This window comes from Diospyros lotus, chromosome 12 (assembly GCF_014633365.1).
Source record: "Diospyros lotus cultivar Yz01 chromosome 12, ASM1463336v1, whole genome shotgun sequence".
NCBI classification, from domain to species: domain Eukaryota; kingdom Viridiplantae; phylum Streptophyta; class Magnoliopsida; order Ericales; family Ebenaceae; genus Diospyros; species Diospyros lotus.
Genome location: NC_068349.1, coordinates 8,165,576 through 8,237,664, shown reverse-complemented (window position 1 = coordinate 8,237,664; position 72,089 = coordinate 8,165,576). Strand labels below are relative to the sequence as shown.

Below are 72,089 nucleotides of genomic sequence, written 5' to 3'. Positions count from 1 at the left end.
GCGTAATTTTATCTCATTTATTTATTTTTTACTCCAACAGAAAATGGGAATGAAAATGTTTTGCAAAATTGGAATATAATTTTTATATGAAAAGCTTTTACACACACACAAAAAAAGAAGAGGTTTTTAAATATTTGTCTCGATCGCACATTATATTAAAAATATATTTTTGATTTTATTTGTTACTCAAAAATAAATAAAGGGCATTTTGATGACAAAGTAGAAAATTATGGACAAATATATATATATATATATATAGGAAAATGAAAAGTGTGGTCAACACTCATACACGTGGGTCTTGATTCGCGTGAGTCGTGACAGCAACAAACAGCCACAACGTCGCTATTTTACTTTTTTGTTTATTATTATTATTATTATTATTATTATTAGTATTACAATGTAGGGAGGTGTGCAAGAACGTGGTACTTTTAAGGAGCCTCCCACCTGCAAATTGCAATTGAATCCCATTTACGAGGTCAGACTAATCATCTATCTATTTAAAAACCAATTGAACAGTTCATTATTTTTGACTGAATATTTCCTTTAGAAATATTTTTAAATTAGGGTAAGGGTAGGGCATGGCATTTTTGACGAAATTTTTTGTGTGACTTATTATGTATTTATGGTTTAAACACATTGAAAATTAATGTTGTTGTTTTTATTTTTAATTTTAATTCCAGTCAATAATGTATAATAATTAAATTATGATACCCATAAACACAATAATAATAATATAATCATTTGATTAAATATTAATTTCTTTCATAAACACTGACAGGGCTCGGGCTTGCGCTTGCAGTGTACGAGAAATATTACTACTTACTTACTAGCTGGCGCCGTCGTAGATAGTTGGGTTCGATCGTTGTTAAAAATGGCATAGCTAGCGGGGTCAGTGGCCAGATCCCGGATGGATGAGATGTCCTGCTCCTGCTTAAAATTAACAAACCAATATGATTAGATTTGATTTAAAGTCTGAAATTATTGTCTTCTTTATTATTAATTCCAATGGGGTGGGGTTGGGGTTGGGGTTGGGGTTTGGCTCCCAATGCCAATGATATCATTATACGATCTCACAGATTGCAAATGTAGGGTCGTTGTTGGGCTGATATCTACCGCTGTCCAATTTTTAATTATATTTTTATCTTTTGTTTTAGAACGAGATCCATTCCATACATGTGGTGGGGTCTTTGCTTTTTCATCCCTCACTTTGTATTTTTATCATTTATTTTGTATATTTTATATATGTACACAAATAAATTTTCATTTTTTTATGTATACAATTAATTGGTGGAGAACTTATATACCCAAAGGAATTATAATTACAACAATAGTTGTGAAGAACACAAATCTATTGAGATGAATGTTTCAGTGACACCCCCCAAAAAAACAGTATAGAAATATAAGAAAATAAATGAATTGAACTCATTTTGTTTATCTATTATATATTGATCATCATTTATTATTGATTTCTAATCATATTATCATTTACTCTAACAAGACCAATATAAGGGTTACGTGTTTAATTCTATAACATTTTTTTAAGTTCACAGCTAGTGACTTGGGGCCCACTGCACCAAAAAGTAAAAAATTTTGCCTTATACCTTCACTTTAAAACACACATATAAGCATGAATTTCTTCAGTCTCTATATATGAATGATATGGATACACATTTGAATATTAATTGAAATGTGGACAAGGGAGAGGCTGCATGCATTGTATGCAAGGCTAGGATGTCCCATTAATTGATGTAAAATTGTTAGTGGGTTGGAGATGGATTCCTAATTAATGATGCTATCTTTAAATCATATATATATATATATATATAATTGGACTCTCATCATAGTTGGAGGCGGCTTTAAGCATTAATTCATTGTATGCAAAAACGAAAATGGACTCGTGACAGGGTTCAGAGGGGGCCATGGCTTTTTTAGTTTGTCACACATTTTTATCTATAAGCTTATGATGCTCTTATAATAATAGCAGTTAAATTATCAACTACGTACCTTAAATTAGGATGTAGTTTAAACAGTACTCAATTTAGTTCAGGGGCAAGCAATCAGCAAATTAACCTTAAAGTTGGCTTAGAGAGAGAGAGAGAGAGAGAGAGAGAATTAACAGGGTGAGGTTTATAACAGTACGTAGAATCAGCAAGAATTATTAATAATTACAATGGAAGAAATGATATATAGATAGATAGATAGATAGATAAAAAAAAGAGGCAGAGGGCTGGAAGATGGGGCACCACTGCTTTGCCCATTTTGAGGGGAGAAAGCAGCCCTTACCATACCTGTTACCTACTTCTTATCCCTTATGTCAGTATGTGTTTAATTAGTGCTATTTTTTATTCATCTTGTTACTTCATGTACAGTCAAACTGCAGTTTAATTCTTTTCGTTATCATGCTAGCTAAGACTACAATTTTGGCTAATAATATTCAGGATAGATCGATCACACAATCAGAAATCAAAAAAAATTATAGTGTTGACAGCATGCATACATAGGTTTTAGACGTTGGGTAGAACGTCATAATCAGGAGAAGGGATGGGAGTAGGTAGAAGAAGTAGAAAAGAAATGGTCCGAATTAATGTTGCTGGTTCTAAGAGCACGAAGGCGAAGCCCATATAACATAACATGAATGCAGGCTAAATATTAAAAATCATACCCTCGTGCCCAAATCAACGTCACCTGTCATTTTTAACAACTGTAAACGTGGTTTTGTAATTTTATAAAAAAAAAAAAGTAAAAATTGAATTTTCGATTTTATCCTTGTACCCTAATCAACGTCACCTTTCATTTTTTGACAAAAATTAAAAACAACAATATAAGATTAAATTAGTGATTGGTATATTTTCATTAAAAGCAAAAGCTAGAGAAATTTTAATTTTAACTCTAAATTTTGAAATTAATTAAGAATAAATAAGAGTTAGAAATCAAATCAGAAGCATGGAAGCACGTGGTACGTGAAAAGGACAAAATCGCCAAATCTCCAACGGCCGTGGAAACCGAAACGCGATGTGAAAGATGACACAGGTCACTCCTCCTCCTGTGGCTGGCCTGGCTATATCAGGAATTGACAAGACAAGGCTTATTGAGTTATGGCTATCATCCTCCTTCCCTTAGTAAGGGAGAGACCAATCCTTCCTTCCTCCTTCCTACACAATATATGTTACATTACAATACAGCTCTCCCCGGGCAAAGACATAATGTGTAATTTTTTACAATTTAATAAGAAAAGTTAAATTAAAAAAGAAACCCCGTAAAAAGCTGCAAATCATCAAATAAAATCAAACGAAAAGTTAGAGAAAAATGTTAAATAAAACTTACAAATGATCATATATAATCAATAAATAAATGTGAGACTTCAAAGGGATCTAGAGATTATGTCTTTGTCTTGTCACTAACTGAAGAACTCATTAGCAATATTATGCGACCATATTCTATTTATTTAGAACATTTTTTTTTTAATAAAACATATGTATTATGTAGAGCGACTAATAATTAGCTAGCTTCATATATGGCTAATAATAAGTAGTGAAGATTTTCCTTTTCTTTTATTTGCTTTAAATTGACTGTGTTTCCAATTCCAAGAGGGCAGCTACTTTTTTGGCAGAAGCGCATATCGGGGACTGGGGATGGGCCTCGATTCAGAGCTTTTTTTTTGGGTAAGAAAAGTACAAAATACAAACAGATTAAAAAAAGAAAAAGAAAAAAGAAAAAAGAAAAGGACAAGAATTTGGTAGAACAGTACGTACAATTGACAAATTCGCTACTTTTATTAGTCTTGTTCTCCTCTGCTTGATTAAAAATAAAAAAATAAATTGGTCACACTAATCATTTTCTTACTTGAATCATATGTGAAGGCACTTTATTTATTTGTACCTCTAATTAAATCGTGCGCCCACTCACCTCATTCTATGAAAAAAAAAAAAAAAAAAGAGTACTTTCATACCGTCTTTCCTATTTTATTTTTATTTTTACCAAATTAAAAGTATGTTAAACTTGCCCTGACCTGCCCTAAAGTGCTTAAACCTATTTAATTATATACCAACTTTTAGGTGGTGGACAATTTTGAAGCAACTTAACTTCCTAAACTCAAACAAGAAAGATAAAAGAGTATATATATGAATATTCATAAACTCAAGCCAATGAATGTAGAGTCGTAACCTGACAATAAATATAAAAAAAAAGAAAAGAATTCATATTTTATATATATATATATATATAAACTTGTTACATTATTTTGGGTGTTACTTAGTGTACAAGACTTCTCTAAACATTTGTACGTGCCAGGAAGTTGGACAGCTACAAGTTATTTCCAAGGTAAATTTACACGTGGCCAGAACCCATTTGTCCAGGCAGTTGCTTTTTTTTTTTTTTTTTCTCCCTATTTTTCGTAAGGAGATCGACCTCCAAAGAAAGCAAAACTAGTCTGCATGCTACAGGGAACCACTTGGGAAGCTCGCTGTGGCCACCGCCGCCGGAGACGAGGTAGGAAGAGAGCATCAGCTCAGCAGGGCCCACTCCGGAAATCCTCCATCAACGAGTTCAGCTTCTTATTGCTTATCCTCTGCTGAATTATTCTCATATCCTTCTCGGAACTGTAGAACAAAACACGAGGGGACAAAAAAAAAAACGTTAGAGCGCGACATGGAGCGTCTTCACAATATGCATCACAATCATCTCGACGGTTGATTGGTACCTTGGAGGAGGCTGTGGGGAATCTGGGGTGAGCATCTGAGCCAGCTTGACGGCGTCGTCGTTCGTTTTGATCACGTGGTTGAAGCACAGATATCGGCCGAAGGATGCGATGTTTTCGAAGACGGAGACGTGGGCTTCAACGAGGAAGTCGAGATCGACGGTGACGAAGACGCCGTCTTCGTACATCTCGGCCGCTCCTTTCAGGTAGGGATTGGTGATGGTTAGATCAGGGCCGCCCGTCAAGAGTCCGGCGTTGATGCACACCATGCTGACTCCCCGGTCCATGGCCAAGGCCCATGCCGCCTTCTCTGCCACAGTCTTGGACAGTGCATGCCATAGCTGTATACAGCCGTGCAAATGCTCAGAAATTGGTGGCAATATAATATTTTCAAGAGATAATATATAAAAATTTCCACAAGTTGGGAATCTTGGTAGTAGCATTGATTGGTATCCAGTTGCAGGCAATTTGGTATTGTTAATTTGAGTGGATTGTTTGTACGTAAAAAGGAATATAAAATGGGGGGTACCTTGAATTTGCGGCAAAAATTGATGTCAGTCCAGTATGTCTCGTCAGAATCTGATTTGGACGATTTACGATCCTCCCTCCAGATGACAGCGGTCGCGGACGACGTGAAAACCACCTTGTCGATGGTATCTGTTTGGGCGCAGGCTTCCACTACGTTGTGTGCCGCTCTCACTTCAATCTCCCCCATGAATTCCTGCACCAAAATTAACCATGATTTGTTATTGTTGATCAAACCACTCGTATATAATACATATGCCTCCGCTAATTTGGAATACTGGTTATCTGCATGTGTTTGTCTCTTTCATTCAGACTTGTATTTGAAACCATCAAAGGTAAAACCAAATTGCTTTGTTGACTTGGTAAACAAGTGCCCAGTTTGATTCTTTTAAAAGTGATGATCCCTTTGACGAGTCATTAAACTGTAGACTGTGATTCATTGTATTGATCGACGTCCTTTATCAACGAATTCTATGCTCTTGTAAAACCATAATTGGACTAGAAAAAAAAAAAAAAAATCTTTTTGAGAATGAAAATGCTGTTTGCGAAATAGCAAACTGTGTGCTATATATTTTTCACTGCTCGGTATAAAGAAAATGCAAAAGAAGCGTAATGCCGAGCTTATAAGAAATGCAGTGTAAATTTCACGTTATCGTGGGTTGATTGAGATCGACGTTAAAGAATGATAGTCCAGAGAGAGAGAGAGAGAGAGAACATACGTCATAGGTTGTATAATCTTCCGGAGGCTCGAAGTTGTAGAACAAACCAGAACAGCCCTTGAGAGCGTCGACTATGCTCTGGTAATCGAAGGGGTCGGAGTGAAAAATCTGCAGATTCTGGTGGTCGCAAGCCAGTTTCCTTAATGCTTGACTCTCCTCTGCAAGATTATCACAAAAACGCACCCATTACATACGGCCCCATACATACATTGCATAAGCAGAAGGAACGAACGAACAGGAACAGGAACAGGGGGATTAAGTAAGGACGAGAAAGAAATTAACAAAGGATTGTGAAAGACTTACTAGGGCTCTGAATGGCGGCGTGGACTTCGTAGCCTTGTCGGAGAAGCTGCTCGACGAGGCCGCAGCCGAGGCGGCTGTTGGCGTCCATAACGCAGACGGTGTTGAAGCTGCTCGAGAAAAAAGCTGCCGGTGCCATTTGAGAGATAGAGGAGAGAGAGAGAGAGAGAGTGTTAAGAATTTGGCACGAAGAGAGGTAAAGCGGTGAGGTGGGTATTTATAGGGCAAAGGCAGCCTTGGGTTGGGCTTGGAGAGCAAGTCGCTGGGAAGTGGTCATTGTTGCCGCTGCTGCTGGGAAGGAGAGGAGAGAGAAAAGGTTAAACAATAAATTAATCTTACAGACATAAACATAAATTAATATGACTTCTTCCCTTCTCATTCATTGCATTCAAAAATGTTGTCCTCTCTCTCTCTCTCTCTCTCTGGCTTCAACGTCTAAACTTGAATTTGTTTATTAAAAAAAAAAAAACACCCATATATAATTTTCATATTATTATTATTATTATTATTGTGTAATAATCCCCCTTGACTTTTATTGAAATATTCTTCATTCCTTTTAACAAGTAGTTCACTTAAAATTAGTCGATTGAATAAATGATAATATGAAAATTATTAATAGACTAAAGTTTCAAACAGAATTATTTTTGTATAACAAAGAAAATCAAGAAGATATAGAAACTGAGAAAAATATATATACAGATGCAAGTTCAGAGGTATTTTGGTGGTTTTATTTATATTTTTTGAGAAGGATATATAGAAGAGGCCATTTAATTTGTATGTATCGGGGCGGGGCGGGTTGGGTTTGAGCAAAAACAGGAACATATATATATATATAGGCGATCGAGGCTGTTCAAGTTCAACCACTCACTCTCGTCCAGTACGTTCGGGTTCTTATTCATTAGCTTCGCACCAACTCAACTCTCTCTGCTCACTTGCTCTATTATTCTAATTCATTCTATTTTCTATTATATCCTCCTCCTCTTTCTCCTCCTCAAACCTTAATATTTAATCCTTCATCGAGTATGGGTGGAAATAAGCACTGCTGACTGGGCGGGCACGCCTTAATTTCCAACTTAATTCCTCTACTATTTTCATATATTATATTCATAAATTAAATAAGTTATATGTCAACTATAAAATATGTCTCAATGAATAAACGCGTCTTGTTCTATTTATACTATATTTAATGGGTTTCAATTTTTGAATATTTCTATTAGTTAATAAAATATTCCAAAATAAGATGTATTTATTATTAATTAATAAAAGCGTTTAGTGTAAAAAAATAAGGTCAAGTGCCTTCCTTGGACACAGTCATTAGCAAAACCCATATTTAATTTATTTGTTCCATATATTAACTTAATTGAATTATTATATATAATAATAATTAGATCAGTAAGATTTCAAATGATAGACCACTATAATTTATTGTATTTTCAAATTGATTATTTTAATTTAAAAATATTAAATAAATTATTATATTTTTATACCTCGAGTCATATTAATTATTATGATAGATTTTTTTTTTTTTTTTACCGTTGCCCAATAATGTTTTAATTTTATTAACTACACTAATTATATCTCTCATTATAAGAATATTACACAGCGTTACATAGTTCTACTTTGTCTTTTTAAAATATACTAACCAATTTGACCCTCACTCTTAAACTACAATTATTTATTTGATTATTTTTATGGTATAATAACCAATTTGATCCCAACATACAATAACTTATTTTTCACTTAACCATAATAATTACCATATATTATATATCTTAAAAATATTAAAATACTTATTATATTTAAATAGTACAATACCTTAAAATTTTGAGTATAATAAAATAATTTTTTTGTGACTAGAAATTTAATTAATTGTGAATATCTTCTAGTAAATTTGATTACACACATATATAATTAATTATGATAAATATTTTTTTCGTAATTGATTATTTTCTTATATGATAAAAAATATGGTTCATTTAATTTTTCTGTTGTTATATTTAGGTAAAATTAAATTAAATAAGTGCCAAGTCAATTTAAATTAGCTTATTTATTTATTTATCATTTTCGCACATGGAGTTGAGTCAAATGATATCCAAGCTTCATTTGCTAGTCAATTTATGTTAGCTATTATTATTGATAGCCCTGTCAAACTGCATTAAATACATTTTAACCCTTCAAAATATAGTAATTATAAATTGTCATCATTAAAACCAAAGCGTGAAGACTCATGCATTCTCATATTTCTATTTCCTCCAACCCCACTTTAATTTAATAAAACAGCGGACTTACTCATTTTATAATAAATAATATTATTTATCTAATTGATACATTTTTATTAAAAATCTGTACATACGTACCTTTTTATTTTTCAATAAAAATATGCTAATTAGACTGAAAATTTATCTTTAATTTAGATAAAGAGCATTACTCTTTTATAAAATAAAATAGATTTTATTATGGTATATTTAATGTATTTTTAGTTTTAGATAATGTGTATTATTATATATTATTTTTAGTATTTAAATACTTTTATTAATTGGTAACAAATGAATTATGAATACAATAAATCTATTTGAATAGAATCGATAGAATTATTTTTTTTATTTTTTTAATTATTGATGTTAGGATAATTATGTTATTTATCATTTTATTTATCAACAATATCCTTTCAGTCATAACTTTTAGATTTTTTATAAAATTAAAATTATCTTTTTATTTTATTAAATATTATTAAAATAAGTATTAAAACAAGTATTAAATACTAAGAGTAGACTTTTAAAGAATTGAAGGCCATTGCTGGTAGATGGTAATTGATTATTTGAATGTAGACTTTTACGCATAAGGCTCATTATGTCTCAATTCTCAAACCATGCATTTTACTTTCCTTCCTTAGAAATAAAACCCCCATAAATATCTGTAAATATCTGTGTGGAAAAGCAAAAAGATGTATTGGAAAAAGGGTCAATAGCCAAAGCAGGTTAGTTCCGCGTCCAAATTGTCATTTCCAACTTCCTTTCTTTTCCTCTCTAAATATCTCTTACCTTACCACAAGTTGAAGAAGTTATTATTCAATAATAACAGTTGTAAGACGTGGCGGCACCCATATCAATTAACATACTAAGGTTTGAATTTTAATTTTAATAAATTTATTTAGATAAAATTTATTCAAATAGAATCATTTTTTTGGTCATTTTAATTATTGATGTTAAGATAATTATGTTATTATTATTTATCAATAATATCCTTTTTAATCATAATTTTTGAATTTTTTATAAAGTTAAAATTATCTTTTTATTCTATTAAATATTATAAATAAATATTAAATGACTTTCTATCTGAATAAATTATAATCAATATCAGTTGTAAGACATGACAACACCCATATGAATGAATATAGCAAGATATGAATTTTAACTTTTATTTAAATTCAACATTTATTACAAGGAATCATTATTCAATTTGACAAATCCCGGTCACTGTGACAAGAGATCCATTTGCCATTCGCATCAAAGATACTCACAAACCCAACCTAACCTCTCCCCATCACTCTGCTAACTTCTACCATATGAGTCATTCCATTGAAATTATACACTACAAATTATGGGAGTTCATTGTACTTGTAGAAAAAAAAAATGAGTTGTATAATTTTCCAATGGACCGTCACTCTCGCTGTCCCTGGTGTACTTACTGTTATCCCATCCCCCTGACCTATGTATATGTATATATATCCTACCTTTCTTTCCCAATTACCCAAGGCCAATGGGGGGTTGACTCTCCCTATAGATTTGAAACTTTGGTGCCCCTCTCTGTTGACGCTGATTGCTCGCCCTTGACTCGGCTCATCCTCTCCGCCCCCAAATTAATCCATTTTTTATCAGACGTCCTCCATCCATTCTCCATCTGTTACCTTGAACAGACTCATGGTAACAGTAAACCAATATCTGGGTCCATCAAGGTCTCTAGGGTGCGCGATACCGCCACGTGAATATAACCATTGGGCGACCCAAATGGGCAAAAACGAAGAAATAACCATAAACACTACAAGCCAAAATGAAAAACCAAGAAGGAAATAAAATAACGTGGCCACGAGATCCCGTTGTCCCTTTTTTTATTTATTTGTATCTTTTGAATTCTAATTCTCATGGCCCTGAGTGACGTCATCCCATTTCTCTCTCTCTCTCTCTCTCTCTCTCTCTCTCTCTTTATTTTAGAAAAAGCATATTATACCTACTGATCATCAAGCGGGCCGGAAATTTTCCCGGAAAATTCATTTCGGTCAGCCGGCAGTCAGTCGTTAGAAACAATGTTTAATTTCGTTGAATGGGTGGTGGTGGGTGCACGCTGCACCACCAAACATTATCCACACTCTAAATTATAAAAATGTATTTTCTGGGTACAATTTGGCATTCCGCCATTAGTTTAATTATTCCGATGACTTTTTTGGGTCGCTCCATCCTTTTTAAATATTATTATTATTATTAGTGGGGTTGAATGGGTGTTTAAATCGTGACTTAATTCACTCAAATTTGACATCTTCTTCTTACTCGCTCGCCAGTTGTACTTCCTCATCCTGTGTCTTTCTACGTGCTTACGGTAATTTGTCGCTTTCTTTCCCACATTTAACATCCGCATTATTAAATTTCACCCGTATCTCGGCCTTAATTTGACAGTAGTTCATTAAATTGACTTAGAAGACAGTCCAAGCAAATCAACCATATAATAATATTGACTTTTGCATAAATGTTACCTATGCAATCGATAATTTGAATATATATTTTTTCCCCTTCAATAAAACCAATTTCTTTTTCTTTCTTTTTTTAATGGGACTTTCGGGAGAAATTTTTCCTCGTCAACCCAATTTATGTAGGCCTCAGATTTGATTATCCTTTGATTGGACAATTCTTCCCACAGGAAATAAAAGGAAAAAAAATAAAAAGTAAATATAAAGTTATAGAGAATGCATAACATTAATTATATACGTGTACACACACACACACACACACGAAGGATTAAATCAATATATATATATATATATATATTCCATAGTAGACTTAGTGCATGCATGTAGAGTGGGATGGGAAGGGTCTTGCTTAAAATTCTAAGTTTTGACAAGCCATCTGCGTGCCTAAGAAAAAACCCTATAAATATTTCTTCCTTGGCAAGTTTTCAAATTCATAGTCAAATTCAATTTATCAAAGTCAAGAAAGCAAGCACGCAATTAAAAAAGATCGGGCTACTATTAATTTAGTAGTAGATTCCAATATGCCCCATGCCCACCTCAAAATCACCCACAATTATATATATATATATCGTCGATTATAATTATTACAATAATACAAATCACACGATAGGAATGGCACCCGCAGCCAGACTTGGGTCAATTGCGGCACCAAATTTGTCAATCTCTTTTACACTGAGAGAGATTATGTATATTAATGATTAATTATTTATTTATATAGATGATAGTTAATAATTAAGCAATGCCAACTTTACTTGTCGTTTGTCATTTAAAAAAAAAAAAGAAAAGAAAAGAAAAGAAAAACTATGCTACGCTGCTGCTTGTGGTAAGCTGGGGAATTATTCAAATCGCAAGCTGTGTTTGCATTGAAGGAGGGAAAAAGTATTATTTGCTTTTTCCACTACTTGTTTTCCCTTCGTGCCACGATGAGATCACTTATTCTCGTGTGAAGTCATCAAATGTTATCGCTTACGCCAAAGTAGTTCCAAATTTAACTAATCAAAACATCATCAAATATATTAAGCGTAAGCATCCAAATTTATATATCATGGAATTTTTGTTGTCATTATAACTAGTTATGTATATATTTTCATTAAGAATAAACAGTTTGTCGCTTTAGTACGTTAATGCATCCAACAAACGTTGTAATTAATCGCTATAAAATGTGCCAAATTACATAATCACATTTAAGCAACACCACCATATATACATAATCGGTATCTATCTTTCTTTTAATTATTGAAAAAATGTAACAAAATTATTCAAATTACAACATAAAATGACTATATTTTCAGGATAAATAACGTCACATATTCTTAAATTCAAATTGAGAATTTTTAAAGGATATGAACATCTGAAAATGTTAACAAAAAAAAACCATTTTACGTTCAAATTAAGACTCTCCTTCTCTTATAGAATCCACAAGAAAGATGATATATAATTTTCCTTCTCTTATAGAATCCACAAGAAGGATGATATATAATTTTTGTTATTGTTGTTGTCATCATCATCATGTAAGTAATGATATATGATTTTATGTGAAATGGTGTGGTAAGATATAAATTTTATATGTGTTGACCAATTTGCAAAGAGATTAAACTAGAATTACATATGAATATTGATGATAAGTGTAACATCTCTAGTTTTAAATATTGATTGTGGTTAATTTTGACTAAGAATAATCTTATTTTTTTATTTTTAGTATTGCTTCGAGTAATAAATTTTTCTTGTGTTTCATAATAGAAAATTAGATTGTGTTCTCTTTATTGTTTTTAAGTCATTTTTAGTTTTTAATTTTCTAAAATAATGAAAACGCGTTCTTTTTACTGTTTAAAAAAAAATATTTTCAAAAATAAAAAAAATTATAAAGAAAACCCAAAATAACAAAAAATTATGTTTGAGTGTTTAATCCAAAACAAATTCCAAACTCAAAATATGAAAAATAGGTTTCATTTTTTGTCTTTAATTTTTATTTTAATGCTTCCTATTTATAACCATATTATGACTGCATTTGTTTTTTTTTTTCAAGTTAATTAATTTATTTATTTAAAATTAAATATTTTTAATTTTTTAAATAATTAAATTTATTTAATAAAATGTCATTAAAAATTTATTTTCAAAATTTAAAAGAGAATATGTATTTTTTAGTTTCTTGTTTTAAGAAATAGTTTTTAAAAATGATAAAGAGAACGCGTTTTCATTTTTTTGAAAATAAACTATCAAAATAAAAAATTAAAAATAAATTTAAAACTCAAAATTAAAAATTAAAAAACAAAGAGAACGCAGCCTTAACTTTTATTGTCAGGAACAAACCCTTTCTTAATTTTGACTAACTACCACAAACAAATTTATAAAAATGTATTTATTTATTTATTTTTTAAGAAAAACAAATAAATTGTCATGATTTGTCACTACACGACGAAATAGACCATAAAAGTGTCGAGAAAAATGGGCCTAAATATAGAGAGGTCCGAGGCAGAGGGGGAGATTAGTTGAGAAGGGAATTCATGATGAGAATATAAAATCATAATTTTAATTGAAGCAGTGGATGTAGCAGAGGGCATGGAACTTGATTAATCAAAGTAAGTGTGGACATGGAAATAATATTGGCAGTGGAAGTCGTTACGCTAGCTACTACATTAATGCGGTCCTTTTAATGACTTTGTCCTTTGTTTATATAATAATAATAATAATAATACAGCCTCACCCTAACAAAGAAAAACATGTTACTTTAAAAGACCATGTAAAAATTCCACATCCAACTATATATATATATATATATATATTAAATATGCTGCCAACAGATTCAAACAAAATAAATAAATAAATAAATAAATTTTCAAAAATAACAATCATGCATCTAGTGTTGCAGTATTTTAAGTGAGGGTGAGGGTGAAGGGAGGTTGGTGCTTTGGATAGCCATGAGTAGTTGGGCTGTCTTCAGTCTTTTTCTTAATTTTGTCTCAAATCCAAGCTCGGTTTCAATGAATTTTTCCATTTTAAAGTTTCATTGTGCAACACTTAGTCAATTCATTTGGTGGGTGTCAAAAGTTTGGTTCCGTCTTTCCTTCATGCTGTCTTTTTCAGTCGAAAAGAGTTTTCATGTTGACAAGAAGAATTTCGCATCAAATTATGTGAGTTAAGAAAAATTGTAATTTATTTATAAGGCTAATTAATCCCCCCTTTTTTCTACGTACGAGCCTTAAGATAAAATTATTATAATCATCATTACATTACATTACATGTGCATTTCGCAAAAGTAAAGCCTTTTTAAGAGGAAAATTATACGAATAATGCGTCTCTTACGCATTGATCAGTTTTAAAAAATATTTTATATATTTCAAAAAGTCATAATATTCATTTTTAAAAAGTTTAGAAAACACTGAAAAAATATATTCTCTAATTCATAATATAAAATTGCAAAATTAATTAGCAAGTTGAGTCTTTTATTTTTAATAAAAAAAATTAAAATATTTTCTACAGCCCTGATTTTTCTTTGCATTATCATTTGATTTCGAACACAAAAAAGTAACACAACTTTGGTCAACAGTAAGGACAAAGTCAAGACATCATTAAACTAAGTTACTCCGAAAATTTAATTAACTAATATTAGGTACCTCAATTACGCAATTAGCTAGTTGGCCCCTTCTAATACAATCTGACGTAACACGATGAACTTAGTGCAACAATTCTTTATTGTACTTTGAATCTCAATAAATTGATGACTGGCGTTGGTAGGTAGGTAGGTAGTTGCTAAGTGAGGGCAGAATTTCGTGCCAAGGGTTGTAAATCTTTTAATCTGTTTTATATATATATATATATTGCGTAATTTTTTTTATCACTACTAGTTGAATTTAAACATAAAATAACTAATGACATTGTTAATAAAACTTAATAAAGTTATTGTTGGTTCTATAAATAGTTTTTAAATAAAAAGAAAGACGCAATACATAAGGCGTCCCCTTAATAATTAAAAAATATGACATTAGTCTTTAATGTGGAAAATATCAAGATTTCATATCTTAACTATTAAAAATTATTGTTTTAAATTTTTACTATTATGAAATGTTAGCGTGTGTATGAATACATTCGTTTACCACATAAATGACAAGGTGATAGTATTCTAAATAGGTTGACTGGTTTGTTTTGATTTCTCAATAATTAAAAAATATAGTATTTAGTTTTTAATATACAAAATATCAAGATTTTAGATCTCAATAATTAAAAAACAGTGCTCTTATTTATTCCATGTAGGACATATACATAAAAAAAAAAAATTACCATGTCATAAAAAGACCACGCTAATGAGATACATCAAATTAAAAGACCAAATTACTCATAGTTTAAAAAAATCTTAAATCTCAAACACCTAAATCTCTAAATCACTAACTTAAAAAATGTTACATTTTTCTATTTTCAATTACAAAATATAACAGGACTAATCTCCATCATTTCCTTTTGTTGAACTCAGTTCTATCGCTCTCTCATTCTCTTGTTTATATCCTTATTTTTCAAGGTAAGAACTTAAAATAATAATTTTTAATAGTTAAAATACAAAATTTTGATATTTTGTACATCAAGAATCAAACATCGTATTTTTTAATTATTGAGAGAGCACAATAAACCAGCTAACCTTTTCAAATATTGCTAACCGATCATCCACGTAGCATGTCACTTACAAAAGTAGGCACATTTATATACGCGTTAACGTTTCGTGATAGTAAGGACTTAAAGGATGTTTGGCTTACCATTTTTTAAGATGGCTTTTAAGCCTTTCTACTTAAAAGTTATATAAAAGTTTTAAATTGGCTAGCATTTAAATTGATAACGTATTTGAATAAATATGTTTTAAGCGGCCATTTATATAGTTATATATTTGGTTTGAAATTTTTGATAAGTAATAAGAATTTAACAAAAAAGACTAAAATGGATATATCGCTAAATAATATAAATAGAATTCATAAAAATATTAATTTTTAAATAAAAATAAATTATAAATTGATATCCAACTGATTAAATTGTTACTATTATATTTTAATAAATTATATACACTTATTAAAAATATAGTGAGAGGTGATGGTCGCGATGGAGGAGTTGGAGGCGGGAGGCGACGACAACAATTAAGTGTGCAATAGAGGCGATAAGAAAAAGATGGAGGGAGGCAAAGGCCTCGATGGAGGAGTTGGAGGCGGGAGGCGACGACAACAATTAAGTGTGCAATAGAGGCGATAAGAAAAAGATGGAAGGAGGCAAAGGCCTCGATGGAGGAGTTGGAGGCGAGAGACGGTGACGACAATGGGTTTAGAGGCGACGTAATGGAGGTGACGAGAAGGAGATGAAGGGAGGCAACGAAAAAGAGAATGGTAAAGGGATAAATGAGATGGATAAGATTGAAAATATGATAGTTATTAAAGGACAAAATTGTAAAATACTTGGTCAACTAAATAAGCTATGTACAATGTTTAGCTAGGGGAACTTTTCTAAAACATTGTCAAATAGCGTTTAATCTTTTTATTTTTTAACAAACGTATAATTAAATAAATTATACAACGTTTAATTTTCACTAATAGCTTATAAACAGTCAAATCGCTAAGTCAAACATCATCTTAAAGTAATAATTTTTAATAATAAAGATATAAAATTTCAAATTTTTATAAATTAAAAATTAAATATTATATTTTTTTAATTATTAAAAAGCCAACAAAAACTAAACATCATGTAGGCAAATCAGGTAGTCTTTACGATTATGGCCAAAAAGCTGTTGAGACAAGCCCTACTCCGAGGGGGAAGGTCAGCCTGCTGGTAGGCGTGATGTATTGATACTTGACTTAACTTTATTTTACAATGGAAAGAAAAAGAATCTCAATAAATTGAACACCATACATACTATACTCTATATATATATATATGTCGTCTGGCTCACAACGATGCCGTGATCTCATAGATCGCGTGTGCAAAGGGAGTTGTTGGGCTCTTTTAACTCTTGATTCCAAACAAAACGTTTACATGAAATCCATACATATATGTATGATTGGCCTTAAGCCTTAACTAATCTAAATCAGCTATATATATGTATATATATATATATATAAATTTTTGTATTTGTATAACGCTTCTAAAAATTTATGTCGTTCTCCTCCCCACCACCAAGATATATAGTAGTTTAATAAATGTTGGAATTATCTATTATTTAGTTACCAAAAGAATCTATTCACTTGGGTCACTATGAGTTACATTATTTAGAATATATTAATAGTTTATTAGAAATGTTGTAGGTAAGCATGAAACCAGTTTATAATGTATTTTCATATGCTTCTGCATTAGGTAGGATGTATGCTTCAAACCAAAGTCTAACAATGCAGGTGCATTTTTATACGTTTTGAGCTGTTTAGTATATTAATGGCTTCAGAAATAATATATTATTGTCACAAAGGGGATGGATTACAACAACAACAACAATCATCGCTATTCAGTATATACTAAAAGGAAAAATGTTATTTTGACACTTTATCTTATATTTAGGTAATTGTCGTGGGAGTATATATTCAAAATAATACAAATATGATAACTCATCAATGAGTGTATTAGAGTTGTGTGTCCAAATAACATTTCTAATACCAAAATTGTGCAAAAGAAAATATAGATGCATAAATTTCTTAATACATATTCATATAATAAATATTAAACATTTATTATTGTTCAATATTCATTATTACTTTTATTATTTCTAATGTTGTAACATTATTTGTTCTTAGTTTTTTTTTATTTAGTAGGATTTCTATTATTCATTAAAATAATATATATATTTTTTGTTTTATATTCTTTTTTCAAATTGATATGAGTAATTTCGGGTCATTAATATTTCTTATTTCTTATTATTTTTTATAATATAAACTTGTAAAACTCTGTAAAATAACATTCAATATATATATACTTAATTGAATCAAAGTGGAAGAATCAAACTATGATTTGTCTAACAATCCATTACCAAGAAAGCTACAAGAGTTTCCTCTCTTTTGTTCCACCATTTGTTCATCCAATATAAATTAAATCATAAATAAAGATTTTATCTCATCATAACAATAAATAAAAACTCAAAATCTATTAATATGAATCTCGATTTATTTTGACCCACTGACTTGCGTTCTGCAGGCCCACAAGCTAAGACGTACGCCATAAGGCAAGCACGTGAATAACGCAAGCGGACCCACAAATCTGAAATCTCCGACTACTGTGGGAGCAAAATCGCAGGCAATGGGCCTCTGTGCCACCTACACCCCCCGTTTCGCAATAATTACATGGCCCACCTACCCCCCCCCCCACCCCCCCACCCCCCCAAAAAAAAAAACCTGGCCTGGCTTGACCTTGGCCACTCAGGAGAAAAAAAAAAAAGAAAGGAAAATAAGGTATTTGTTTCATGGCATCTGTCAATGTCCGTGCAGACTGGCATTCAGTTGTCGCCCTCATCTGGGTTAAAGTACCATTTAGTTTTGCTCAATTATTGTATTTGAAATTGGAGGCCTTAATAAAAAGAAAACAAAAATAATCTAATAAAACTAGAAAAGGGTATTTCATGAATTAGTTGCTTAATAACAATGAGTTAGCCTTGAAATCTTCATTTTTTTCTCACAAAAATGAACGCAAATACTTAACCACTTAGAAAAAGTATTCATTTTAATTAGCATACGTTAAAAAAGGTGCCTATTTTATCTCTCTCTAAGTCTCAACAATATTCATGTGATTCCATATGTATCATAAAGTATTTATGTTAATATATAAATGATTACAAATACAGGAGAATAATTAAGTATGGATAAACTTTATTTTTGTTTTTAAATTTATCAAAACTAGCTACTATTTTGTCTCCATATCAATCACAACATATTACTAATTGTGATATATCATCAACTTCAATAAAATAGCATCACAATTATATTGAATATTTTTTCCATGCTAGCTTTTACATTAATGGACTTTGATTTAAATCCATTTAGATTTAGGTCCTTAAGAGGTGTACAGTGGGCTGTGTTGGGCCGGATACCTTAAACCCACAACATATGAAAATGTGTCTGTGCATGCGGCCCAGATTTTTAAAACCCATCGAGATCATGAAGTGGGCCATCCCGGCCCTTTTTCTTTTTCTTTAGAATCGTTTTCCTTCTCTCCTCCTCCTTCCTCTTCCTCCTGCTTTTGTTCTACATCTCACATGTTTCACATATATATATATATATATATATATTATCTAAACATTTAGTTAAATTCATTGTTATATCTACATAGATTAGGTAAAATTATACTCAAATGAAAAACGTACTTGACCTTTAAAGAAAAAAAAGAATTAAAAATTCTCATGGTTCGAAGCCAAGTCAATTTTTTTTTTTCACTTGAAATATTATTTTATTTTTTAATCAAATCTTAGTTAATGTTTGTTCCTTGTCGAAGAACTGATATGATAAGATTTTCATTAGGGAAAAATAATTAACAAATACTTATAGGCAGTTTCCAAATTCATTTTGGTGACTCGATATGGTTTAATTTTTAAAATTGGTTAACAAATAGAGTATTAATTATAAAAACTATTTATTACCACTTAAGTAAAAACTCTTATGCCAAAAGTTAGTAACAATTATTTCCTTTGTATTGGTTTATCAAACATTTTTGCTACACATTAAACTAGAATAGTTGACACATTCATAGACTCATAGGAAGTTTATCATTAATGTAAATTAGAAATATAGCTATAACCCATCTCCATTATCGTTTACAATATTAGGCATATATTGGGTTTTTTTTTTACTAGATAAGATATATATATTTCTTGTTTACTAGACTTGAAATGTGTCAGTTTTCAGTTGATAACTTTATATTATTATTTATGTTTTTTTTTATGGGAGTTGGGGGGGTGGGCAAATGAGATGTTTAATAACTCATTTTGATGTCAATTGGGCATGAAAATATGAGCCTTAAAACCAAATTAAAATGAGAAAAAATGATTTACTTTTGTTTTTGGTTCTATTCAATTTCATAAACACTCTTTGTATTGTATTTTTTTCTCTTTTGGTAAGTTTCACCCCTTAAAACCTAATGTTGGCATACAATAAATTTGATATTGCTATTGTTCAAAGTATTTATATATTTTTATTTAAAATGTTCTACTCAAATCATTAGTTAGATAAAACTAAAATATAATAAAGTGTTTTATCTAATAGGAAATCAAAATTTTAAATATAGGTATTGGAATACAAGTGATCAAATAGTATTCAAAATTTTATTGTTGCAGAATGTTTTTCTATTAGATAGGAATATAATTTTATTAGTCATTTTAATACAAACTGATCAAAAATTAAACAATACAAAATAAGTTTAATTCCTCCCTACTATGGATCATGATAATAATTGACAATTTTTTAGAATATTAAATTATTAGTAATTTAGTGACGAAGGAATAAGCCAAGGAGAGGGAAATTACTATATTACTTCTCTATACTCACTAATATGTGCCATGTGTCCCTTAGATTTGTAAAATCAGTCTCTACCTTTAGATCTCACTTGACCCAAAACTAGATCAATTACTAGTATGAAAAACTCAAGCAGACCTAGTTTATTCCTTTGAATTCAATTAATTTGAAATCTCTCTAGTAAATCTAGTTAATTGAGAATCTCTTTAATATCTTAAAAATCTCTCTAACTATTCAAAATCGTGCCCCAATAGTGAAACTATACTCCAAATGTCAATTCACGCGATTTATAAATGCGAGCAAACTCCTAAAAATATAAACACGCTAACAAATACTTATTCTATATATTAACTTACCTTTTCCTTACTAACTTGAAGGTCTCAACTCTCATGGGGACAAAAGTCTTGCTCTTGCAAGTACTTGGTTCGAGATAAGACTTAAGTAATCAATCCAACTTCATCACTTGGCACCCATCGTGGCGCCAATTGCTTTTCTTTGCTTAGAAAGTATTATTTCCAAGATCAAATCCCTTTCCCTATGGCATTTAGAAGGAACCCTCGTGAATTGCCACAGGAGGAAACAACAACTATTGTGACTTGAGCCAAGGCAACCCACCTAAGGGCAGAGTTAGTGGGGGTCACTGCCTAGAGAACCTACCACTACCTCTAAACTAGCTCATTTAGTTGGAAGTACAAGTGCAACATTTGACCGAGCTACTCATTGGCTTCCTTAGCCAGTAGCACTGCCAAAAGCAACGATCAACTTGAGATAAGCTAGGCTTGAGTACTAGGTGCGCCTTGGTTAAGTTAAAGGCTGAGCTATTGCCACCCCCTATTGAGTTCACATATATACAAGATGCCCCCTTGCCTTACTGAGCTCACCGTTGAGGTGGACCTTGCATCATTGAGCTCATTGCCGAGCTACAACCTCGTTGTTGCCTCGTTATTGTCCAACTACAACATTGCTTTGTTGAGCTACTACCTCACCTCATCAACTTTGCCTAGTAAAGTTATCACCTTTCCCTTATTGAGTTAAGGTTTTCCACTATCAAATTATATGACACTTAAGGTCTTCTAGGGCCATATGAGCTCCATATTTTTAAGGTCCAAGAGGAGTAGGAAATGAGAAATCAAAAATTACTATCTTTTCCAATGAAACATTCATCCATACCTCCTTCAATAATTATGAAGCTCAATTACTCCTCAAGTTGACCAAACAGCTCAACTCAAGGGACGAGCGAATAATCTATGGGGAGGAAAATTAATACACTACCCCGTGAGCCCACAAATCACCATACGTCATGTATATATGCTAAGGAAAGCCAATCTAAAGTCACCATGAGTATTCACCTAAGAATACCACGTGTCCTTTAGATCTGACTTGGCCTAGATCTGGATCAATTGCTAACATTGAACACTTAGGCAAACCCAATTTACTCTTTTAAACTCAGTCAATTGGGGATCTCTCTAGCATACTGGGTCAATAAGGAATCTCTTTAATATCTCAAAAATCTCTCCAATCATTGAAAAATCTCAACCCAATGGCCAAACTACACTTTAGATGTCATTCCCACACCATTTATAAATAAGAGTAAACTCATAAATGTATAAATGTGCCAATAGAAACCTATTTTATATTAGGTCATACTTTTCTTACTAACTTGAGTGTTAGAGTTCTCTCGTGAGACAAAAACCTTGCCATTGCAAGTATTTAATTCGAGGCCCACCATGGCATCATCACTTGGCCCCACCTTGGGGTCAATTGCTTTGCTTATCGAGTATTTTTCCAAGATAAAGTCCTTTACACTGTGGCATCTAGAAGGAACCCTCGCAAACTACCACGTGAGGAAACAACAACTCTAACTCGAGCTAGGGTAGCCCACCTAAGGGAAGAGATGGAGGGGGTCACTGCCTAGAAAACAAGTGTAATGCTAAGAGAAGTAGTGTTCGAGTCAAGATGAGTACCATGAGGAACACTGGGAAAAGGAGTAGTCCCTCCACAAGGAGCAGGAAAGACATAAATAAAGTAACATCACTCAAATAGAGACTACTCTAGCTCGTCTCATACTCGGATGAGTGAAAGCCCATTGGAGAAACGGTTACATCTCTTAGAGAATGAGACTGCTAAGATGAAGAGAAAGAAAGAAGAACCTCAGGCTTTCAGTTTGAACCTTTGAGCTAGGAGCTCATAGCAGTGGTCCCCCCAAAATGTCTTTATATCTTGGCTATAAAATTCTATGGTGGCACCACAAACTCAGGTGATCACTTGGACCCCATCACATCCCACATGCTAGTTTAAGTTACATTAGATGCTATGTGGTGTTGAGTTTTCCCTTGTTACATTGGAAGGACATGCTCTCACTTGGTCCTGAAACCTAGCTCATTGTTTGACCACAACTTTTAAACAATTCTTTTGAGATTACTTTCTTTCCATGATTCAATAATAAATTAAAAATTAACTTAGGTTGTGTTCTTTTTATTATTTTCAAGTCATTTTTAGTTTTTAGTTTTTTAAAATAATAAAAATGCATTTACTTTGTCATTTTTAAAAATGCATTTTCGAAAATAAGAAAAAAAATTCGTAAAGAAAACTCAAAACAAATGTTGTTTTAGTTGTTTTCAGCCAAAACAATCTCTAAATTCAAAACATGGAAAACATAATCTATTTTCTATGTTTTGGCTTTAAAAAAGAAAAGGGAAAAAAAGAAAAGAAGGAAAAAAAAATTATTCTTAAATTTTAAAAATAAAATTATATATTTATTTAAAATTTAAAAATATAGCATATCTATATTATAATTAAAAATATAGAATAACATATAGCATATTATTAAGTATATTACACATATTATGTCTAATAATATTTAATATAAATTATCACTCAAATGTCAATAATTTATTAATCAAACTTATTATTTTATTTTAATAGTAAAATTTTATTAAAAAGAGTTAATTTTATCATTTAATAATAAAATTCATTGAATAAAATATTATAAAATATTTTTTCTAAAAATTCTAAAGTAAATGCATTTTTTAATTTTTTTGTTTTAAGAAATAATTTTTAAAATGATAAAAAAAAACATATTTTCAATTTTTTGAAATCAAACTATGAAAATATAAAACTGAAAATAAATTTAAAACTCAAAATTAAAAACTAAAAACGCAAAGAGAATATAGCCTTACTTTTGCGATTCAAAGATAAATTAAATTTCACTTAGATTATGAACTAATTAGATTTCATTCTTTGCTTTTTCAATTTTCAGTTTTAAGTTTTAAATTCATTTTTAATTTTTTGTTTTGATAGTCTGTTTTTAAAAAATTAAAAACGTGTTCTTTTTTTTATTTTAAAAAATTATTTTTAAAACAAAAAATTAGAAAACGTGTTTACTTTAGAATTTTGAGAAAAAATATTTTATAATATTTTATTCAATAAATTTGACTATTAAATGATAAAATTAACTCTTTTTAATAAAATTTTATTATTAAAATAAAATAATAAATTTGATTAACAAACTGCTACATCTAAGTGATAATTTATATTAAATATTATTATACATAATATGTATAATATATTTAATAATATACTATATGTTAATCTATATTTTTAATTATAATATAGATATACTATATTTTTAAAATTTTAAATAAATATATAATTTTATTTTTAAAATTTAAGAATTTTCTTTTTTTCCTTCTTTTCTTTTTTAGAGCCAAAACATGGAAAATGGATTATGTTGTCCTGGACTTAGAGATTGCTTTGGTTGAAAACAATTTGTTATTTTGGGTTTTTTTATAATTTTTTTCTTGTTTTCGAAAATATATTTTTAAAAATGACAAAACAAATACATTTTTATTATTCTAGAAAATTGAAAACTAAAAATGGGCTGAAAACAATAAAGAAAACGCAACCTTAACTTTTGTACTTTTTTTGAGATAAATTAGGATTTTGCTTAGATTTAGAAACTAATTAGGGTTATTTTCTTTTTTAACATGTAAATATAATTTTTTTTTGTTAAAAAGTAATGTTAAAGGAGGTTCTCGATAAAAATAAAATTACAAAAATCAAGTATCTTAAATTATAAGTTTTAAAAAGATCTAGTTGATTTTAGCCCTAAAATTATGCTGAATCAAAGTCTACTTTTCTAAGCATTTAATAAAAAATTGCTATGATTTAAAAGCTCAACTACACTAAATGATGGCTATATAATACCTACACGTGGGAATAGATGGCTGTAGGACATCCATTAAGGGTTAATAACTATATAGGGATATCAGCTAACTGGTGGACGTAATTGAAGAGGCGAATTTAGTGGTTGATAACGTGTTTATATATGTTAATATCTATATATATATTATAACAAAATAGCCGTCAAAAATTTTATCGCCCATTTTCAATTACTATTTTGATATTTTATTATATTTTTTAATTTTTTTATTTACCCAAAATAGAATTTTTATTGATCATTAATTAAGTTTAGATTTGTGAAAAACGTGTAGTTATTGGAACACGTAAATGATTTTTTTTATGGTTGAATAGTATTTGGAGAATGTGTAAACATACTGGTATATGAAGAGACAAGATCTAATCTATATTATTAATTTTTAAATATTAACATAAAATTTTAATTGAACTAAATTACAGAAAAATAAGACTTTTTTAAATCAGGAGAAATCTTGAGATATCAGGTAATATCGCTAAATACCGATTGCCAAGTAAATTTTTTATTTTATTTTTAATTTATATATAGTTTAATTAATTTAAATTTATTTTTGTATAATTTTAAATGTTATAATTTTATATATTACTTAAATGTAAAGTCATATAACTTAAATTTTTTTATAATTTACTAGAGGGAATATGTAAAGTTATGTATGAATAATTAATTTTAAAATTTTGATTATTATTATTTATATAATTAATTAATTATTTAAATTATCTTTATTTTATATATAGTTTAATTATTTTAAATTTATTTTTTTATAATTTTAAATGTTATAATTTTATATATAATTTAAATGTTATAATTTTATTTTTTAACTTTATTTTTATTTGTTGTTTTCTTAAAAATGCGACATGTCTTAAATGTGGCAATTGATTACTAGGAGAAATATATAAAGTTATGTATGTATAATTAATTTTAAAAATTTGATTATTATTATTTATATAATTAATTAATTATTTAAATTATCTTTATTTTATGTAGTTTAATTAATTTAAATTTATTTTCTTATAATTTTAAAATTTTTATAATTTTATATATAACTTAAATATTATAATTTTATTTTTTAACTTTATTTTTTTTGTTCCTTTCTTAAAAATTTGATCTGTCTTAAATGTAATAATTGATTATCAGGAGAAATATGTAAAGTCATATATGGATAATCAATTTTGAAAATTTGATTATTATCATTTATATAATTAATTGATTATTTAAATTATTCTTATTTTATATATAGTTTAATTATTTTAAATTTATTTTTTTATATTTTTAAATATTATAATTTTATATATAACTTAAATGTTATAATTTTATTTTTTAACTTTATTTTTATTTGTTGTTTTCTTAAAAATATGACATATCTTAAATGTAGTAATTGATTGCTAGGAGAAATATGTAAAGTCATGGATATATAATTAATTTTAAAAATTTGATTATTATCATTTATATAATTAATTAATTATTTAAATTATCTTTATTTTATGTAGTTTAATTAATTTAAATTTATTTTTTGTAATTTTAAATGTCATAATTTTATTTTTCAACTTAATTGATTATTGTCATTTATTTAATTCTCCTTTTTCCGATTGATCTTCTCTGAAGATGTGTTATATGTTGAACTTGGGGAAATTAAATACAAATTAAATTTGTGTTTTGAAAATTATGTTAAGTAAGATTCGGATTGTGTGGCAAAGCGTGGGAAAAAAAGGGAAACTTAATGTTGACATGTGATTTGATAAATTGAGAGAAATAAGAGAATTTGAAGGAAAAAAAAAATAATAAAATAAAACAAATATCTCTCTCTCTTCTTCCTCTTCATTCCCGTTCAACACTTCCATTTCCTCTCTTCTCCTTTCTCAATTCTTCTTCTTTACTTTTATTTAGTAAATTTTAACCATATTTTTTATTCAGTTTGGTCTTCTGGTGTAACATAGTACCACTTATTCTATCAAGTGAGTGATATAGATGCAACTAGAAAAAATTAGGCCTTGAGGGTTCGTTTGGTATGCACGTATGAGACAAATACACGTGAAAATTAAAAAGAAAAAAAAAAACGTCTACCCTTGAATGCATATTTTAAAATAAAGAGATTGATTATCGTTTATTCTTTTTTCCTGTTATCATGTAATTTTTATATTTTTTTTACGCATTGCTTATTGTGTTACATGTTAATTTAGGTTTATTTTTTACATAGTTTCGGAATAGAGTTATGTGTTTTTTATTGTTCGTCTACCCTTGAATGTATATAAGAAAATTTTTCAAAATTTGTAATTCTTTTGTTGTATTTTCATGATTGTAACACGATTATTTTGTTTATGTTTTACTTCTTTATTATGATTTTCATTTATTGTAACTACTAAATTATACAAGTTTCGCTTTAATGATTTTTTTTTTTTTTTTTACGATATCCATGCATCGCATCGGTAATCCACTAGTTTACATAATACTTAAAAATCAATTCAAATTGTAATTTGTTTGTAGTTTGGATAAATCAAAACGACATCATTTTGATCCTTTCCTTCTCCCCTAACGCCACCCTCAATGACTCAATGAGGAATCCTTTTCCTTCCTTCTCCAAAAACTTGAATATCTAATAGCGGGACGACTTAGGCTGATCATTGACACGATGGGAAAGAGTGACGGTGAGGTGAACGCTAAAGTCAAATCTAACGGTGACACAACATTGGTGCGACCTTTTGCCTTCCTAGTCACTAACATGACCCTTTGCCTCCATATTGCTCATTCCTATCGTATCGCTTGTGAGTCTCGATCACTTTACTCTTAAATCTACTTCCAGCTTGTGTTTGCCTCGTTGTCACTCGTTCCCATCGAGTCACCAATGAGCCCCGTCGTTTGATATTCGACAATTTCTAAAGAAAAGAAAAGGGAAAAGGAGAAGAAAAGAGAAGAGAAGAGAAGAGGAGAAGGAAACAATCAAAGCGATAATGTTGATTAGTCTGGACTACAAAACGAATTACAGTCTAAACTGATTTTAGATATTTTGTTATATTAATTTATATATATGAAGACTGATATATCTATATATATTGTTGTTGCAGAAGAAATAATTGAGGGGTGGCTTATCCTCAATTAAATAATCAATATAAGATGTACAAAAAATTGCATAAAGACAAAAATGTCAAGGGACATGTATGGGTTGCTTTCTTTGTGATGTGCCATGTAGAACCATCAAAATGAATATTTGTAGGACATTTTATTGATCAAATGTCGGGTGGATTGTACTAAGATGATTTTCAGTGATGAAAAGCATCGCCATCGCGTGTGTGTACATTTAAGATTTTAGTTTTAATCCAAATAATTGTTATTTAATCTCATTTCAATCTAAATGAAAGTTTGATAAAAAGAAAAAGATTTCCACATATATATATCTCTCTCCAAATTTAAAGGTGGGATAGTTGAGACTATGAAAATCATATATAATTGAAGTTTCGAATTCACTATTGTTTGTTACAATATATATCACTAAGCTACAACAATGACAAAAGTTTATAAATTCATGAATTATCTTTCTATATGTATAAAATGACAATTTTGCTTTTGTTATGTATCCTTACATCCAAACTATTAATTGCATGAAAATCTTCTCACAACTCATCCTTAGATCTCATCGTTTTAACTTTTGGGCTCTGTAAGTATAACTCAAAGCTCCAAAGGAAGTCGACTTAATTACCGCTATGTTGAGATCGAAAGAGAACAACCCAATGCAGTGCAAAAGTATTCCATAAGGAAGGAAAGGTGGACATTGGGACCTGCTCTGCTCAGGCCAAGCAAGCCAAGTAAACCTAATAATTAATTAATTGTTATAGTTGAAATTAAAACCATTAACTGGACGTGAAGTTTGGTGAGAACATAAATGCAGTGGGACACTGTGAAAATGGTTGAAACTTATGATTGGCTTAATTGAATGGAAAGAGCGTTGAGTACATCTAGCCACCAAAAAAAGAAAAAATTAAAAAAGAGTAAGCATTGACTACTCTTTTGTCTTTCAATAAAAAAATAAAAGATCGAGGATATGCTTTCGCTAAAATTACTTAAAAAAAGTATCCTTAATATATGTATATGACAATGCTGTTAACCAATAGAAGTTATTAGGCAGGGTTGGGGATGGAAATTGGATCATTTTTCAATCAATAAAATAAATATTCCATACCAACTCACTTCAACAATCAATAATCAATAAAATTAAAACACACTTAACACACCACACCTTTCTCTTGTGAAGTATCAAAGTGGAAGCACAAGTTCTTTCAAAACCCTTTCTTCACAGCAATTCTTGGTGCATGTCTGTCTGCACACATGCCACAACAATCTTCTTGTTATGCCCAATAGCCATTTTCTTCAACACCGAGGCCTACATATATATATATGATTTACTTAAATTTAAAAAAATGTGAGATCTTAAATTTAAAATTTTTTAAAAGTACTATATAGATATTATACCATGATCTACTTAGAGGTGTGAGTTGAGATAAAGTCCGCATCTCTTGAGAATTAATTATTGGGGCGAAGTCTAGAATATTCCAAGCTAATAAAAAAATAAAAGATTTTGCACAAATCGGATCTATCTATTAGTTACTTCTTGAAAATTATTCTTAAACAACCTTCCCCTAAAATATACACATAAAATAATTAACTAATAATATTAGTGAGGTGACTGATGAATTTGAAATTAATCTTGAGTTTGAGCAGATGCAAATATATGCTTAGTTAGTTGGTCGTTGAATCATTACTTCACCTGTCTACTCGAGATATATATACGAGCATTCCTAACTCACAGCTGTTCAACCCTTCAGAACCCCTTCCAGCGTTCACACACGGCCCCCTCCGCCTCTCGTTTTCCGGCCAAAATGAGCCTCCAATATCCCCCCGGGAACGCCGAAAATGATCCGAAGACCAAGGAAGGGGGCAGCAAGAAGCCCAAAAACGTCCCCTTCATGAAGCTCTTTGCATTTGCCGACACCTACGATTATTTTCTCATGTTTCTGGGATCCGTCGGCGCTTGTATTCACGGCGCTTCGGTGCCGGTGTTCTTCATTTTCTTCGGCAAGCTAATAAACGTCATTGGCATGGCTTATCTCTTTCCTGGACAAGCTGCTCACAGAGTCTCCAAGGTGTGTATATAAATATATATATATATATGCAAATTTCAATTGTAATTAGTCTAGTTATAATGTTCATCCCTATTGCTAGAATCGCCGGTATCTTGTTATAATTGCTCTTTGTACCACTTCTTGTGTTGCAGTACTCGTTGGATTTCGTATATCTCAGTGTGGCTATATTATTTTCATCATGGACAGGTATATACATACATGAACATACTATTTCATTTCTTGCTACTTTTGTTAATAATTTAACAAAGTTGGTTGATATATATATATATATATATATGTAGAGGTGGGTTGCTGGATGCACACCGGCGAACGACAAGCTGCAAAGATGAGGATGGCATACCTGAAGTCCATGTTAAATCAGGACATCAGCCTTTTCGACACCGAAGCTTCCACCGGAGAGGTGATCGCTGCAATTACCGGTGACATTATCGTGGTTCAAGATGCCATTTCAGAGAAGGTACCATTAATCTTGCTTCTAAATTCTTTTGTTTGTGGTTTGTGTGGATAATTCAAATCTGACAAATATCTTTTCTGTGAGTGATTTGGATGGGGAGTTGTAAGTGGGTTCAGGCAGCATTTAAGGTTGAGTTTGAGAAGTAAAGGAAGGCTATAAATATTTCTGGGCTGTCTTTGGTTGGACAGTTGGAATTTTAATGAGTTGGTTCCGCTGCTCATTAACTCATCTCATTTGGTGGATGAATTATGCCCATTGAAATTGGACTACTCGTTTTTGTTTCCTTCACAGAGAGTTGAAATCTCATAAAACTTTCTTCATCTATATACCATTCGATCGAGACACTTTCAGCTCTTCTATATTTTTATTTTTGAGCCAAAAATCTCCTTTGACATGATTTTATTTTTTGATCGAACAAAAATAGATTTACCTATGAAAAATAAAATAATCATAATTTCCTAATAAATTTTGAACAATTACATACAGTTCTATTATTTCAAATCAATTAAAAATAAAAATACGAAACTTTTATCATTAAGTGGAGAAAAGTGGCTGCCAATTGATGATTTGAGAAGAAAAATTTAAGAATAAAACTTCTATTATTTTGCTTTTGTTCTTTTTATATAAACAATTTCTTAGAGCTCGTTTAGTCAATTTTTTGTCTTTAATTTTATAATTTTAAAAATAAAAATAAGAAATAGTATTATTTAATTGCTTGTTTTCGCTTTCAAAAATTTTAGAAAAGATTTTAAGAAAATAATGAAAATAATAAATGAATATTTTTAAATATTATGATTGCTTAAAACACATGCAATCCGTCACTCTAAAAGTAGTTTATAGCAATTTTTGACCATTGTGGTTGCTAAGTAAAGTAGTTTCCAACTTTTAAAATTAGAAGGACAAATATAGTGTTAGAAAATTGAATTCAAAATTGTATTTACTAAGGAAAAGAACAAAAAAAATTCAAAGAATATTGTATATTTAAAATTTAATTAAAAATCGTACTTACTGTGAAAAAAAACAAGACAAATCAATTAGAACTTCATTTATTTGGATATTACTTTGCTTCTACCATTTAAAAAGAAATTGAAGATTAATGTGCTTTTATAATTTAAAAATCAATCGGATTTCCCTCGATTGATTGAGTTTTATACTTTTTAAATATAAATTGCACATTTTCTTGGGTTTATGATTGATTATGGTTATTGATTTTTTTTTCCCTCTCAAATCATCAATTAACACCAGTTTTCTTTACTTAAGGGTAATTTAGTATTTTTATTTTTAATTGATTTAATAATATAATTTTATGTAATTATTTAATATTAATTAAGGTACTGTGATTATTTTTTTTGGGTATGAAATTCTAGTTTCTTTTGCAAAAAATAATGTCAAAAGAGATTATCGTTTAAAAACATTATAAGAGAGATAAATATATCAAATTATAAATTTTGGGATGGTTAAATGAATTTTAGCATTAATATTTCCTCGAATCCCTTGCAAAATCATATGAGAAAGATAACTTATTTGATTATAACACTATGCTATCCATAACTACTGCTCAGGAATTATTATTATTATTTTTAACTTCTCTGATCCAAAGGGTCTTTTTTCTTTACAAGAGAATAGAAACACAATTGAAAAGGTCTCTCTCTCTCTCTCTCTCTTCTGGAATGATTTCCTTAGGATTCGGCTAAAAATAAAACCATTGTCACGCTCAAAATGTTTCAAAATTAAGCTTTCATGATTCAACACATATCACACTATTTAAACACATATTCTCTGAATTTTAAGAAACCCAACTCTGAATGGGTGACAGAAATCCAAATACGTTTACTAGGATTATATATATTCGGAAAGTAAAATGATATTGAAAGAGCGGGGGGGGGGGGGGGGGGGGGGGGTTGAATGAAATTATTGATGAATAGAAATGAATAACGTGGGTGGTGATGGGGCATGCATATGCAGGTGGGGAACTTCATGCACTACGTCAGCAGGTTCATAGCAGGCTTCGCTATTGGGTTCGTTAGGGTTTGGCAGATCAGTCTGGTCACCCTCTCTATTGTGCCCTTAATTGCCGTAGCCGGCGGCGTCTACGCCTATGTCGCCACTGGTCTCATTGTCAGAGTCCGCAAATCTTATGTCATGGCTGGTGAAATTGCCCAAGAGGTCTCTCTCTCTCTCTCTCTCTCTCTCTCTCTCTCCCCCTCCCCTATTTATATTCTTATGAATTGGTGGTACCACTAGTATCTCGAGTTCAATCCCACTTGGTTCTAATGGGTATAGTTTTATTTACCGAACAAATTACAAGAGATATACTAGTGAGACGTATAATAAACGGAAAAACGAACTTTTCTGGATGTCCTCATGTAATGTGGCAGAAAGGTTGATTGAATTTGTATGACTATTAAGCAAGGAAACGAGATGTAGGTTACTGCTATCTAAAATTAATTGAAGGGAAAAAAATAAATATTGGCAGAAATTTTGTAAAAAATTATGTGTGAATATCAGCTTTGCAGTTATATATATTATAGTTGGTGTTTTCCTTCTCAATACAATTAATATTTACATAGAAATTGTGTTCCTATTATCATTGCCCAAATTAATTGTAGTGCGTCCATGCGCATATATATATATATATATTTTTAATTTTCTGTCTCTTTTCTCTCTGAATTTGTGGAATTCCCAGGTGATTGGGAATGTAAGAACTGTTCAAGCATTTGCAGGAGAGGAAAGGGCAGTGAGGTCATACAGAGCAGCCCTCTTGAACACTTACAAGTATGGCAGGAAAGCAGGTCTAGCCAAAGGTCTTGGACTGGGCACCTTGCACTGTGTTCTTTTCCTTTCGTGGTCTTTGCTTGTTTGGTTCACCAGCATCGTTGTCCACAAGCACATTGCCAATGGAGGAGAATCCTTCACTACCATGCTCAATGTTGTCATAGCTGGCCTGTAAGTCTTTCTACTATCTAGCATGGATACTCCCTCCTAGGACGTCTTTCTAAGACTGCTCGCATGTCCAAACGCTCTATAACCTTATTACAAAGAAAATAAAGCGCAAGTAGCATTTTACATTATTCTCGTGTAGAATATTAATAAAATAAGCTCCTACGTACTGTTTCTCAGGTCACTTGGACAGGCTGCACCAGACATCTCTGCATTTGTCCGTGCAAAGGCGGCAGCTTATCCCATATTTGAGATGATAGAGAGAAACACCATAAGCAAAACCAGCTCGACAACTGGCAGGAAACTGGAAAAACTCGAAGGCCATATCCAATTCATGAATGTGCGTTTTAGCTATCCATCGCGTCCTGATGTTACAGTATTCGATCATCTGTGTCTCGACATACCTTCTGGAAAGATTGTAGCCCTTGTGGGAGGAAGCGGCTCTGGAAAGAGCACAGTTATATCCTTGATTGAGCGCTTCTATGAACCGCTATCTGGTCAAATACTAATAGATGGAGCTGATGCTCGGGAGCTTGACCTCAAGTGGCTGAGACAACAGATTGGGTTGGTTAGTCAAGAGCCTGCACTGTTTGCTACAACCATCCGAGAAAACATACTCTATGGGAAAGACGATGCCACTGTCGAAGAGATTACGCGCGCTGCAAAACTTTCAGAGGCGATCACTTTCATCAACTGCCTTCCTGATAGATTTGAAACCCAGGTTCAAGAAACTAGCTATTAGATATCTGTTTGATCATGAACAAATGCAACTTGAACAAAAACTAACTTGTAATACCTTTATCTTCAAATATTTTGCCGACTGGATTTTCATGAAAATATAGATGATGCAACTCATCGGTTACACATGCATCTTCAACATCACTCGAGGAAAACTAAGAACACTGCACCAAACACAAATATCCACTTGTGAAATCTGGAAATTTAAAACGCAAAGCTAGAAAGTAATAGTGGAAGTTGTGCAGGTGGGTGAAAGGGGAATACAGCTATCTGGTGGACAGAAGCAGAGAATTGCAATATCACGGGCAATAGTTAAGAATCCTTCGATTCTTCTGCTGGATGAAGCTACAAGTGCACTTGATGCAGAGTCCGAGAAGAGTGTGCAGGAGGCACTTGATCGCGTGATGGTGGGAAGAACAACTGTGGTTGTGGCGCATCGCCTTTCTACCATTAGAAATGCAGATGTAATAGCTGTTGTCCAAAATGGGAAGATAGTTGAAACCGGGAGTCATGATGAGCTCATCACAAGGCCAAATAGCACCTATGCATCGCTTGTTCAACTCCAAGAAACAGCTTCATTGCATCTTGGACCTACCGCGGGACGGCAACTCAGGTATATATGTTATTATGTAGCTGTCGTATGCCATAGAAATGGATAAATGTTTTCCTTTCTGTGCTTCATATTGTTGGGGTGTTATGATTTTAGATGAAAAACAAATCACAGACAAACCATCAACTACACAATGGAACACAAAAATTTAATGTGAAAAACTAAAATTAAGAAAAATTACAAGTAAAAAGAATAAAATATCACTAAAATGATATTAGTTACAACAAAAGTGATATGCCATGGTAATTGTAAGGCATTTGACACCTATTTATAAATCTAAACTCATCTATAGATGTATATTAAAAATTATATCATGATAAAAAATTGAGCCAAGAGAATATTTCTCCAGTTGAGATAATTCTCAATCAAAATTGAATTTAAAATTTTAATCACAATTAAATTCAAAATTTTAATCACGATCAAATTAAAAATCTCAATCACAAATGCGTTTGGATTTTGAGTCACAATAATCACAAATCTCTATCTTAACACAAAATTCAAATATGAAATTATCTAGAATTTTTTCTTCCAACAAAATCATGGAGAAATAATCTCCATGATTAATACTAACCAAATCCACACAATACTTGAAGTTTGTAATAGACAAGTACTTGGTCAGCACACCTACAAATTATCATGGGTGCTAATTTTTCTCATAGTAACTTCATCAAGAGTAATAATATATTGAATAAAATAATATCTCACATCAATGTGTTTTGTTTTTTTATAAAACATATGATTTTTAATAAGAAAAATAACACTTTTGACTGTCACAGTAAACTGTACTATCTTGAAGATTCTTACTAATTTCATCAATCAACCCTGTCAACCAAATGACTTCTTTAATAGTGTCAGTAATTGCCATATATTCAGCTTCAATAGTAAACAGGACAACAGTGGACTGTAAAATAACATTCCAACTAATAGCACAACCACCAATGGTGAAAACATACCCAATAAGTGATATTCTCTTATTAGAAGCTCCTATAAAATCAGAATAAAAAAACCCTATAACTTTATCTCTAGTGTTTTTGAACTGCAAATAAGCACCAGCGGTACCACGCAAATATCAAAGAATCTATTGAACTGTGTTCCAATGTTCTTTACCAAGATTAGTCATGTATCTATTAACCACGCTCACTATATAAGCTAGATTAGGGTGTGTACAAACTATAGTATACATGAGAATCCATTGCACTAAAATATGGAATTCTCGACATTTTGTCAATTTGAGCATCTGATTGAGGAGACAAACTAGAAAAAAGCTTAAAATGTACAACCAATGGAGTACTTATAGGTTTAGTCTTTTGAGTATTTAATTTAATCAGAACTTTCTCAATGTATCATTTTTGACTTAGATACAATATACCTTCCCCTCTGTCTCTTGAAATTTGTATTCCAAGCATCTTCTTTGCTGCTTCCAAATTTTTCATTTCAAATTCTTTATTGAGCTGAGTTTTCAATCTCCTTATTTCATATTTATCCTTCAACACTACTAGTATATCATCAACATATAGAAGCAGATATATAAAGGACTTATTTCTTGTTCCTTTTAAAATAAACACAACTGTCATAATTGCATTTATTAAAATTGTGCTTAATCATAAATGAGTCAAACCTTTTGTACCATTGGTGAGAAGATTATTTTAGACCATATATAGACTTTTTTAACAAACACACATAGTTTTTTTTACTTGGAATTTCAAACCCATCTAATTACTGCATATAAATATCCTCGTCAAGTTCCCCATGTAAGAAAGATGTCTTAACATCCAACTGTTCAAGTTCAAGATCTTAAATAGTTATAATACCAAGTAATGCTCGGATTGAGCTGTATTTCACAAATAGGCAAAATTCATTTGTGAAGTCCACACTTGGAATCTAGTTGTACTCTTTCGCTACAAGTTTGGCTTTGTACCTTGATTTTTCAACTCCTGATGTATCTTCTTTTTTCTTAAATATCCATTTGCATTGAATTGCTTTCTTATCCTTCGGTAGTTTCATTAATTTTCAAGTATCATTTTTGTGTAAGGATTTCATCTCTTTTTGCATTGTTGCAATCTAACTCCTAGACTTAGCACGATTAACTGCTTTAAAACAAGTGGAAGACTCTTCACTGAAGTCAATATCTTCAACTACACTCAAAGCATAGGAAACAAGATTTATTTTAGCATACATTTGAAGAGGTCTGATATTTCTTCTGGATCTATTCTTAGCAATACAATATTCTGATGGACCGACACATTCTTTCTAGCTTAACTCAGGGCTTGACTTAATCTGAGACGACGATTTAGATGCATGATTCTTATCAATTTTAACCTCTAGTTGAATGTTAGAACTTTGGCAACTTATAGGGTTAGTTTCTTTTACAAATAAACCACGAAGTATAACAATTTCATCAAAAATAACATATTTACTAACAACTTTAGATGCTTCTAAATCTCATAACTTATAAGCCTTAATACCAAATTTATAACCAAGGAAGAGACATCGTTATTAGTTCTAGTTTTCCATCATCAACATGAACAAATGCAAGAAATCCAAAAATTTTCAAATTAGAATAATTTGTATGAGTACCAGACTAACCTCTGTTGGGATTACATAGATCTCATCATATGCGTAGTAGAATTAAAATTAAGTTTGCATGTATGCCGTTTTTCAGAAATTGTGATTTAGGAATTGAAAGCAAAAATGAAAGGTTACCTTTTTGATGAAATCCGATTTCACCGTTAGATTTCCCTCCATATAATCCTCCAAGTGTAAGATGCTGAGTTGGTCCACCCGAAACCACTTCTATCCAAAAATATCAAGAGAAATGGAAATGGAAGAAATTTTTCTCAAAATTTCTAACTCACTTCCTTGGATTCACACACAATTCCTTAAAACTCTCTCAACACTCAAAATGTTTCAAGTAGATTAAATGAAGAGTCAAGAGAGCTTTTATATAGAGTTTCATTAACCCTACTCATTAAATGGGTTGGGCTTCTCAAGCTCATTCCATTTAATGCTATTGGGCCAAACCCAATCTAATGGTATTTATTTGAATCCAATAGTACCATTGGACCAAGCCCAATGTGTTAGCAAAATGCCCAATCCAATTAAATGATTAAATAATTATATTCATAATATAATTATTTAATTATTTTTATTTATCTAATAAATAAATACACTATAATTAGTAATTATGAAATTGCTAATTTATTTATCTTCTCTTTGAAAGTGATTTCTTTTGGGTGGAACTTTTTGGGTTCACAAATAAATTAGTAATGAAAATAATCAATGATTAATTCTTATAAATCATGAGTAACATCTAGCAATATATCATTATTACCCAATTTATTGTGAAACGGATATTATGAACATTTTACTACGTTACCATGCAATACAGTCATTCTATCATCCTATATCCCGACAAGATATGAGATCATAGTCAGCATGTCGAATCTCTTAATCTCGTCATATGACCAAATCCAAAATCAATCTTGACTAATTATGACACAATCCTTATGGAATAAATTCCATCGTAATATTACCTTAGCCAAGGATTTATTGTCAAGTGATTACTGGATCGCATAGGATATTTTCTCATAAATCTCGAGGTGATAGATTCCATATCTGATACACATATACCTGATGTATCACTGAATCAGACACATAGAGACGTATAATTATTCTTGATTAGAACAACCACATAATATCGTTGATATCCTAATCCACCAATACATAGATATCCATGTCATCTCATGTCTAAGGACTAGTTGCATAATCACAACTAACATTGAATCATTGACCTGTGAGAAATAACCCATATGATTTAATGTTAACAGTCTCATTCAGTGAACTCGTTCTTGTAATAAGCACCTACTCATCTTTCTTCTATATCTCATACATAATGGCACGAGACTCACCAACCTTATGTTTCAGTATCTCATACTGAATAAGGAAGAAGATGATGTCCTGGTCTTTATGAGTTGCTATTATTCAGATTAGGAATTTTAAGGCTAGGAACTTGTTTATAGTATAACAAATTGTGGATTATCCATAACTCGTATTCTTAACTCTTAAGAATGGTATCCACTCCTTATTATACTAATGGATATATATTTTATAATTTAAACCATATTACAATTTAAATAAAAACATAAACTTGTCATTTAAATAATATTTAAAGAATTACAAGATCGAGTCACTTTGTGTCACTAGAATCGGTCTTCATGGCTCATATCTAACAACCTCTTCTGGAGTTTTCTTATCAATAGCAAATAAAAGAGACCGATTAACTAGAAAACATGTCGTGTTTGCAGGCTCAACCCAAAATGACTTACATAAATTGGAATTAGAGAACATATACTATGCATTTTCCATCAAGCTTCTGTTCATCCACTCGGTTACACCATTTTGTTGTGGTGTACTATTAAATGCCTTAGAATTCATTCTTTTCTGCAGAAATCATTAAATTTATATAAACAAAATTCTAAACCATCATTAGTACAGAGACGCTTAATCTATCTTTCGATTTGTTTCTCAATCATAGTGTTTCACTTTTTGAAAGTAACATAAAACATCAATATTTTATTTCAAAAAGAATACTTAGACTTTCATAAAAAAATCATTGATAAAAGCCAGCATATGTCTGACACCACTTTTAGAGGGTACTCTAGCAGGATCCTAAAGATCATAATGAACATAGTCTAGTATTCCTTTCGTGTTATGAATGCCTTTATTAAATCTGACTCATTTTTGCTTATGAAACACTCAATGCTCACATAATTTCAGTTTTCTAGTACTCTGCCCTTCAAGAAGTCATTTTTTGCTTAATTCATTCATACCTATTTCACTCATATGTCTAAAATATATATACCAAAATTGAGTGATATCAATATTAGATAAAGAAGAAGTAGAAAGATCAGCAGCACCTGTAACAATAGAGCCATGTAGAACATATAATCTACCATACTACTTTTTACCTTTTATCACAACAAGAACACCTTGAGAAATTTGTACCCATTTAAATCAAGAGTACTCAATGAAATAAGATTTCTTTTGAGATCGAGAATATATTTGACACCAGTTAAGATTCTAACAATGCCATTAAACACCTTAATTTTAATTGTTCCAATACCAGTAATTTTACGAGAAGAATTATTTTCCATCAACACATCACCAGAAGTAAATTTTATATGTCGAAAACCAATCCCTATTGAGAGACATATGAAACGTGCATGCTGTGTCAAGGATCTAATCTTTATTAGGCTTGTGAATTTCATTAGTTACTACCATAAGTTCCCCATTATTACTGTTATCTTTAATAATTAATGCTCACAGAACTTCAGTTTCTAGTACTTTGCCCTTCAAGAAGTCTTTTTTTGCTCAATTCATCCATGCCTATTTTACTCATATGTCTAAGACGTATATGCCACAATTGCGTGAAAGATCAGCATCACCTATAATAGTAGAGCCCTGTAGAACATATAATCTATCACACTACTTTTTACCTTTTATCACAATAAGAGCACCTTGAGAAATTTGTACCCATTTAAATCAATAGTGCTCAATGAAATAAGATTTCTTTTGAAATTGAGAATATGTTTGATATCAGTTAAAGTTCTAACAATGCCATTAAACACCTTAATTTTAACTGTTCCAATGCTAATACTTTTACAAGAAGAATTATTACCCATCAACATATCACCAGAAGTCAATTTTATATGTCAAAAACCAATCTCTATTAGGAGACATATGAAACGTACATGTTGTGTTAAGGATCCAATCTTTATTATGCTTGTGAATTTCATTAGTTACTACCATAAGTTCCCCATTATTGTTGTTATCTTTAACAACATTGGTTTCACTTAAAGTTTATGATTGTTTTACTTTCTGGTCAGATTCTTATCTCTTAAGTTTGTTTTGCAGTTTATAATACACTTTTTACATGTGCATTTATTCTTACAATAATTACATATTTTTTATTTGTTTCTAAACTTAGATTTACTTTTCCCTTTACCACCAAAATTTCTATTATGTGTTCTCCCTTTAAACAATAGACCCTCTTCCTTATTTTTAGAATTTCTCAATAATCGTTTATCAATTTTCTCTTTTGATAACAAAACACCATAAACTTCATTTAGGGTGAGAGTGTTACAACTATAAAATATGATTTCTCTAAAATTGAATACAAGGTCGATAGAGAACATAACAAAATTAAACCCAAATCCTTATCATCATATTTAACCTCCATGCTTTCTAAATAAAAAAACAATTTCTTCAAAGTTGTTAAATGGCTTTTAATAAACATATCTTTTTCCATTCAATGAGAATATAGTCGTTGCTTTAGATGCAACTTACTAGTCAAAATTTTCATCATACACAGCTATTTCAGTTTCAACCATAGAGTGACAACAATTTTTTCTTTCAAAATATTATGTAAAATTTGATTCGATAAATGTAAATGTATTTGAGATAAGGCGTTATGATCCTTATATTATTTTTCTTCAATACTCCATGATTGTGGCATTTTTTCAAAGCCCAAAAATGTATCATCTAAATCTATCTATGCTAAAAATTACTCCATTAATGGTCTAATGGGTTAGCTCTAGGCTAATCACATTTAAAGTGGGTCAAACTTGGCGAGTCAAGTTGGAACAAGGAGGCGGAAGTTGCAAGGCGAAAGTTGAAACTTCTTTAATGGCGAAAGTTGCAAGGATGCATAAGTCGATGGCGATAAGGAATGAGGCCTACTAGGCAGTCGATGGCCAGGACTAAGTGGCTGGTGAAGTCGATGGCAAGAGATGAGGCCAAGGGCCGATCTGTGATGGAACAAGGAGGCGGTTGTCGATCAATCAAGGAGTAAAGGCAATCAGAAAAGATAACAATGACGACGGTAACGAGGGTCATCGTCAATGAAGGTAGATATAGGAAGCTGAATGGGTCGTTGATTGACCACGATAGCGAGGTTACAACTGTAGTCGAACAAGAAACAGATGCATTCGATAGAGAGGAAAACCCAAATGAATGAGGAGGATTGATGCAGAGGCGACATCAGTTGACGGTTACGGAAGAGGAGACGGTCGAATGACGGCAGCAATGGTGACGACGCTAGCAATAACTACAAACCCTAGCTAAAAATATGATGCAAAACTTGTAGATTCAACATTTGAGATCTACCAAAAGCTGATGGAAAGACAAAATTCCCTCGCTATTCAACCCTCAAGAAAGACAGAATTCCCTCGCACGTAAAAGATGAACACCAGAACAAGAATAAAATAATAGAAACAAGATCACACACTCACAAAGGAACACCGAGATTTATCCTAGTTTGAAACTCCTTAAAAGAGAACCTACGTCCAGATTGTATGGGGTTTTCTTTCACTATCTTGAATAAGAAAACAATTACACCTGTACCGCAATCACATCTCTATGAATTGAGCTATCCTCACAGAGATTACAAAGTATTTTGACTTTCCTCTCTACCAATACAAAATCACTTGAGATACAAAATGAAAGATATCATGAGAAAAAAACTCCCTCAACCCTCTATTTATAAACCATAGGGGCAAAAATTACAATATAACTTCCTAACTAACCCAACTCATAGTTACCGTTACATTAACAGCTTTTAAGACAACCCTTTTAAAGCTCATTTCTTGACCTCTTTCTCATATCCGAATCTTAAGTCTACTCTCTAGGAAAAACTTTAACAGAAACCTTCTTCTTCACTTTGTTAATCTCGTCACCCTTGGGTTCCTTGCACATGGTTGCCATCCAAGTAGCAAATATTATTCCTATCTCTTTTTCCATGAAGAATCAAGCTGTTACCTTTATATACTTTGCACCATTTTCCAACTCCAACATACTTGTAATCATGCAATGTCAACTCACACAATGAAACAATATTGACACTCCTCGTAGGTATGTGCCACACGCTGTAGAATGTCATGACTTTATCATTGTGGAGTTTTAGGCACGCTGTAGAATGTCATGACTTTATCATTGTGGAGTTTTAGGCAAACACTTGCCATGCCCTCAATCTTCAACTTTTGATTGTTTCACATTAATAGAGCCAAAATCTTCATTGGTGTGTAAAGTCTCAAATAAACATTGTTCATTACATAATTGTATAGAAGTAGTAGAATCCAATACCCATCTTGAATTATTCTCAATAGAATCATTAACAACATCATTAGTGTTAGCATTTTTTTGCTAAATAGAAGTCTCCATCTTCACTAATGATTACATTATTCTCATCTTCATCCTCAGTCTTTGCATTGCCCTTCACCTTCTCTTGTAACAATTTCAAACTCTTGAAGTCTTCCTTTAATTTCTAATAATGGTCTGGAATATGGCCTAAATGGTTACAACAGTAGCACTCTACATTGCTCATATCTCTTTTAGTGTCTCTCAGTTGAGATTTTAATCTTCCTCTTAAGCCAACCTTTGATTGAGTCCTCCCTCTCCCAGAACTCTCTGGAGCTAATGCATGATCTTCTATAAACAAACGATCACACCTTATCATCATTTTTCATTCTCCTTTAAGATGGCAGTTACCTCACCCAGCTTCAAAGTAGTTCTACCCACCATCAACATCTATATCAAGGAATTGTAATTTGTATGAAGTGGGCAGTAAGGATAATAAGGGTAGTGCTTTCTTCATCCTTCAACATCTCACCTACATTCAACAATTAACAAACTAGCTGGTTGAACAAATTCATGTGCCATCATGGAGATTACCTCCTTGATCCATCTCTAAAGAATACAATTCCTCCTTGGTCAAAGACTTTGATGCATAGATACTCTCGAGCTTGTACCATAATGCATTTAGTGTGGTATTCAACACACTATACTTAATCTTAGGATTAAGACCCAAACCAATTGTATTCGCAGCCTTCTTCTATATCATTGTCCAATTAGACTCCTTCATTTCTTTCAGTCTGTCATCCTCTAAAGCAACATCATAACCTGGTTGACCTTGTTGAACCAACATATCTTGGATGGTGCTCTACCACAATTTGAAATTTAGCTTCCCATCAGTTAGTGAAATCTCAAATTTTCTTCCCATGGTACTTGAAAACTCCTTCCTTTGTTCAAAACACCACAATAAAAGCTGAATTTGATAAAAAAAAAACATGTCAAAATTAGAAGCAGCACGTCAAAATTTAGGGGAAGGGCTATTTGACATTTTCTGCTAATGTGGCGTTTGATTGATGACATGGCAATTTGACCTCTAACTAGTTGACTTGACTGGTGACTTGTTTGCTGACTAGATGATGATGTGTCTAGGGATGATGTTAGCAGGCTGTCTCCTTCCCCTAGCAATTGAATTTAACGGGTGAGAACATTCCAAATTCAAACGGCAATATCTCACAATTGGACCGTTTGATTAACCTAAAACTTTGCATACTACTAGAATCAAACCTAATGAATTTGAATCTGCTGTCTGATTGGTCTGATCTTACTCCAACGATGGCGAATAGATAGATTTTCCAGAAAACTCCTCTTGGCAATATCTCCTTATCCAATAGTCTGATATGCAAAAAATTTGGTCTACAAATGTTTTTTACCCTAGGGAAATGATTGAGGAACTTCGATCGTTGAAGCAATCGTTCTTCCTATGAAAAAACTGCAACACATTCTCCAAATCACAAACTCAAATTTGATACCACTTGTTGGGAAAACAGAAGTGTAATTAATCAATCACACAACAAAAACAAACACAAGATTTTAAGTGGTCCAGCTTCACAACAAGTTTACTTCCATGGTCCTAAACTCTATGGGATGTTTTATTAGATTCATCAAGAATTACAAGTTTTGATGGACGAACTTAACAAAACCCTCCCTTTCACACACCACCCTTACACCCGAGTACACCTCTTTGTTACCTAAGTCCCTCTCTAGAATGATGTGTCTCTCTCTCAAAGATGATAAAATAAATTAAGTAGTATAAAACCTATTTATAAGAGGAAGCCACCTCCCTATTTTCTATTCCTACTCTCTGTGATTCTATTAATTCCTTTTTCATTTGGAATTTGAGGAGCCCCACAACACATATTCATGTCTATAAAGCCATATGTTGTCCAAAATCCTCTGGCCCCTCTGTTAAATGCATCTGATGAAATTACTTAGCAAAAACACCAACATTAATCCCAGAGTTGTAATGGATGTCCATCCAAATATAATATTTATGATATTCCTCCATCAGAAATAGATCAGTGTGTCTTTTCTTGCAAAATGCCTAATATGTACCCCTTTTTGGTTCTTGTAGCTTTAAGTATTCTCGTGAATTGTCCCGCACAGCAAGCCACAGTGCAAGTTTTCATTCTGATAAAGTATCCGTTGGTCGAATTGGAGCTGACGGGGCCGAGACTGCTAAGCCATACGTATCTAGCCGAAGATTGTATTCCATGGTCAGGCCTGACTGGATCTATGGGGTTTCTGGAACAATTTGTGCACTTATCGCCGGTGCCCAGTTTCCTCTTTTTGCTGTTGGTTTTACTCAGGCTCTTGTATCATATTACATGGACTGGGAAACAACGTGTCGCGAAGTCAAGAAGATAGCTTTCCTTTTCTGTTGCGCCTCCGTTATCTGTGTCATTGTTCATGCCGTCACTCATCTCTCTTTTGGAATAATGGGCGAGCGGCTCACTCTTCGCGTACGAGAAATGATGTTTTATGGTAAGTAATGGCAACTAGAACCGTTAATTATGTTCCAGTACCGTTAAGAAGTTAGCCCCTTCTCCAGATTTTCAGAATTTTCTTCCTCATGCTTCCTTCTGTAATCGGTTGCAGCCATTCTGAGAAACGAGATTGGATGGTTTGATGACATGAACAACACGAGCTCCATGCTTGCGTCGCGTCTAGAGTGTGACGCCACTTTGTTGAAAACTATAGTTGTCGATCGCGCTACAATTCTGCTGCAGAATGTCGGTTTGGTTGTTACTTCTTTCATCATCTCCTTCATCTTGAACTGGAGGCTCACACTTGTTGTCATCGCCACATATCCGTTGATCATCAGTGGCCACATTAGTGAGGTTCACTTCTTCTCCAAATATTAAGTTTAGACTATAACTAACATCCAAATTGTTCTATAATTAGCTTCCTTTCCCTGTTTCAGAAAATATTCATGAAAGGCTACGGCGGCGACTTGAGTAAGGCATATCTAAAAGCTAACATGTTAGCCGGTGAGGCTGTGAGTAACATCCGCACGGTGGCTGCATTCTGCTCCGAAGAAAAGGTCCTCAACCTTTATGCCGGAGAGCTAGTTGAGCCCTCCAGGCGTTCATTCACTCGTGGTCAAATTGCTGGCATATTCTATGGAGTGTCTCAGTTCTTCATCTTCTCATCCTATGGTTTGGCTCTATGGTATGGCTCTGTTTTGATGGGGAAGGGGCTTTCTGGCTTTAAATCTGTCATGAAAACATTCATGGTTCTGATCGTGACGGCATTGGCCATGGGCGAGACTTTGGCAATGGCACCGGACCTTCTAAAAGGGAACCAAATGGCGGCATCAGTGTTTGAGGTACTTGACAGGAAAACACAGGTTACGGGCGATGTTGGGGAGGAGCTAACGAGAGTGGAGGGCATAATTGAGTTGACAGATGTTGATTTTAGCTATCCTTCCAGGCCTGATGTTCTAATCTTCAAGGACTTTGATCTAAAAGTGCAGGCAGGCAAGAGCATGGCTCTTGTGGGGCAGAGTGGCTCTGGAAAGAGCTCGGTGCTCTCTCTTATACTGCGATTCTACGACCCAACAGCCGGGAAAGTGATGATTGACGGTGAGGTTTACTGACTTATAGCGATTGAATACAAGTTTGAGAAGTGGTTTTGATTGTTATTAGTCGAATCTTACAGGGAAAGATGTGAAGAAACTGAAGCTAAAATCTCTGAGGAAGCACATTGGCCTAGTCCAACAAGAGCCAGCTCTGTTTGCCACTTCAATCTACGAAAACATACTATATGGGAAAGAAGGAGCTTCAGAAGGGGAAGTGATTGAAGCAGCCAAGCTAGCGAACGCTCATAGCTTCATCAGCGCACTGCCTGAGGGATACTCGACGAAAGTTGGAGAGCGAGGCGTGCAGTTGTCTGGTGGCCAGAAGCAAAGGGTTGCCATAGCCCGGGCTATACTGAAAAACCCGGCAATCCTGCTGCTCGATGAAGCCACCAGCGCGCTGGACGTGGAGTCAGAGCGGGTGGTGCAGCAAGCACTGGACCGGTTGATGAAGAGCCGAACCACGGTGATGGTGGCACACAGGCTTTCCACCATTAAAAATGCAGACCAGATATCGGTTTTGCAGGATGGGAGGATAGTAGAGCGAGGAACTCATTCAACTCTTGTAGAGAACCAGAATGGTGCATACTTTAAATTGATTAACTTACAGCAACAGCAGCAGCAATAGTGACAAAACTAAAACAAAGAAGAGGGAGAGCGGTTGCTATATACAACACTGTTTCTTCTTTATATTTCTAATTGGTTTTCATCAAATTTTTGTTATTTTTCTACACATTTCTGTCGATTGTTTCTTTGAGAATACAAAATAATTAATTGTACTTGTAAGAGATGTGTGCATTTCAAAATGTTTGGTACGCAATCTACTGCGCTTGCTAGTTCAGTAAACACTCCGAGGAACTTGTGAATTAATTGAGGGAGGTAATGAAAGATATGAAAATCTCCCATCATACCTCCCAATTGACAAATCGTTATGAGTGATACAACCATTGTCTAAGAGGTCAAAATCAAGAGAATTTGTAACAAAATTAGAATGTTCTTTTGTGATAGAAATGTGCCTTTTTAATATATCAGGAGTAACATGTTGCCATTGTTGATAGAAAGGTGAAAAAGCTCCAAAGCAAAGACATTTTATGATGTAGAGATTAGCCAACAATTGAAGTTATAGAATTTAGACAAGATTACAATTTAGATTGCGAATACTCGTGTTAACAAAACAGTAATAGCTATCCCAAAGCTCAGTCAAGATAATGCCACTTCGATGCTTAAATCAGCTAAGAGTTTAAGAAAATTTAAAGGACATAATAATAATGTTTGAGGTCATACTCATGTTGTGGAGAATTAGCTAATTGTCCCTAAGTTCGTGAGTCTAGGATTGAGTTGAATAAGAATTGTTGGACAAATATGAGTTATCTTGATTTAGATTTAGGCTTAATGTATTTTTTGGTCTTTGGACTAATAAAAAAAATGACTTTAAGGATTTTTACTAAAAAGTGCTCATTATTCATTCCTGAATCAAATTAATTTATACACTTTTTGTCTCTAACTTAACAGTATTAAAAGAGACATTAAACTTGCCTCGTTAGCACTGTCACATCACACTTATTATTCTTGTCATTATTGCCACATCACCACATATATATATATATATATACACACAAAACACCCAGACATGACAGCCACCACAGCTGGGTTCCCCGACCCAGCCCTGGCTAGGTTAGAGAACCCAGCGGTCAGGCAGCTGGGGTCCCCCACCGGGGGCCATGGCCATCGACTATTGGGGGTCGGGGACCAAGGCCGTTCCCCGACCGTTGGGAGTCGGGGAGCCCAAGTTTCCCCGACCCCCAGCGATCACTGCCTCGTATGTCTTCTCTATTTTCAAACCACCAATTCCCTTAATTTGAACAATAATCAACGCACAGTTATGTCCCATTATCCAACTCCTCTAAACAATTAAAATTGGACCATATTAATTCTTGTGAATTCTTATATTCGGCAGATGATTCACCCTCAAATTAAAAAAATCACTCTAATAAATATATGTATATGTATGTATATACATATATGTATTCATTAGCAACACAAAAATATTAATTCTTACGGATTCTTATATTCATTAGCAAGTATGTATATATATACAACACAAAAATCTAACCATGATTACGTATTGTGCTTAAAAAGATGGCCATGGGCGCTGGGGCAGTTTGTGACTGGGCAGGGAAACATGGTCATGGGATGCAGAAAATCCGAGGGAAAGGGGGGTAGTTTGAAGAGGCGGGATGTTGCCAAACAACTGATTGTATTTGCCAAATAACCGTCGGGTTCCCGGACCTGGGTCGGGGAACCCAGCCTCCCCATAGCCGCGGTCGGGGAGCCCAGCTGCGGCGGCTGTTATGGTTGGGTGTTATATATATATATATATATATATATATGGGGTTATGTGACAATGATGACAAAGATAATAAATGTGACGTAATAGTGCTGACGAGGCAAGTTTAATGCCTCTTTTAATGACGGTTAAGTTAGAGACGAAAAGTATACAAATTAATTTGATCCAAGAATAAATAATAAGTATTTTTTAATAGAAGCTCTTAAAACTATTTTTTTAGTTAGTCAAGAGATGAAAAAATGCATTAATCCTTTAGATTTATGAAATTTCAAATATGTGGCATCAAAAAGATTTAGAATGTTCATCCTCTAATTCTGTAAACTAATTTTGAATTTATTTGTTTTCTAAATCTTAAGAATTGCCTCGAGTTTAAGGATTTAATTGATCAGTCGTGAGATTTTCTTTGACTCAAATTGTGCTTATAATGACTAATTTTACCTTATTTGGAGAGTATTTGGATGTTTTATCACTAGATCAAGTTTCTTTTTTCTTTTCATCTTTGAGAAATTTAGAAAATATGTTTCATCAAAATCCTAGTCCAAGTGCCCCAAGCCTTAGCTTAAAAATTAATAAGGCATTGACTTTCATCACGACTTAAAAAATGTGGTTTCTCTAACATGAATTTTTTTTTATTTTTCTCAACATTGTTTCAATAAAACTAGTTTGGCAAAACCACTATGCTAAGAGGCCAAATGAAAAGCGAGGTCATGACAGTAAGGTGCCATCACTCATTCACCAATTAACCTACTAAAAGAAAATGCTCACCGCTAGGAGAATTTTAAAGTAAAATTCAAGTATGTGTTTTCAGTAACAGCATAAGAATATAAGACTAGAGACCCTTCAATTGAATTTAATATTTTACTCTTGTGTTAAGATTTTGATGATAAAAAATAACAAATAATTTTATACCTAAAGTTTACGTATTTGTTTTTCAAATCTAAAATCAATTTCATATACCTTGTTTGAATAAATATCATTTTCAAGTCTAAATGATAATATTGTCTTCTTTATCAAAAGGAGATTGAAAAAACAAAGTTTAACATCTCTCAAAAAATCTCGCTAAAGAGTTTTTGAAATTAGTTTCTGGTATTGACAAAAATGGAGAAATTTTTTTTAAAGGAAAATCAAGCAATATGTCAACCACTTAAGTTATTTTGCTTTTGGTTGTCGGTCGATCTTCCTTGGTTTGTCGACTGACAAAATGCTAATCTTTTATAATTTGATGTTTTGCCTTAATCTATTGATCCAATTGAATCGGTCGACTAATAGAATGTTTGTCCTCAATGTTTACATTTTAAGCTTCTGGCTATTGACCAATCATTTATGATCTATTGACTGACTGAATGTTATGCACAAGAGGGTGTCAATAGTTCTTCTCTAAACTATCAATGAATTTTTTAATTTTAATTAATTTGTCGATCGTTTATGTCGCAAAAATCTCTAACAACTAGTTTTTCCACTCATCTGAAGTGATCTTTCCACTACTAATGACTATATTCTTGGAAGATCTCATCAAGCACTATAAATAGAAGTCAAATTGACCATTCAAATCAACCAAGTGACTATATTACAAGCTCTCAAGTGTTCATTCATTTTGTGCTTCATTGTTTCATTCATTTATCTCTTCAAGGCTTTGCGTTCATTTTGTAAGATTTATTTTCAAGCCTTGTTTCATTTTGAGAGATTTTGTATTTAAGAGTTTCATTTTTTAGAATCCATTTTCTGTATAATCCTTTGAATTGTCTAGCGTGGTACTAGAAGACTTGTTTGTTTAAGTAAAATATTGTAAATTTCTACCTTATTGCTAAAGGGTCTATCGGGAAAGATAGGATGATTATAGTAAATTACTAAATGAACTAAGATAGTGGATTAATCTTAATTTAAACCGAACCACTATATATCGTTGCGTCTCTTTTTATTTTTATTTTTGTTTTGCAAATTCGTTTTTTAATCTCATTTTTCATAAAAAATAATTTCAATTTTAATCAAATTATTGAATAACCTAATTTATCTCATTCTTAGATGTTAGTGTCATTGCTATATAATTTTTATAAAATTATTCTTTAAATATTTAAACAAACTCCAACACGAAGATGATGCAATAGTAGATGAGAGATGGTCACCACACTTGTAAAATTGTAAATTATTATAATAAGATATTTACTTTAAAATAATAGAATATAAAAGTGTGACATAATTTTGTAATTGAATTTTCTTTTGCACTGGCATTAAGCTTTAACTAATCATCTAAATCACATTGTATGTATATATATATATATATAGTATTGCAAGCAATCCAAGATGTATGTTAATTATAGAATGTGAGGATTTTATTGGTTGGGAGAAGATGAGCCATGCAATACAAAGCAAAGCAAGAATCAAACAGCGCAGTTAGAGACCGCTGCATTCTTTACACACTAGCGCAGAACTTTGAATTCACAGGGAAATAACGTTTGAGGGATACCGTAATTTTCTCCAAACTTGCTAAAGATTTAGTAATTTTTTTAAAATTTTAATGTCCAATACTAATATTTAATATTTAACATGTAACATTTATTTAAACTAATCATTGTCTACTACATTATCAAATTTAAAAAATCCTATAAATTACTATAACAAGGTCCAACAGACACTACAAAAGTTTGATTCCATTGGAAAATGGAAACATTCTGACGCACGTAATGACTTATTTCATGATAACTCAAGGATTAATATAATGGAAAGCCAATAACTACAAGCAAAGTTGACACCAGTTGTCAACCAAATAATCATATTCAAAGAAAAAAATTATTCTTGGATTATCCCACAATTTCTTATTATTTGTACCCTTAATTTTGATAGAAAAAATAAATCGTACATGAACTTTTAACTTTTATCTAGGTTGAATATTGAACTCGTAACCTATTAATACTAATCACAATATATAATTTATCCATCTAACTTATATCATGAGAGCGGAAAAAAAATTGTTATTAGACATGTTAGATAGCTTATAAGTTAATAACTATATAAAAATTTATATTTCAAGAAATTTTAAACCCTAATCATGAAAAATTACTATAATCTCTTCATATCTCTCTCCAGCATAGAGAGTTGGTGGTGGCCATTTTCAAGACACTCCCATTGGTTTCAACTTGCATTGTGAATTGTGAGATCTGTATTTTTTAAAAGAGCACATTTTGTTATGCTGGAAGCTAAGCTACCACTGTTACTAGCTTAGGGTGGTGATATCAACCTATACGCTAGGTTTTGAACTTAACATAAGGTACCAATAAACTATAAGGACTAAATTAAAATTCATGAAGTGCTTAAAAATGACCCAAATAAGAAGATATACATGCATATAACATTTACCAATTTGTTTTATTAATAACATAAAAGAAGGGGATACGGTTCTTCATGTGTTGAAGCAATTAATAAAGAAGGCTACATGATTGCAAGCAATTACCTTAAGAACAATTTTAATATAAAAATACATTATTTAGTTTATAAGAGTTGGGTCAGACAAACATTTAGACACCATAGTTTAATTTGAATCCCAAGTAAATAGCAATCGACTCTAAAAAATTAAATCAAATATATAAAATAATAAAAAAACACTAAACTTATTACTTTAATTTGGATCAATTCTCAAATTTACTCCAACCAATGGGCACTCCTTACCATCCATCGTGTGTTTCATATGCTAGGATGCACACACAAGGTCATCAGTCAAAAACCTCCCTGACCCTGAGAAACACAATTAACCAGATTTATTATTAAGGATTAGGAGCAACATGCAAATCATAATGGAGGGTTTCCTATTTACTTTCCCCATCAAATGACATTAGCATCACTTAACCCTACCTCAATTATACACAATTCTTTCATTTCTCCCCCCTCGCTGGAAAAAATAAAAACCAAAAAGATGATAATGTATATCTATATACATATATTCACAGCATATACATAGCCTTGCAAGATATCCAAGGCTAGTCCCAGAATTGCCTTTCCCAGTTATTTGTTTGCTGCGCCTTTTGCAAATGGGAAGGTCTCCATGCTGCGCCGACACTGGCCTGAAGAAGGGTCCCTGGACGCCGGAAGAAGATCAGAAACTCGTGGACTATATTCACAAACACGGCCATGGAAGCTGGAGGACGCTGCCAAAGCGTGCAGAACTCAACAGGTGTGGAAAGAGTTGCAGGCTCAGATGGATTAACTATCTAAACCCTGACATTAAGAGAGGAAAGTTCTCCGACGATGAAGTGAATACCATCATCAGCCTTCACTCAGTTCTCGGAAACAAGTGAGCATCTCTTTACATATCTCTGTATAGATTTGTATGTGTTTATCTAATGTGTGTTGCTTGTGTACTGCGCCTGAAAAACAGTGGGTGGCTGTGGATTCTCATTGAGGGGGGGTGGGGGTAACGTGTAATCACTTGAGATTAATAACGGGTATTACTTGCAGGTGGTCAAGAATCGCTGCTCATCTTCCGGGGAGAACAGACAATGAAATCAAGAATTATTGGAATACCCATATCAGGAAGAAGTTCCTCCAAAGGGATATCTATCCCAAAACTCACAGGCCAATATCTCATCTCAGTTTACTAGCATATCTTTCTCGGTTTCTATCTTGCTCAAACTCCAGCAACTTGATAAATCCTTGGGAAAATGCTGCTCAAATAGCCCAAAACCAACTCCTGCAAAGCATTATGCAAGTTATAAACACAAGTCCACTGCCAAATATGACAGAAACTAGCCTGTTGAGACCCCCTATTCTCATGACCCAATTTACTGATATCCCACAAGCACCATTGGAATTTCCTGACTACTTTCCTGGCATGGATTATCCATTGGCATGCTTTGAAGATGGGTTTCAGAAGTTGCCGATTATTATGACAACATGAGCAGTGATTTTCATGCTCAAACAGGAACCGAACTTCCTGAAATAGATTCTGCCTTGGTGGAGGGATCTACTGTCACCAAAAAGTGAAAGCAAAATCAACTGATCAATGTTTTCATCTCCTTTCCATTTGGGATCTTCTTTGCAGCCAAATCTAATTAATGGCTACCATCGTTGGTTCAGGGAAAGTTTTCATCCATTCACAAAATTTCTGTTTCGGGTTGACATGTTTTTCTCTTCTTTTCTTTTTTCTTAATTAAATCAAGATTAAGGCCATAGAAATCCAGAGTAGAATTTCGTGTAAACATTTTCAAATGTTCACCACGTTAGTGTGGTCTTCAATATGAGTTTCTGAACTATGCGCTTGATTCATTTTAGTTCTACTCTCAAGCACGTTTGACCCAAATTCATGATAAAAGATTAGTAGTCAGCCACGTAATGCAACCCACATTTATCGCCATTTTGTTTTTCTAAGTAAAAGATTGATTAATATTGAATAAAACAGAGGAGTTCATATACAACAGGAGGCAACCGAGGGGGCTAAACATTGCCTACAAAAAACAAACAACATAACCAAGCACGCTTTCTCAAGCTAGGCACCTTTTTCCTTCATTATCAAAGAATGACAAAAAATCAGGACTTCTCCAAACTTGAAAAACGTTTTCCAGGACTCTGAAACTCAAGTTTTCAATTACTGTTCAAGTTGCATTTGTCCAAGCCAAATTATTGAGCTATTATGTTGTTTATGTGGTTTGGGCTAACCCCTCTTCTGAGTTAACTTTTAGGAGTGAGTTTTACCCATGTCTATTTGACATGATATCCGAGCAGGCTTTTGTTTGCGTTGTTGGATTTGGAGTATGCCCACATGTATTTACACGCTACTTGTGAGAGAGAGACGAAGGTACTTAAGAGTGTTATGTTATTTATAAATGGTTAGCACCACCCTTTATTCACACTATGTTCTGGTATATCATAGTCAGACTTGGCTTGACGTCTAACTGCATGTCAATGACCGCACGACGGGGAAAATCACGAGGTTTTTCACGAACAGTTTGTATTACCTCTACTGTGGTTGTGGATATTTTATTCTTAAGAGAAATAAACGTTTAATTAAGGACAAGGGGAATGGCACTTATAGTATTATCCACTGATGGTGGATCAACAGCCGTTCGATTGATGCGGGGAAGAACCCTAGTTCGCTGATAATCGATTCGCCGGAGGCGATTAAGCGGCTGCACAACCGGATTCCGATGATCGAGGCGGTGAAGAGCTGGAGACAGAGACAGAGAACGAGAACTTTGGGATTCTGAAGCAGATTGTGATTTACGACACAAGATGTCGAAGCCATTGCCAAGCCGCACAAGATGTCGCCAGTGTTCGACCAGGGCGGTTTGAAAAGGTTGGAACGGAACCGCCGATTGTGTTGCAAGAATTCGTGAACCATAGCGGCGTGATCTTGAAGGTGTACGTTGTTGGAGACTGCGTGAAGCGGAAGCCTTTTCCGGACGTTTTGGAGGAGAAAATGAGTTGTCTGCCTCGGAGGCTGAGCCTCTAGTCCACAAGATAACTCGTAATTTGCTAAATTAAGCATATTACTGATCCGATTCCTCAACTTATATTCTGGGAACAAGAGAGATGCTACCGCTAGTAACAAAGATTGTTTTGTATTGGACTCTTATAAATATGTTCCAAGCATAAGGCAAAGGCTTGTAGACCTATTAAGATTTTGATAAGAGTTAATGGACAGCACTTGGAGTTTTGACAAATCCTTTACTTACTTACTTCCCATTAGATTGCTGACCCCTACAAGTTTATCTAATATCATCCATCATAAATGAGAGAAAAGAATTTATGCCAAACCCATCAACATGCGGAGTTACTTGTAAAACCTCGACCGACACAAATGCCGCACGTCAAGATTTGAACCGTGGTATAGCTTCTGTTATTATGGGTTGGACTGAGCAATGCACATTTTTCTCTTAGCTAGCAGATAGATAGTACAGTGGTAAGTAGTAGGTTCTTTCCTTCTCTTTCTGCCTCCCAAAGGTTTGAGATGACTAATGATAATCATCCTTGTTGATCATGATGTACTATATCGTTGCTTTGACCATGAAAAGTGGAAACTTCTCACCTCTTTTACGGTATGCGAGTCAGTCAGACAGTGTTTGAATATATTATATAATAATTGCAACCATAGAGCAAATAGGATATTAAGTACCAACTATAAATTAGGCATTCCTGTTCAGTTGTAAGAGCATTATTACTCATTAGGCATTCCCTCACTATAAAATATTATAATAACATCCTTCCTATTCTGATCATTTATAAATGAGTTCTTCTATACGTTGACAGAGAGGCTCGTAGAATGAGATTTGAAATATTAAAATATTTTTATTTATTTTATAAATTTGTAAAATTAGCCATTGCCCTGCTCTTTCCTCTTTCCCTTTCCATGACCTCGATGCAATTGCTTCGTTGCCATCGCCTCGTCACTTCACCGATCGTCAGAGAATGCAACAACGATCGACGAGACAATGACAGCAATGCTCAATAGTCGACGATCGCATCACAACCATAAGAAAGGAGAGAGAAGAGAGTAAGACAATGACTCACTTTATAAATTTACAAAATGAGCGAAAACATTTTAATCTTTTTAATCCTTATTCGGTAATCCCTTTAGCAAACTTTTCAGCTCTCAAGAATTTTTCTTTACAAATTGTAGAACTAAGAACCCTATTTCATGAAAACCATGATCACTAATAAAGTGAGATGCAACAGAAATACAAGTATTTATTTCTTGCTTAGAATCTAAATATCATAAATAGGTATACATTTTAGAAGAGAACGTTTCCGAAGTGAGAAAATCAATGCTTGGATTAAAAATATATATATTTTAAATCTTTAAGGTATCCAATAAAACTGGACTTGAATCTTTTCAAAACTATTTATGCATTTTTTAAATAATTACCTTTACAAAAATAAAATAACTCTTCTTATTTCACAATAAATTTCGCAAGGACACCTCTAGGCACATATGGGTAAATATGACAAGTGCAGTAATTCGTAAAACAAATGTATTATAACACAAAAGGTTGGCCCTTCATAAAAACTGTATACTTCTTATAAAAACAAAAACAAAAAAAAATGTGAAAACATTAATGATCTTAAATACTTCAGGAAACAAGATTCCCTTCTTCGCTTTGCATGAGATCACAAAAGTCGTAAATTCCCTCCGTTCTGCAACAGTGAATACATCATCTGCCACAAGAATCAAGAAACAATCACACAGTAGTAATCAAAAAACAGATTTCCTTCTAAACGTCCATATAGCATCTCAACAGCCCAACTGCCCTTTACTCGCATGCTGATTCTGCAACAAGTTTCCAACTACGAGTAACCAACAAATCAAGAACCATATTCACAGACAAGCTGTTACATAATGAATGCATCACAAACCATAAAAACAACTGTATGTTCTGAGCATAAGAATGTGGCAACATAACATCTCCAAGACCACAGTTGTAACTTCCATTGGTTCAGTACACAAAGACTGCTTTGATAGAGTAAAAGCAATCATCTATTTCCCATTTGGCAATAACCTAAATTCTTTCTTGTCTCACCTGCACATCTACCATATCATCTCTATTTTTATTACATGCATATTTTACACATATTAATGTTTTATTGGCCACCATTACGTGCTATATATACAATAGAGCATCTAAAGAGAGACAAAAAAGAATTAAAAACCAATTTTATTACCTGTGTACTAGCAACTATCTAAATGAAATTGGGGCAGTCTAGCATTGAAGGGCTCCAAACGGGCGACCGCAGACTTAATAGTTCACAATTAATAGCATTCTTGCACGTGTTGGGTGGTAAAACAGTTTAAACATCAAAAATACTATCAAAAACAATAACAAGAAGCTTTAAAGATGCAGCGTTAATTGGCCACTGCACCCAATACATCCAATCTGTCCTACAGTTGCTTCAGCAGCAATGTCCTCATCCATGTTTCATTATCTTTATATGCGTCCATTATGGCTGAACAATTAACCACACTACACCACCACCAACAGCTCCCCACTTCTTTGGGTGCAATGCATCTACAAGTTCTCAAAAACACAAGTTCCTTGACAAACCTCGAGTTAACCTCACACCTTATCATTTAATCTTCAGCATAAAACAACCCCACCAATATGTAATCCCACTCCGCTTCACCCCTTCCCTTCCAACATTCTAAATCCATTAGAAATGCCATGGCTTCACAATAAGCAGGGAAAGAAGTTAAATGCTTTTCTTCCACTTTTTGTTTTACATCGTCACATAACATGATACTTCCACAGCCATTTTCCCAAAAGAAAAACTCTTCCTTTCTGACATAGTTACAAAGGATCGTGCATACTGGAACCTAACTATTCAGGAACCATTTCTGTGCAGCGTGTTCTTGGCAAGTAAATGGAGCTTAACAGTTGCCATCTAAAATTGTAGCAACATTCTCCCAGAGTTTCTACAACAGCCACATAACTCTGGGAGAATGTTGACAAAGACATGTAATGCTACGCCCACAGTTAAACCTCAAATCTACGCACTTTCGTATGCTAGGCCCACAGTTATATGACAAAGACATGTAATGCACAGGAACTAGGTGTAGGATACAGCAATTAAAGACAATAACGAGTGTGTGTGTGTGTGAGAGAGAGAGAGAGAGTCTTGATGCTAGGTAGATTACTAATCATGATCCTAAATGAATCTACAGGGTGAAAGCACCCTAAAATTCAGAGGGTAGAAATCCTAGGATATGGCTTCTGCCAAGGATGAGGATGATCCCAACTATAAATAGTTTGGACTATCTGCAAATATGTGTTACCACTTAGAACCCAGTCCTAATAGCATTGACACAAGAACTCCGAGTCAAATTGACCCCAGCATTGAACCATCTGTATGGATAGCATGCCATACCAAACCTGTCTTAAGCCACATAATCTCAAATCCTCAAGATGCTCAATGTTCACACCGCCTGGGCAAGGCTTGTACTTATCAATGCATCCATCAACCAGGTGCACTAGTTACCCCCACCCAATCTGCGTGGCCTCTGAACCCATGTGTTTAGTGCCTCATACATGGAACGACATCCATCACTAACATGTTAACTGATCTAAACATACACATGGCTTTGCATGTCAAGATAATCAAGTGCCTACACCCTCCACAACGATTATTATTTCATATAATGATGGCCAAGATTAATTAGGATTATATTACCAAAAGAAGCTTACATATACATATGCCTGTACATTTTTTCATCAATTAGGATCACAGACGTGTCTGTAAAGGATCAAAAGTTTGAACCACAATTGATGTTAGGGAAGGTAAAAAGTAAGACTATTCATGGGTTAGTTCGAGTTTTATATAAACCCCAAACCCAATTTGTAATTCCAAACTCAAAACTTGGCCAATCATAAAACAAAATAAGACAAACCAAATCAAAATCAGGAACAATCAGGGATCTTAGCTCTAAAATAATTCAGGCTACAACTTTGGGCCTGCCTTTTTGATTGCACAGTAGTTAGGTAGGTTCCATGCCAACAGAGCAATGAAAAAATAAAACTGAACAGAGAAAAGGAGCAACATAATGTTGCTGGGCATTTGCACAAGGGGGCTTGCAGCAGTAGGGCAGTTCATAGAAGATAAAGAACTGAAGGGGTTGCACTGTTTCCTTTCACGCCTTGATAGATGCAAGCAAGATGCCAAAGCCACACTAGAGCAAAATTTTGAAGAAGAAAATGTAGGAATTACTGAGCCACGAAGATGTAGCAGCATTGACCAGGAAGAAGTTAGAGAGAAAGAGAGCGAGGGGGAAAAAAAGAGACACGAGGGAGACTCCATACAAAAAAGGATGAGAAGAGTCACAACCATGTGACACCATGAGACAAGGACAAAATTTTGAAGGAGAGGGGGAAAGAGTCACAAAGATGTGGCAGCAAAAAAAAAATCCAACATAACCAATCACCTTTGAAATTAGTTCTAATCTACCAAACCCATGAGCAACCCTAGCAAAAAGTAGAAGGCCAACACACAAAGAGAGGAACAATAATAATTAAATGAAAAGTAAGTAAATGTCAATCCCCTCCCTCCCCTCAAATCCCAACAAGAGAACAAGAAAAGAAGTTCAAGCTAATGTTGCCTTTGTATATTTATTATCTTCTGAAGCTCCATTGAATATATTCTAGGAACTGCAATTGTATTGTATCTGTATAATGAAGGTGTTTGAACCAAATAAGTAAAATTCACAGACAAAAATGTCAGCTTTCAAAGGGATAGGGAAAATAGGATTATCAAAAGACTAAAAAGGCAAGTACATGCAAAAGTTACATTTGTTTTGGTAAATCCTCCATGATGAGGCAAGCTTTCTTAGTGATAGTAAGGTTGTTCCTGTATGACTGGAAACCAAGAGTTCGAATTACAAAACCAGCCTCTTTGCCAAAAAAAACAAAAAACAAAAAGCAAAGGTAAATTTGCATACAAAAACCCTTCCCCAACACTTAAAATGTGGGGAGCTTCATGCACTAGAAACACACTGTTTGGCAAATCCTCCATGATATCAAAGTAACATGTTGGAAAATAACACTGAAACAGAGCCCTAGTCAGACAGAAGTATTAGTGTCCAAGCTTCCTTGAGCCTATGGCCTTTCAGTCAGTTACATGACGTCCATGTCATTTCTATACAAACAAGCAGACATTATTGTACCTCTCACTCTGTCCACAAGTGCATGCCTTAACAGTTTAGACACTCGCTAAGTTAAATTTGACCATAAAATTTGTGTTTATATGGTGCTATGATTATATGAATTGCAGTTTTATCCTTAAAATGTGTCAAGGTCGCATTCAATCCCATAGAAGGAATAAAATATATAGATTACATAATTACATTCTAGATTTTTATTTAGTTTTTAAGGGCCTCAACTAGTTTCCTGTAAAGCAGAAAATGGAAAAGGAAGTGTTGGATTAACACCTTAATTTTAATCTACAGTTGAAAGCATGTAATATATTAGCATTATTGCAAGGTTTCAATGTATGTACCATTGCCTGATACTTACATTTGTGTATTATCCAAATCCAAGGACACAAGATAAATCAAACATTTCCACACCTAGAAATCCTATGGAAAATATAAATCCATCTTTGCTACTTCTCCTTTCTTTCAGCAAGGAACAGCACAGCATATGTAGAAATTTTCTTTTTCTTGTTATGACAAGTAAAAAAAATTGTTACAAGCATAACTAGCTAAACAAGCCTGATTCCTGCCTTCGTACAATCATCATATATACATCAAGGAAAGAATTTCAAAGGGAATTGCAAGCAATCAGCCCTAACCAGTAGCCACGAGGCCCATAACCAACATAGCCACCAACTGATTTTGGTCTAAGATCTCTCCTCCCAAGTCCCAGTTAGTTCCAAAATATAAGCATGCTAAACCTATTTAAAGATGGACTTATTATACTACAACAGAAGACAGCTTCCATTACTTGCCGACAAAACGGTCTCCTTGAAAGTAATAAATTCAGCTGCTAAAGTTTCGGTGAGCAAACTGACAAGAAAAATTTGTCCACGAATGACACGGCCATGTCTAATAAAACATGAATGCAAATAAGAAAAGCTACTGTTATTCTCTGGAAAAACAGTTGCGAGAAAGGAAAGTAACAAGTCAACCACCAAAGCTTTGATTGATCAAACTAACAAGAACACTTGCCAACATCAACAGAACAACTAACAATTCTTTATCAATATTGAAACAATGTCTATATGACGTTGCATTAAAGCATATGCCCAAGAATGAAGCTCATTTGGACCAGCCAGGGTAAGCAAGTGATGACGCAGCTTCACCTCTTCAAATCTGGACTAGACAAGTCAACAACAAACAAGCATATGATTAAAGTAAGAAGCTGCAGCTAGGCATACGTAATTCCATGGGCCTTACACTCCCTCCTGAGATCCAGTGTCCAAAAATAAGAAGCTGCAGCTAGATATAAGTTTCCCACCTCCACTAAAGGTTCATCTGGCAAGATTAAAGTGAAAAGGCTAGCCTCGAACTCTATCTCTACATGCTTGCCTCACCAGCTTAGGATTGGATTTCATTTAAACTATGAATTCTTTTACACATTAGACACAACAGTACAAAATTTATTTGAAGGTTTACCCTACCAATCTCTCAAGGCATTGTTCTGTCCTTCACATGAAAGATAGGTGATCAATATTCAGGTATGGATACTAGAATCTAACATATAAATTTGAGTATGATTCGTCTTAAAGACTAAGTATAGTCAGCATTCCTACATGAAGCAACCCTAAGAAAGACATAAACCCATCTTTAATTACTATCTATTCTTTCTGCTCTCTCAAAAACTACATCTGTTTCAATTCACTGCACATGCGAAAGGGCACAGGAAATTACAAGATATGTGTTAAAAGTGTAAAAGACAGACACAACACAAATTAACCCAAAGGCTAATTGCAGTTACAAGCCTCACAAAATCAGTATATCTAAAGGCTGTCTGAAGGCAAGATCAGCTAGCAGTCACTTACACAGAAAGGTTTAACCATATAAAAGTACGAAAAATTACTGGCAGCTAATGGGCTTATGGTGAACTTGCATTACAATTCGCTGATTTGTCTTCTTGATTTAGGCCTAAGCAGTTAAAATTTTTTCTTTCTGATTGCCATTTAGTTTCCCAAAAATAAGCATCCCTAATCTAATAAAGATGAACTTGCACTACAATTCTCTGAAAATGGTCTCCTGAAGGAGACAAATCAGCGAATTTCAATATGCAAATGCAGTATGTGTAACTGGATGATAGACAGAATATTAAACACTGAACATATATATGTGTGTGTGTGTGTGTGTGTATTTATAAGAAAATGTTTCTAAACAAAGATACCATAATTGAATCATTATACAATATAAACCGTACAATTAATCTTATATATGAATCCACCACAAAAAAAAGGAAAAACTAAAAAGCAGTAATTCTTCCCAATCCGAGACTTCACATCCAGAAAGAGGGGCAATGCAACTCATCTCAACTATGCATGGTCCTTTTACCAAATAAGAGCCCACAATGCAGAAAAGGAAAATAAACTGAAATTTTCTACATTTTAACTTCCCCAGATTGGATCAACAGCTATCAGAGACCATTTGTCCGCCAACGCTTTCCACAATCAGTAATAAAACTTAACACCATCAAAATGCAAATGGAAGAAAATTAAACAATCATTGATTCTATGAAAGAATAAAGAAAGGGAAACTTTGATTGGAGTTTACCAAAGCAGAAATTCAAACAGTTTCTAAGCAAGGATTGCATATGCCTCAAAGAACAACTTGACCTTCCTAAAACTTTTAGAGTATTTGAGAAGTATCTATTGCCAAAGCAACAATGGAATGTACATGATCAACAAGGATATCATTTCATGCCATTGGGAGGCAGAAACATAAGCAAAGAACCTACTTACTCACCACTGTACTAACTGCTAGCTAAGAGAAATGTGCATCGCTTAATCCAACCTATAAGTCGAGTGTAGGGCCTTCGCACTTGAGAAGCTGCTGCCATCAAAAGACCAAGAAGCAAAAACTATGGATCAAATCTTGATGTGCATTTGTCAAACATCAGACTTGAATGGCGTTTTCAGTTTCTTCCCTGCTAAGAGGTGAAACGGGAAGGGAGGCATCAGTCCCCTCGCAGTCACTATTTCCAATTAACTTCCTTGATTATTTTTCACAACTAATGGCCGGCAGATCATCAGGACCTGCCTCCTCCTTGTTTAATATATCCCAGAAGAAGTCTGTTAAAACAGTCTCATACGATGGCATTTTCGCATATCCAGGGAAGTAGTTTATGTCGATTACAAGGTACCTATTCCCAATGCTAGTGTCCCTAATGACATCAAAGTTAAAAAGATGCAGCTTCGTTGCCTGCCGCAATCCTCGAGCAATATCAGTAATAAATCTCTCTGGAGGCATTTCCGCGTCTTCCAAATTCATCATCTTGTAGTACTCGTCATCATTTCTTTCTTCGGTGGTTAGATTTGAAATCTGCGAGAAGGGCAAGAAACCCTCTAAAGAACCCAATTTCTCCTCCGAAACGTCCGGCAAAGACTTCCGCTTCACGCATTTCACGTAGTCTCCAACCACATACACCTTAAAGATCACCCCACCATGATTCACGAATTCTTGCAACACAATCGGCGGTTTCAGCTTTTCCAAACCGTCCTGGTTGAACACGAGCGACATCTTATGCGACTTGGCACTGCCGTCGGCAACCAACGGCTTCGCAATGACAGGAAAGTTCAGCCCCTCCCCCCACGCCCCCGGATCGAGGAGCGTTTCCGAATCGTAAATCAACACCTGCTTCGGAATCCCGAAACTCTCATTCTCAGTCTCAATCTCCAACTCCGTCACCACCTCGAGCATCGAAATCCGGTTGTGCAGCCGCTCAATCGCATCCGGTGAATCGATTATCAGCACACTAGGGTTCTCCGCGGCGTACTCCTCCACCTTCCTCTTCCAATCCTCGCCGCGCAGCTTGTGCAGCAGGCAATCAAACGGCCCTTGATCCACCAGCGGCTTCTCCGTGTCGATCCGAATGAGATCGATCCCACGCTCCCTCGCTAGATTCACCAACGAATCTTGAATGAAGCTCTCCTGCTTCTTCGGCGCCAGCGCGTAACCGACTCCGAATCTCCTCCCCGGTTCCGCCATTAATCTCTGCAGGACGCTCCAAAACTCATAACATTCCACCCAAACCCAAAATCCAGCTCTCAAATTCGGAGAATTGGGGCTCCGAAAGGATGCAGAGAGAGACACATACACAAGAACATACAACGAGCAAACAGAAGCAAGCAATGCAGCTGAGGAGAGACGGACAGCGGAACGAAAGAGAAACACAACAAACGGGGAGAGGCTGTAGACGTGTATATATAGAGCTCGGTGGAGAGAGTTAGGGTTAGGGTTAGGGTTTGATAAAAGTAACCGTGGTTCGGTTAAGGGAGTACACGTGACATATTCTGGTGCAATTGTGCGGATTCCCGCCGCACAGAGGAACGCGTATCGGTGAAAGGTTGGCTTTTAGTGCGCGAGGGAAGCAACGGCTGGGATCATTTTAGATTGACGACACAAGCCTGAAGGCCCCTTCTTCGGATGGACGACCCCTCTTTGACAGCTGACTCACTCTAGTCTCCTCTCCTCCTCCTCCTCCTCCATTCCGCCTTTCTATTTCTTTTTACTTTTTAGACCCCTAACCCAAATCTACTATTTTTATTATTATTATATTTTTTGTCTCACCAAGTGAGGATGGTTCTACGGCACGCTTAACTCAACAAAGCAGATGATACATCTATCCTCCATGAGATGTGATTGCATGTTTATTAAATAATATATTTTATTTCCTAAACAAGCACATTTTCCGTCGCTGATTCCTTTTTAGTTTGGACACCACAAAACTAATTTCCAATTTCCACAACCAATGAACGTTTTATTTCCACGAATTAATTAATTAATTAATTAGCTTCCCTCTCGTCTCTCAACTTCAGTTTGATTGGTACTTGGGACTTTGCAGGGCCGGCGGCACGCATTTTAAAAAAAATAATCATAGCCCAGAGCATGTCCACATCATCCAAAATCTAAATTTTACTTGACAAATTTCATCCCAATTTATATTAATATATGGACCTCAATTTATTGCCCAAAACGTTTCTTTCCCCCCACAATCTCATGGATCACAAATACCGCACGCAGCTAATACATCTGAACTCAAAAATTTGTTTGACCAATGTATGTGTCTTAAGGTACCTACACACCAAACGTTGCTCCTAATTTCAATTCATAATTTAAGTAATTTTATGTTTACAACATTAGCGATGTATGAGAGAGTGAAAACTATTATTGTATTTTATAAATTATTTTATATATTACAAGTTTTTTAAAATAAAAGAAATATTATGATAGCCTTTAAGACATAGGTCTAACGATTAGACAAGTGATATATCAATGTTAATTTAATAGATCGTGAGTTCAATTCTTGCCCTACACAATAAAATAAAGTGTTACACTTACGATTTACCTCTCCTAACATAATTGAAGATATAAACACCAAAAATCGTGTAAGGACGATCTTATGAATATTATGATATTTAAAGAGATTGATATCTTATACAATAATTTGAAGAGTATTTTATATAATATAAAGAATTATGATATATAACAAGAAAAGGAGTGATTTACACTTCACGCTTTATTTATAATAGGAAGGAACTTTCATTTTAATACCACAACATTTGTTTCTCCTAAAACAAAAGCAAAGCGTAATGATTTTGACGGTAGATCTCGTATCTTTATAAATGTGTAAAAACAAAATAGAACGATATGGGAGGAGGGGCCTGCAGCATTGGGATGAAGGGACCAGCGGCCAGCCACCACAGGGTGGCACATTTTAAACATTGCTAAGCTACGCTTTTGCGTTGAATATATTGAAGGGTGGGGCAGGGGCAGCTAAGGGAACTTTAGAGCTTGAACCACAAGCATGTTTCAGGCTGGCTTCCACTTGAGAGTCCCAATTTCATTTGTCCATCATCCATCATTCATCCTTGCACCTCTTTAGCATAAATGCCTATAGAGGAAGACTAATGTTTGCGAAAGCGAAAGATGCCAAAACAGAGTTCCTGTACCACTGGAACGCATCTGTGGCCAACTAGTTTTGTGTCGACGTATAGCGGTGGTTGATCGTGATTCGTAATCTCACAATAAAAAAATGAGCACAAATGCAAAAAAGATAAACAAATATAATGAATAATAAATCGCACATAAATAAATTTTTACGTGATTCAGCCAGAATGATGCTTAGTCTATAACTATTCTTTGGTTATTTTGATAAAGTGACAATATATTATTATTACTCATCCTCTATACAATGGTCTTTGACTCTTATTTATAGTGTAGGATGTTTACAATTTTCATAAAATCTAAAATAAGAGAATAATATTATAGAGACAATATGTCTTTATTAGCTCCATAAAATTGAGAATGGATTTCGCATTATCAAGGATCTAGTTTATCTCAGATAAGACATGTGGGTGTCGCCTCTAATTATTTCACGATCTTTTTGTGGTGCGAGCTGAACAGTTAAGCCAATAAATTGAAAGTCTCGTTGGGAGCTCGCTTGATTTCGTGGTCTGACCTCAGGTCTCGATGACGTGTGATCTTGCTCTGATGACTTCGGCCTTGGACCTATTGGGATTCAAGAGGTTGGGTCGGCCTACTAGGTCGAATTCAACCCATAAGAAGTGGTTCAAAAAATATCCATAACATTTTGTAATTAATCTTTTTGATGACATGCAAATTAGATCATCATCAGAGTTGGGTTGGGGTAACTATTACGTGTTTGATGGCCATGTCGTCATTATTGAGATGCTCCTGTCGTATTTATGTGGCTCCACACCTTGATATAAATCGTATTTATGTGGCTCCACACCTTGATATAAATCGTGCCCATGATTCTTTGGCCTTTTGATTCCCTTTTGAAACCCCCCCCCCGCCCCGTTTTGCTTATCTTTCAATCTGTGTGTGTACCACTCTACTATTGAAAGCGAAAGATACGAAATCAAGTACGTGTGGAAGTGGGTTAGATAGGAAAATTAAATTGAAAATTAATATAAAGTTCTTATCTTAATTTTTCATAGATAAGACAATTGACAGTTTAAATGCGCCTAATAACAAATAACGTAAGCTATTTTCAACAGTCAAATATGATTGTAAGTTTTATTCAAAAATCAAACAAAGGAAGGTGCAGGGATGGTAAATCAAAAATCTACCACTGAAAGTCACATGCCTCTTTACAATAAAATATTTTGAGTAAAGTTTAGTGAAATGATCACGAAAAGGTAGTCCATATTAATGCTCGTGCCAATTAATATTTTGACCTTGTTCAACTAATCTAATGATTCTCTTTTAAGGCTATGCATGTCTACCTCAATTAATTTGGTTTGAGTCACGACTTTAAATTACATATAATTTTTTTTTATATAAATTTGTGGCCTTTTAATTCAATCCATATAAACAAGTAATAATACAAAAATATACCTAAATTCGATAGCATTCATCAAGCCTTTGATGGGATTGAAATTGCTTGCATCGTAAGAAAAACTGGAATACTAATTTGGTAACTTGGTTGAGTATTTTGTTAAAAAAAAAAAAAAATCTGTGTCTTGTGATTAAATATATCGTTAAGAAAATTTGGTAAACGTACTACCTTCAAGATATCATATTAGTTAGTTCAAACAATATCCTTTTTCTTTTAACTTCAAAAGACAAATAATAAAGTCTTCAAGGAGTCCCTAGCTTTTTGTTCCCATGCTATTGTACTTGAAACAATGGTTGTTGGAAATGTCACTGTCTAAAGAGGAATATAAAATATTACGTATTTAGGTTAAACTCTTTAACCTACTATTGGAATATTAAAGGAATCTAGTTAAGCTTCATAGTAAGTGCCATTGGCAAACCTTTTAGGACGAAGATACAATGGGAGAGGCGATGACACAAATTGGATACACAAGGGCTTGTGTGGAAGTCAAAACAAACAACAAATTATACCAAAAAATGAAAAAGAATTAATATAATCTCACATTGAGTGCTAATAGAAAATAGGAAGGCGGTTCCTTCTTATAAATAGATCTTATCTTACTTTGTTTCACATGAGAAAAAGACACATCATTCTAAAAGGAATCCTGAAACAATGACTGTTGGGAATGTCACTGTCTAAAAAGGAATATAAAATATTACGTACGTATTTGGGTTAAACTCTTTAACATACCATTGGAATATTAGAGGAATCTAGTTAAGCTTCATAGCAAGTGCCATTGGCAAACCTTTTAGGACGAAGATACAATGGGAGAGGCGATGACACAAATTGGATACACAAGGGCTTGTGTGGAAGTCAAAGCAAACAACAAATTATACCAAAAAATGAAAAAAGAATTAATATAATCTCACATTGAGTGCTAATAGAAAATAGGAAGGCAGTTCCTTCTTATATATAAATCTTATCTTATTTTATTTCACATGAGAAAAAGACACATCATTCTAAAGGGAGTCCTGAATAACAAAGGGGTGTACTCGAATATAAGAATGATGTGTGAGAGGAAGGGATTTGTCAAATTTTGTCTATCAAAACTTGTAATTCTTGGTGAATTAAATAAACATCTCATGGAGTTCAAGACCATGGATATAGGCTGCTGCTTGTGAAACCAAACAACATAAAATCTTGTGTTTGTGTTCATTTGTGATTCATTTATTGTGCTTCTATTTTCCCAACCAATGGTGTTGGAGTTGAGTTTATGATTTGAAAAATGCATTGTAATTTTCCACAAGAAGAAGGATTGTTTCAGCAGCCAGACTTTGCAGATCAATTCCTTGGGGGTACAAAACATCTGCAAACCAAATTTTTTGCAGAATAAACCACTAAATGAGGAGATATTGCAGAGAGGAGTTTTTTGAGGAATCTGTCCGTTCACCATCGCCAAAGTATCAAATGTCAGATTTAGATTCTCTAGTACTAGTTCTAGTAGTCTACAAAGTTTCAAGTCAATTGGATGGTTGAATTTTGAGATATTGCCATTTGAATTCGAAGCTTTCTTAACTGTTGAATTCAATTGCTAGAGGAAAGAGACAGCCTGCTGACATCAGCCCTAGACACGTCATCATTTGAGTCAGTAGCCACATAGGCACCACGCAATCAACGAAGACCAAATTATCATGCCATGTCACCTTTACACATCATCATCCAATCAACAGACACAACACCAGTCAAGTCAACTAGTCAAAGGTCAAACAATCATGCCATCAATCAAATGCCACATCAACAAAAAAAGTCAGACAATCCTTCCCCGTAATTTTGGATGTGTTGATTCTGATTTTGGGGTCTGTATTCTCAAATTTAGCTTTTATTGTGGTGTTTGAACAAGGAGGAGTTTTCAAGCACCATGGTAAGAAAATTTGAGATTTTGTTGTTTGATAGAAAGATGAATTTCACATTATGGCAAAGCACCATCCAAGATGAGCTAGTTCAACTAGGTCTTGGTCCAAAGGGTAAAATCGCTCACTCCGGGCGCCCCTCACACCCGACCCGACAGGACATGGGGGGTTAATCATGGTGACCTAGCCGGACGCAGTGGCTAGACCCGAGCTCACCGCGCACAAGGAGCCCCCCTCACTTTGGAGAGAGGTACCCCATACTGCCGCTTGCGAGACTCGATTCTCGATCTTGGTCCAAGATTCACCACGGAAGGCACTTTGTGCCCCCCTTCTTGACCAACTAGGCTGCCCATGCGGGCTAGTTCAACTAGGTCTTGATGTTGCTTTGGAGGATGAAAGACCAAAAGAAATGAAAGAGTCTAACTGGATAACGATACAGAACAATGCTACAAGTACAATTCAATTGGGGCTTGTTCCCAAGATTAAGTACGTTGAAGGAGACCACACCAAATACATTATAGGACAAGCTCAAGAGTATGTATCTATGCATCGAAGTCATTAACCAACCGTTTGTGCTTGAAGATGAAATTGTATTCGTTAAAGATGGATTCCATGATCACATTAATTTGTTAATGAGACATTGAAAGATGATCGAAGAACATGCACTACTCTTGTTATTATCTTCATTTCCCAAAAACCAAATGGAAAATGAATTAATAGAATTCCATATCGAGTAGGAATAGAAAATAAGGAGGTGGCTCCCTCTTATAAATAGGTCATATCTTAGTTTATTTTATACGAGAAAGACGTCATTTTAAGAGTCTTGGGTAACAAAAAGGTGTACTCGGGTATAAGGATGGTGTGTGAGATGGAAGGCTTTGTCAAGTTTATCCATTATGTTAGAATTTTGGATTGAAAACAAGATAAAAAAACAAATCACGATCAAACCATCAACCACATACACAAACATAGAATTTAACGTAAAAAACTCAAATCAAGAAAAATTATGGGTAGAAAAATAAAATATCACTAATCTGATATTTGTACTATAAAAATGATATTGATATGACTAATTCCAGGACATTGGACACTTATTTATAGAATTAAACTCATTTATAAATGTACACAAGAAATTATATTTTAATCAGAAGATGAGCAAAAAAAATAAATTTTCAACTGAGATAAATTTCAATTGCGATCGAAATTGACATTCTGATTATAGTCAAATTTGAAGTCCTAATCAAGATCAAATTAGGAATCTCAATAAAAGTCAAATTTAAATTTTTGGTCACAATTATAACACATTAAAACTTGTAAATTCTTGGTGAATCTAACAAAACATCACAAAAATTCGAGCCTAGGGACGTAGGCTTGTTGTGAAGCTGATGTAAAAATTATCTTGTGCCTCACATGATAATTGAAGTAAATATTTTATCACAAATGATTGTGTTTATCTAATGAGATAATTAAAAGGTTTAATAAGATAATTGATGACTAAAATTCTATTTGGTTTAGAGGACATGTACAACTCTTGATAAACTTTGATACGAGACTATTTTTATAATTATAAATAAGGGTTTGGTCATCTCTCTGCCCCATACACAAAAAAAAACAAATTATAGTTCTATTTTCATCCATCATCAAGATCAAAGTTAAGAGAGAAAAATCAAATTCAGTTGTTTTCTTTGTTAACTAGCAATCTCCTTTAGGACTTTAAGTTTCAATGGATCAAGGTATGTTTTTTTGTGAAATACATGAAGTTTCTAAGATTTATGGGTATAATATTTTATTATTTGTTGTTATATTTACAAGCAATATGATAGCTTACGTGTGATATCAAAGCTTGAGGTTTACAAACTCATGTTTTCCGTCTAAAGTTGTTTGATTTCTGTCTTTGTGTGAATAAATTTGTACATAAAAAAATAAAGGAAAAGAAGATAATTGTTGAAGATACTCACCATCAGATCAAGGAAATCATCAAAAAAGTTGGTGGCAGTTGTCGGCGATGATCGACAACTAAGGGCGATGCTGGGCCGAGTCTCTTCATCTTCTCCGGCAGTGCGCCTCTTCGTCTTCATCGTGATTAGTCAACCTTGGCCTTACGCCTTCATTGTGATGGACCAAACAAGGGCCAAAGCTTTAATTGCAGGACTCACTGGCAACCTTAGTAGTCGTGAACCACCAACATGAATAGCCTTATGTATTCACCGTAACTCTTCATTTTTCGGCTGTGCCTCCTCATTTTTGTCATCGCTAGTTGTTGCTTTCGCCCTCGCCACGCGTCTCTTAGTCTTCGTCGGCCATGACCAACTGTCTCCGTATTGGTCTTCTTCTTCTCCAGTAATAACAACATTGGCTTTTAAAAAGCATGAACATGTTAGCTCATTCAATAATTGGTTGAGGGGTATTACTACCAAATGCATAAGTCGACGGTGACTGAGGCTTGTGTCTCTCAGGTTGCTAGCAATTGAGGTTAAGGGTCTAGCAATTGAGGTTAAGGGTGTGCAATAAATTATAATCGAATCAAACCGATCAAAAATTACTAATCGA

At 33.5% G+C, this 72,089-nt stretch overlaps 4 protein-coding genes across 5 annotated transcripts; 2 read left to right on the top strand and 2 right to left on the bottom strand.

The window, feature by feature from the left end:
* Window positions 1-4,177: 4,177 nt before the first annotated feature.
* LOC127813866 (cinnamoyl-CoA reductase-like SNL6) lies at window positions 4,178-6,439 on the bottom strand. Its single transcript, XM_052354963.1, has 5 exons — window positions 6,244-6,439; window positions 5,941-6,098; window positions 5,226-5,417; window positions 4,700-5,037; window positions 4,178-4,598 (listed from the first exon to the last, which is right to left on the bottom strand). The coding sequence occupies exons 1-5, from the start codon at window positions 6,377-6,379 to the stop codon at window positions 4,508-4,510; spliced, it is 915 nt and encodes a 304-aa protein (XP_052210923.1). The 5' UTR covers window positions 6,380-6,439; the 3' UTR covers window positions 4,178-4,507.
* A 23,005-nt stretch (window positions 6,440-29,444) lies between these two features.
* LOC127786841 (ABC transporter B family member 2-like) lies at window positions 29,445-47,001 on the top strand. The gene is made up of 11 exons (XM_052314534.1): window positions 29,445-29,784; window positions 29,916-29,970; window positions 30,066-30,241; window positions 32,204-32,404; window positions 32,925-33,184; window positions 33,359-33,899; window positions 34,162-34,529; window positions 44,785-45,194; window positions 45,309-45,550; window positions 45,634-46,294; window positions 46,371-47,001. The coding sequence occupies exons 1-11, from the start codon at window positions 29,521-29,523 to the stop codon at window positions 46,913-46,915; spliced, it is 3,723 nt and encodes a 1,240-aa protein (XP_052170494.1). The 5' UTR covers window positions 29,445-29,520; the 3' UTR covers window positions 46,916-47,001.
* Window positions 47,002-52,409: 5,408 nt separating this feature from the next.
* On the top strand, window positions 52,410-53,706 carry LOC127787714 (transcription factor MYB93-like). Its single transcript, XM_052315786.1, has 2 exons — window positions 52,410-52,919; window positions 53,084-53,706. The coding sequence occupies exons 1-2, from the start codon at window positions 52,657-52,659 to the stop codon at window positions 53,520-53,522; spliced, it is 702 nt and encodes a 233-aa protein (XP_052171746.1). The 5' UTR covers window positions 52,410-52,656; the 3' UTR covers window positions 53,523-53,706.
* A 2,869-nt stretch (window positions 53,707-56,575) lies between these two features.
* On the bottom strand, window positions 56,576-64,466 carry LOC127787398 (inositol-tetrakisphosphate 1-kinase 1). Of its 2 annotated transcripts, none has more exons than XM_052315421.1 (2): window positions 63,033-64,466; window positions 56,576-56,888 (listed from the first exon to the last, which is right to left on the bottom strand). In XM_052315421.1, exon 1 carries the CDS (start codon window positions 64,272-64,274, stop codon window positions 63,285-63,287), a length of 990 nt encoding a protein of 329 aa, XP_052171381.1. In that variant the 5' UTR covers window positions 64,275-64,466; the 3' UTR covers window positions 56,576-56,888; window positions 63,033-63,284. The 2 variants fall into 2 exon arrangements, with proteins under 2 accessions (XP_052171381.1, XP_052171380.1); XM_052315420.1 differs by having other exon boundaries at window positions 56,576-56,776.
* Between the last annotated feature and the right edge of the window lie 7,623 nt (window positions 64,467-72,089).

What these genes read in the sequence shown, in the direction of transcription:
- LOC127813866 (XM_052354963.1), bottom strand. Translation starts at nt 6,379, where the DNA reads ATGGCACCGGCAGCTTTTTTCTCGAGCAGCTTCAACACCGTCTGCGTT. An exon ending in CGCCGCCATTCAGAGCCCTA is followed by an intron (nt 6,099 to 6,243) that starts GTAAGTCTTTCA and finishes ATAATCTTGCAG; the next exon opens with AGGAGAGTCAAGCATTAAGG. An exon ending in ATTTTTGCCGCAAATTCAAG is followed by an intron (nt 5,038 to 5,225) that starts GTACCCCCCATT and finishes GGCTGTATACAG; the next exon opens with CTATGGCATGCACTGTCCAA.
- LOC127786841 (XM_052314534.1), top strand. Translation starts at nt 29,521, where the DNA reads ATGAGCCTCCAATATCCCCCCGGGAACGCCGAAAATGATCCGAAGACC. An exon ending in CTGGTGAAATTGCCCAAGAG is followed by an intron (nt 32,405 to 32,924) that starts GTCTCTCTCTCT and finishes TGGAATTCCCAG; the next exon opens with GTGATTGGGAATGTAAGAAC. An exon ending in AATGTTGTCATAGCTGGCCT is followed by an intron (nt 33,185 to 33,358) that starts GTAAGTCTTTCT and finishes ACTGTTTCTCAG; the next exon opens with GTCACTTGGACAGGCTGCAC.
- LOC127787714 (XM_052315786.1), top strand. Translation starts at nt 52,657, where the DNA reads ATGGGAAGGTCTCCATGCTGCGCCGACACTGGCCTGAAGAAGGGTCCC. An exon ending in CACTCAGTTCTCGGAAACAA is followed by an intron (nt 52,920 to 53,083) that starts GTGAGCATCTCT and finishes TATTACTTGCAG; the next exon opens with GTGGTCAAGAATCGCTGCTC.
- LOC127787398 (XM_052315421.1), bottom strand. Translation starts at nt 64,274, where the DNA reads ATGGCGGAACCGGGGAGGAGATTCGGAGTCGGTTACGCGCTGGCGCCG.